The 59,738-nt window shown below is 46.6% G+C and overlaps 1 protein-coding gene and 1 long non-coding RNA gene across 5 annotated transcripts; one reads left to right on the top strand and one right to left on the bottom strand.

Annotated features, from left to right (window-relative positions):
• Positions 1-260: 260 nt before the first annotated feature.
• LGMN (legumain) lies at positions 261-31,440 on the bottom strand. 2 transcript variants are annotated; one of them, XM_026515423.4, is made up of 14 exons: positions 31,322-31,440; positions 21,677-21,843; positions 12,423-12,520; positions 11,051-11,132; positions 9,551-9,636; positions 8,418-8,493; positions 7,688-7,750; positions 6,833-6,899; positions 5,848-5,966; positions 5,674-5,763; positions 4,531-4,731; positions 2,715-2,885; positions 1,045-1,112; positions 261-783 (listed from the first exon to the last, which is right to left on the bottom strand). In XM_026515423.4, the coding sequence occupies exons 2-14, from the start codon at positions 21,812-21,814 to the stop codon at positions 741-743; spliced, it is 1,302 nt and encodes a 433-aa protein (XP_026371208.1). In that variant the 5' UTR covers positions 21,815-21,843; positions 31,322-31,440; the 3' UTR covers positions 261-740. The 2 variants fall into 2 exon arrangements, with proteins under 2 accessions (XP_026371208.1, XP_026371209.1); XM_026515424.4 differs by lacking the exon at positions 31,322-31,440 and adding an exon at positions 31,207-31,310.
• A 173-nt stretch (positions 31,441-31,613) lies between these two features.
• Positions 31,614-54,615, top strand: LOC113267345 (uncharacterized). 3 transcript variants are annotated; one of them, XR_006411300.3, is made up of 6 exons: positions 31,614-31,981; positions 36,036-36,215; positions 46,957-47,117; positions 49,803-49,882; positions 52,521-52,665; positions 53,121-54,615. It is a non-coding gene; the product is annotated as an uncharacterized LOC113267345 (long non-coding RNA). The 3 variants fall into 3 exon arrangements; XR_008961399.1 differs by having other exon boundaries at positions 49,803-50,849; XR_007190228.2 differs by having other exon boundaries at positions 49,803-52,665.
• Positions 54,616-59,738: the final 5,123 nt, after the last annotated feature.

Genomic DNA, 59,738 nt, shown 5'->3' with positions numbered 1-59,738 from the left:
GACTGGTGCAAAACAGGCGGACAGACGGGGGAGAGGGCTTTCCATGGGAGGGGACAGGAGGAAGCTGAAGAACGTTCGAGGGCGAAGTGGCACTCCAGGTACACCCTGAGAAACTATCCCAGGAAGGGAAAGGCACTCTGGGGCGAGAGGACCAGCAGGTCGCAAAGGCACGGAAGGCTGCGAAGTCCAGGAGCACGAGGGGGGGGCTGCGGCCAGGAGCATCGGGCGCTAAGTCAGGGGCCTGAAATTAATGCTCGGGGTCAGTGATAAATCTTTTATTTTTTAAGCCTTGCCCACTGTTGATAAATAAGATACAAAAACAATCAAAAAATCATGGGATTTCCTAAAAAGAGTTTTCCATCTGGGGCGTCCATCCCTCTTCGGTAAGGTCACTCTGAAGACTCCAGACAGAGGTTCCGGCTTCCGACTTCTCAGCCCGTGAACTTCCTGCTCCTGAAAACGAAGGAGCCCGAAAACCTCCTCAAGAAGCAAATATACCTTTCTCAACACGGAGCTTTACCCAGGCCAACGTGTAGTTTTATTGGAACGGTACAGGACCTGCAGGAGGCCGGGGAAGGGCCCGGAGGGTGGGTGGCCCGGGGTGGCCCGACCGTGCTCCCCCAGGAGCCCCTGGCGCAGCCCCCGGGGGCGGCCTCCCGCCCGCTCCACCTCTTCGACTGGGGTGAGCACATTGTGGGGGACGGTGTTCACACGTGGAGAAGCATTAGGAAGGCGGTCTTTCAGTAGTAATGAAGGCACACCTTGTCCATGGCCAACCGTATCCTGTAAGACGCAGGACGAAGAAGTTGTGAACCGTGTCACGTCTGAAGAAATGACCCCAAACCCAATCCAACCCGGAACAGGTCGTCCTTGAGGACAGACCCGCCCGACAGCGATCATGGAAGATGCATCCAGTTGAATTCCTCCACTGTGAGACAGAGCCGCTGGCAGGAGGAAAGCTGTCCTCTGGCAGAAAAGGCTAGAAATGCCGCTCCCGCCCACCTGAAAAAGGACACCGAGTCTGCAGGCCGGGTGTGCATTTACCTGTCAACCGGATAAGGTTTCTCACAAAGGTTGACCAGCACGTACAAATGTCTCAGCGCATACTCGTACTAGAGGCAAACAAACCAAAAAAGACACAGTCAGATGCCATCATCTCACCATACCATCAACTCCGGACTCAGGAATATCCCGCTTTTGTGGTTATGGGGGTAAAGCACCCTGACCTGTGATCCTTGACCTTTTTTTGGCTCACGGATTCCCCCTCCCCACTTTTCAGTAATCGGGTGAGATGTATGGGCTCTCTCCCGTGAGAAAGGCCCCTAGGCCAGGGGGCTGGCAAGCATTCTAGAGGTTGTCGGTGCCAGCTCAGGCCTCCTGACTGAGGGCCGCCGTGCCCCTGCTTCCCTCTCTTACCTAGGACCCCCTAGCTTTTGGCTCTTGGAACCTCATTCTGGGAGGGACACGTGGAGGAGAGACGGACAGGAAGTGGATGCCAAACCAGATGGCCCCATGTAAAGCCCGAGAAAACCGGTAATGTCTATCTTGCAAAACCTTCAGGGGAGTGTGAGAACTCTCAGGGGGAAGAAGGAAGAGATTCACTTTGTGTGATCCCAGAGGGCAAAAGAGTTTACACCGGAAGACAAAGCATTGATTAAATAAGGGGGACGTTTTTCATTATCAAATAAGAAAAGTGCTTTCCTTACAAAGTTAAATAAAAGAAAAAACACAATCAAGAGCTTCCAAAATAATGGAGAGCCACCTCGGAAGCGCCCGGTACCCCATCTTTGGAAGTACTCAAGCATGACCAGGAGTGCACACCACGGCCCAACAGAGCTTTCTACAATGATGGAAATGTTCTATCAAATTCTCCAATTCGGTAGCCGCTGGCCACACGTGGCTACTGAGCACTCAAACTGCGGCTGGGGCGGCTGAGAAATGGAGCTTCACGTTATTTCATTTGGATTGATTTAATTGACTTAAATTTGAATTCAAGCAGCCCTTCGAGGCCAGTAACTACAGCAGGGAAGAGCACGGCTCTAAAGCAGAGCTGGCGAACTTCTGAGAAGGGCCGGACAGAAAATATTTTTGGCTTTGCAGGCGGCACGAACTACTCGATTCTGCTGGAGTGTAAAAGCAGCCATAGAAACTGTGCCGCAATCAGAGCACGGCTGTGTTCCAGTAAAACTATTTCTAAAAACAGGCTGTGGGCAGGATCTGGCCTGGGGGCCGGTTTGCTGACCCCTTCCCTAGAAGGGTCCTGGTATCACATGGGACTGACAGGAGACACCGTCCAACCTGACATTCTCCCAGGGCCTGACTTCAACAGTAAATCTTGGGGAGGGGTCAGAGACTGGGGGGAGGGATGGGGTGTGGCAGGGAGACTGCCAAAGTGGGAGAGAAGGAACACCCCCCTGTCAGTCAAATATTAGGGGGGAGTTGAGTCATGACTGGCCAACCCCTACCCACTGGACAACGGAGTATGGCCAGGACTCCTGGTCAGTGAATTTGGCTGACCCTCCTCCTGTCCCCAACAAAGGCCTCTGAATGAGTCCACTGTTTCCTGAGCCTGGCTGGAACCTTCTACCAGGCCATGCACCTCATGTGATTTCCAGTGGCCAATATTAACTGAGCTTTGGGGGTTTAAGATTAAGGGAAGGGCTCTGGGGGCCCAAGGAAGGCGGCGTGCGGCGGCCAGCGGCCCCCGGCCTTACCGTGGACGAGTGCCAGTTGAAGCAGTGCGTGCGGAAGTGTGACACGGCTGCCTGGTAGCAGTCATGCGCCCTGAGCTCGGCTCTCCCGGCCAGCAGCCTCTCCGCCTCAGCATCCGAGCTCGCGAGCAAGGAGACGATCTTTTGCACTGACTTCTGGATGACGTGTCTAGCCTGTGGGGACACACATCTTTTCAAAATGTACCTTATTTCATGCAATCTCTCTCGGAACCCTGGGTCCGTCAGAAGCTCGTTCAAAGTTATCTCTTCACGCAGCTTCTAACCCAGTATGTTAAATAGATGCCAGCAGGGCACCTGGGTGGCTCAGGCGGTGAAGCGTCTGCCTTCGGCTCAGGTCATGGTCCCGGGGTCCTGGGATCGAGCCCCGCATTGGGCTCCTTGCTCGGTGGGGAGTCTGCTTTTCCCTCTGCCCCTCCCCCTGCTCGTGCTCTTTCTCCCGCTCTAACAAATAAAATCTTTAAACAAATAAAATAAAATGAAATAAAATAGATGCCAACAGAGGCATTCTGCAGGAGGCAAGAAATGCGCGTTTGAGAGACTTCTGTAACAGCCAGCAACCTCTAGAAATACCCTGCCTTTTCGGGGTCTTCTGACACGATGGAAGCATTTAAATCTAACCACTGAAGAGCAGGCATGGCCCACTCTGAGAAAAGGGGTGGGTGTAGAAATTGTGCCCCAAAATAGATTGTTGTCCGAATGGTGCTGTGTGTTCCTGGGCACCTTTGCCTGTTTATTCCAGAAACCAACAGAGAGAGGGGCACAGAGGGAGGCATTGTTTCCTTCTCAAATGGTGAATAAAAAAATACCTCACCACCAAACGGGTTCATTACTGTTCTTTCTAAATCGGTTAATATTTTAAAAATCTCGGTGTTCATTTCTAATGCAGCAAATATCACTATACCACATAAACAGAAGCGCTTTGGAATCAAAATTTTAGTAGGAATGTAAAGAGGTCCCCCACCAGTAAGTAGGAGGACCTCTGTATTACACTGAGACCAGCGAAAAATATACCAGATGTGGGGCACTAACCGTCAGGATCGTTAGAGACAGGAATTTAAACCGGATCACAGAGGTATGTTATCTTTCCTAGAAACACAGGCCGTACTCCCGAATGCGCACGCGCTGCGCTGGTGAGGCTGACGCGTCACCATGGAGCTGGCTCCGCTGAAGGAGACCGCCCCGCCCGGCGGCCAGCGACTGCCGCTCTCCGGGTGCTTCCAGACGCACGGCTAGCGCTGGAAACGCGATTCCGCCAGTTCCAAACAATCGGATGAGCTACTGAAAACAAACTCAGTCATCGTAAAAGATTGCTCAAACATTTTAAGGAAGAATTTTAGGCTACGACTACGATTTCCTAAGGCAGCAGAAACTTCGTGCGTTGCATTTTTTTTTTAAACCGTGATTAGCTAATAACTCACCAAGTGGCAACATTAAAATGATTTCTAAGCAACCAAGTATAAAAGAGGGCAATGCCCACAAGCCACGACTCGTTGGCAGCATACAAGAGAAAGACGGCCCCAGTCCTCCGCTGCCCGCTACCGGAGAGGTCAAGGTCAGCTGACTAACGGGGCATGAGGACAGCCGGGGCTCTGCCCACTCGCTTCTCTGTTACAGGGAGCACAAAGGCTAGTCTCCTTTCCCACAGACTCCCATGTGGCAGGAGGAAGGGTGGCCCCGAGTGCTGTCACCGACCCCGAGCGATGCCGGGTAACCGCCAGGAGGCAGAGACCAAGGTCACGCGTGCGGCCCGGTGAGGCTGGGGTCCGCAGCGGGAAATGGTCCTCGAACCACTACTTACATCCAGACGCCTGTGGATCTGCTCCACGAGACTCCTGGACTCCTGCAGATCGTTGGTACTCATCAGCTTCCTTTTCAGGATGGTGAGGGGCACCTCAGGGCTTGGGGTGAGGTCGAGGTGTTTGACCAGAGGCAGGGAGATCGGAGAGCTGGCTTTGTGTTTCATCCCCTGAAACTGCATCACTTTCATGGTGGAGATGGACTGAGGAGAGAGGGAGAGAGCCAGCGTGAGTGGCAGACGTGCCAGACGTGTCCAAGGTCCTGCCCCTCCATGGGAGGCTCACAGTTCACGCCACAAGGTTTCAGGACCCCTGAAGGGCCACGGGCGCAGCCTGGAAACACGTGCCTGACCCTCAGCAGGGGGCAAGAAAACACATCCGAGGGCCTGAAATCCACCAGTGATGAACTTCAAAAATACCTGGCTTCCTTTGCAGGAGAACTGCTAATTCTGTCATGTATGAAAGGCAATCACTGCTCGCCAGTCATGTAGAGCTTGGCCCAGGGTCGCTTCAGCCAGGGGCGACCCTGGGTCGTGCTGCTCTCCCCAAGCTCACCTGCCGGTCCCCAGGGCCCGGGAGCAGGAAGGCGTAAAGCACAGGTTAGAGCTGAGGTCTGGGTCCACTAAGCGGGACAGAGCTAAAGCCACAGAGGGGCTGGGGACAGTCAGAGCCAAACACGCATGTCGGCCAGGCTCTGTCTGCCTGCACGGGTCACTCCAGACTGGACCCCAATTGGAAAAGAAGTGCTGCAAGCGATCCCGTTCTTAAACCAGGCAACAACTGGGGCGCCTGGGTGGCTCAGTCAGTTAAGCATCTTCTGTCAGCTCAGGTCGTGATCCCGGAGTCCTGGGATCGAGCCCTGCATCGGGCTCCCTGCTCAGCGGGGAGTCTGCTTCTGCCTCGGACCTTCCCCCCTCTTGTGCTCTCTCTTCCTCTCAAATAAATAAAATCTAAAACAATACAAAGTAAACTAACCAACAATAATCTAAAAAGTTCTAAAATTAAAAATTAAAAACACACGAATATATATCAACACAAAATGTTTGGAAAAGATCCAGCATAGCTCTTCAACCGAGACCAGGAACGGCCAGGGCGGAAGACGCAGAGAGACTGCCATCCGCGGGAGCCGGGGCCGTCCTCCGCACCTTGTTCCCGTACTGCATGACGTGGCTGGTGTTGGTGTGGGACTTCACCAGCTGGTACTGCTTGTGGAGGGTCTCTTTGGTCAAATCCTCCTGCAAAGACAAAAACATGGAAGTTCTCTGACCATCAGCGCTGACGGCTGGGCCTCAGCGGCACAACCGGACCCGAGGGCTCACCACGTCCGAGTCCTCCATCCAGTTGACGCTGTACCAGTCCCCCAGGTACGTGGACCTCTTCTCGTCGTAGTAACAGGCATAGGACGACTCCGTGGGGTTGGCAGCGGTGGTCGCATAAACTAGGAGGGATTCAAGACATTCAGCCGTCACACTCTGTGCTCGGCTGTGGGTCCCACGGGCAGCGTGAGCCGTCCCCTCTTCCCCGGTGCAATCAAAGCTCCCGGCACGGGGAGGGCACGAGGGCATAACTACACCCAGCCCTGTGCATTCGGTTACAGTGACGGTCTAGAACTAAACATGGACGGAAGAGCAGCTGATTGAAAGACACTTTCTGCAGTAAGAAGCAAGCACGCATGCTCATTAGGATGTCGAGCTATTGCAGAATAACGCTGGAAGATTTTAATAGCTCTGGGAACTCGAAGAACATGTATCTAATTTCATTTCCAGAGAAAGTTACCATCTACTGAATGAACACTTTGAACATACATAATAGCTACCGTTTACTATCTAGCTGCTATGGGCTCAGAATCGGCCTGGGCAAATGTTAGCGCTTAAAATGCACCTCCCCCCACAGACAGGCACTGTCTTTATCCCCGTTTTACAGATGAGATAACGGAGGGTCCAAGAGGGTAAATCAACTGCCTAAGATCGGACAGCCAGCAAGCAACGCATCACAAAGGACCAAAGCTGGCCCCAAGACTACGTGACCCTGGACTTAAGTAGCTTCACCAAAACCTGGAAGAGGAGCGTGAGGCTCCCATCAGATTCTTTACTCCTGGACCACTAATATTGGAGAGAAGTCCAGAGCGCCCACAGGTAAGCCCTCTCCCCCACTCTGTGCACCAGGCTGCCCCAGGTCCCAACTTATATAGACCACTTGGTTCTTCACGTCGGCAGAATCTGAGAATGACCCACAGCCCTGCCCAGCAACCTGCTCAACCCGCTCAGCCCGCCTGGCTCAGAGGCCAGTGCTCCCACCACCTACCGTTGATGTCGGCGGGCAGGTGCCTCATCATGGACCCGGACTCGCACGCTTCAATGTAGAAGACCATCTGTAGGCACACGAGACAGGGGACCTCACACCCTGGCCAGGCACAGACCGCACACACGTCACTCGGCTCTGCCCGCTCTCCTCAGCCCTTCTTAAGGGTCTTTTCCTCTTGCTTCGGGGAGAGATCTCTGCTGGGAGAGGCGGCTGCCGGAGCCTACAGAAGCTGCTGTCCTACAAGCCAGAAGGACTCCGATATACTCATCGCTAACCCACACTAAAATGGTCTATTCGTAGCTGAAATCACGCAGGGCAAATGGTGCCGCAGATACTGCGAAGGAGAACCGTTTCGCGTCCAGCACAGAGACAGAGTGCGGCAGGCCAGCTTCCACATTTCTATCCCGTACATGCTCGGGCCACTCAGTACAAAGGCTGCCCCAGGGGCAGGCAAGGGCCAAAGTGAAATACGACGGCGCTATCTCCCTCCCCAGCTGCTCCCAAACTGCAGTCAATGCCGAGAACACAGGTCTTCAGAGCGTGGAACCTAGAATCATGAGTGTCGGCGTCTGCTCAGAAAGGCAAGTTCTCAGCCTCTCCCCAGGCCTCTGAGTCAAACTCTGGAGGTGGGGTCCACACCGCGTTTTAACAAGAGCGCTAGTGATCCTGAGCTAACAGCTAAAGCCCTAGAATCATTCCAGGTGAGTCCTGGAAAGCCAGTGGTCCAGACTGATCACAGGGACACTCTCCAGAAAACAGCCCTCTGGAGTTGGGGCGGACACGGGACGGTAGGCTCTGCGTCTCCTGCCTTCCTCACACTCCTCCCCGCCAGGCCGCCCCAAGTGCTGATGGTACCTTTTGGTACATCTTGTGTTCGTACATGTAACGGATGGTCTCATTCAGGTCCTTCACGTGAAGCTGAAAGGTAAGGATACGGACATTCAGACCAGCATATCAAGAGAAACCATTTGCTAGATCCTAAAAAAGCCTTAATGCTGCTTTGTAAATTCTTATTTACTGGCCCTTAGAAAGAATCACGGTGACCAGCAGCATGATCCCAAAGCGGCATCTCGCGTGTTTTACGCAAATATTTAAAAGGGGGAAGAGAAGGTGCTTTCTCACTCATGGCTTTGTCTGGAGCATTCAGAGACTGTTCTGTTACTGCCTCGAGTGCACGTACCCAAGTCTGGAGACAGTTTACTGAGGCTGGGATATGAACAGAAGTGGAGGCAAAACCTGAGATGCTTCCAGATAGATTTCAAGCTGCTAAGCGTGGTCCCTATACTCGCCCGCCACACACAGAAACCAGCCCTGGTAGGTCATTAGAAATACACATCACAGTCTGCCAGTCTCCTACTTTGTCCTCACAATGTTAAGAAAAACTGGGGCGCCTGGGTGGCTCAGTTGGTTAAGCGTCTGCTTTCAGCTAGGGTCGTGATCCCAGGGTCCTGGGATCGGAGCCCCACGTCGGCCTCCCTGCTCAGCGGGGAGTCTGCTTCTCCCTCTGCCTCTGCCTGCCACTTCCCCTGCTTGTGCCTGTGCTCTCTGTCAAATAAGTAAATAAATAATGTTAAGGAACACTCACGTCGTCATTTGGGAACACCAGTATGCCAGTAGCTCCATGATCGGTGAAGTAAATGAACACGTGATCCCGGGGGCCACTGCCAAAAGAGGGTGACAGATAAGGAGAGTCAAAGTTGACCAGTTCCTATTCCCATTTCCATTTCTCTGAAAAGTTGCTGCTGTCGAAAAGTAAGAAAAGGCTCGAAGGCTACAGTTTCCCAACCAGGCATGAAGAGGAACACAGGGCCTGCTGTTGGTTTTTGCCCTCTGCTCCTGCTGAGGGTTACCTTGAGCCACAAGGCACATCGAGAGCTTCAAAGCTCTGAATTATAACCGGGGAGGAGGGGACATCTGCTGGGTAGTTAGTCATATGGACCAGGTGTGATTCAAATAGTGGGATCCTTTGGTAATCGAGTCTCATGCCAGCAGCCACACTCTCCAACCAGATCTCTCCAAAATGAGGAAGGAAGCCAGGACACAGAGGAACACAGTCCTTCAGCTCAGACTTCTTCCCTTCCAGGTCCCTCAGCCGGGACACCGTCTGCCCACCATCTACCCTGCCCACCTGCCCACAAGCTTCCCCATGCCTGCCCCTCCCCTCCAGCCGGAGAGGAAAGCACCATTTGCCAAGTGTCTCAGGCAGTCTGAAGGCATGGTACCGGTACCCAAGTCCCTGCCATCACCTAGAGTGCTCCATGAAGAGACGTCAAACACCGCTAACCCACAGGCAGCGGCGAGCGGTGGGGCTGGTTTTCCCCAGTACAAAGGTTAGTGCTGTGCGTGTGAATGTGTTCCTCTCCCCACTGGGCCGACCTCAAACACGGCACGGAACTGGCAGGCCAGACCCTCCCACCTGACCAGCTATGGGACTCCGTGCCTGTCTCGGTGTATCCCACCGTGGACAGCAAAAAGCAGTGCATTTAAGTGCCGGGGAACATTTCATTAATAATAATGAAGGACCCTGGCTCCTCGGGTGAATTCCGGACAGAGATGGGCTCTCCAAAAAAGCCACCAGCTCTGCGCAGCCTGTCTTAAGTCAGGACGAAGCTCCCGGCTGTCACTTCTCAGCAGGAAACAGGACAAGAATAAAGAACACCTCCTATTTTGGGTGCCAAGTCATTCCGAAAAGCGTGGGAGTCATAAAACAGACATTACCTCTTTAGGACCTTTCCAGATCCTTTGCCCTTCACTGCTTCCTCATCGCCTCTCAACACGGCGAGGAAATTTTGAGGGGTGACATCCTACAAAGAATTGGAAGTCAAAGTCAGATGTAGCTGTCATTCCAAATCTAAGCGTTTGTGGGAGTCTGTAGCAGACCTGCGCCAGCGGTCCACACATCTCCAAGGCTCCAGGTTTAAGAGCAAAGACTTTGGAACCGAGTCAGACCCAAAGCAAGGCCAGTGTTTCTGGGGCCTGTGCACAATCCCTTGTCAAATATCATCTTGCCTTTGGCTGATGGCAACTCAGCAAGCCTGCCATTCCTTCCTGACCGTTATGCAGTCCATGTGGGGAAACCCAAAGATGCTGGAAGGTAAGGACAAACAGCAGAGGAAGAGCGAAGCCCCACAGAGGCACAGCAGAGAGGGAAGAGAAGCATCAGCCCTGGGCCCCTCTTTGCGCCCAATATGCTGCCTAGAAGGTCAAATCCCAAGGACGCTTGATGTCCTTAAAGATTAAAGATAACACTGATGCCTGATCATTTTTTTTAAAAGCAACTAATGAATCACTGAACACTACATCAAAAACTAATGATGTACTCTATGTTGGCTGATGGAATTTGAATCAAAAAAAGAAAATAAAGTTTAAACACCATGTGGCAGAACTTATAAAGGCTGTAATTTAATAAAATTAAATTAATATTTTAAAAAGCAACATAGGAAAGTATAAAGGGGGAAAAATCGCTAAAAATCCTACCACCTGCCACCTAAGATTCCAGATATTTCCTTATCTCACTACATAAAAACAATTTAATAAAAATGGGATCATCTACATTACACGCACAATGTGTTCAATTTAAGTGTACTTGAATTTAAAAGAAACTGAAAGAACTGCTGAATTTCACATAAATGCTCTTTATCACCAGGAATATCAGTTCCTAAATGATCCCTCTGAAATCAGGAAAGGGAGACTATGGCAAACCACAAGGCGGCATCATTACAGTGTTTTTAAAAAATAATGTGTCCATTGATACAGCTTGAAATCGATTGGGGGGGACTCAATTCGGAAGTGATATACGATAAAAAAATTAATGAAAAACGATCTCAGCGAAATCCAGGGATGCTCTGCGCCGGGGTTGGTGCTGAGAAAATTGATTTTCAGAAAAGAGCACAGACCTATAATTGGATTAGCAGCAAGACCTCAAGAAAATCAGGTATTACCGAAGAAATTCTATCATCAGACTTAACATATAAGAAGACTAGAAACTAAAGATCAGTAGACCACAACTTATTTCTAACTTTCTTTCCTGTTTTTTCCCCCTCGACTTTCTTACAAAACTCTCAGAAATTACCCCTCAAGCAAGAATCTCACTAGAAACATGAAGCAATGACCAGAGATCAGTCTCGTGAGGCTCTGATCGTGGAAATGCAAGAGCGAGGGCAGAACCATCCCCGGAATGGAAACAGACCGTGCTGCCTCCAGCCCTGCACCCCTCACCTCGCCGGTGTAGTCCTTCAGGACCCCTGCATACACGTCCGAGCCATTGGGTCTGTTGATCACAATTCCTGGCGTGGGGTTGCTGAAAACCAAAGGACACCTTTGGAGCATGTAACGTGACATGTCTCTGAAATCTCTCTTCAAAAATATGCCCCCGTTATGTATACAAGTAGTAAACGGCCGTGTTTGCCAAAGACATCCCATCACCCACACGGTCGCCCAGGTGCCAGGGGCTTTCGAGCTGGGGGGCCTCAGGCAGCCCACAGGCCTTGAGTTCTTGCCGGGAGTGGTGAAGGGCTGTCCTGGAAACTGAGGACAGGTGTGCCCGGCCTCCTGTGGGAACCATACAGCATCCTGGGGGCAAGATCTGAGCCAAAGACCTCCCAGAGCAAAACTACTTACAGAAAAAGCCAGGGCGAAAGACAAGACTTTAATACAAGAGCTTAGGCATGAAAGCTCAGAATGGATTATGTGCCGTCATGAGATCACCCCCCCTTGGCTCCAGCAGGGAAAAGAAGGAGTGGAGAGATTAGCAGCGGTAAAGCGAAAAAGCCAGGGCGAAAGACAAGACTTTAATACAAGAGCTTAGGCGTGAAAGCTCGGACTGGATTATGTGCCGTCATGAGATCACCCCCCCTTGGCTCCAGCAGGGAAAACAAGGAGTGGAGAGATTAGCAGCGGTAAAGCGTGGTACCCACACCTGCTGCCCCTGATCGCCAAGAGATCAGAGAAGCAGGCACGAGGGAACTAGTTGTAAAACTGAATTCAACAAATAATAAAAGCAGCTAAGCACAGAAGGAAGGGTCTCTGGATCTAAGCTACAAACGAGAACCTTCTAGGCACGGGGCTGCAGACGCGACCCCTCTGTGCTGTCCCCGCCGCTCGGAGGTCAGGAACAAGCACCACAGAACCCGATGGTGAGTTCTCCAAGCCCAGAAGGAGCTTACACGTTAAACTCTTCCAAAGCACCGGCCCCCCACATCCTTCAGCGCCCAGCTCCCATGCGGCTGCCACTGGTGGGGGTGCCCGGAACGTTCTACAGGACGCAGCCCTGTGGGACTTCATCTGCGAGCCTGTTTACGCTCTAAGGGCTGCATTCTAACACTAATTCTACAGAGTCCTGTGAGTCTGCATGCGTTGTGAAAAGAATATATCCTGGGGGCACCTGGGGTCAGATCTTGATCTCAGGGTCATGAGACTGAGCCCTGAGTTGGGCTCCGTGCTCAGTGGGGAGTCTGCTTGAGATTCTCTCCCTCTGGCCCTTCCCCCGACCAGCTCGTGCAGGAGCGTGCTCTCTCCCTCTCTCAAAAAAAAATAATAAAAAAATTTTTATCCTGAGTTCCCCCCCAAGTTTGAAACGCTGCCGACTTACTCTTCAGAGTTGGCTATGTCATCATACATCATCACAATGATCTGTTCATCAGGAATCCCGTTTCGGTGAACAATCTGGTAGGCGTGGCATGCATCCGCCTGGGAGAAATGATTTTGTCAAGTGTTAAGATTCCGCCCGGAAGGAGGCCGATTTTGGAGCTGTAAGGAGCAACACGTTCCTATGGATGACATGCTATGAATCATTCCCCATGGGTCAGGTAGTTACAGTATTTTAAAACACATGTGAATATTTTTTCAACTCAATTTTTAAAAGTTCCCCACTTCGCCCGCTATCCAAACTCTCGTTCATCCGCAGCTGGTGTAGCCGTGGCCCTGCACAGAGCCATGCACGCGCAGCACCGCCACCGTGGGCGACCAGGGCCTTCAGAGGTCCTGGAAAACTGATTTCCCTTTTCCACACCGTCTAAAAGTCTCCGAAGGCACGGAGTTGGGTCTGAAGGACAGAATGACGAACTACCGATTCAAGGCTTAGCTCTGGATCAAACGGGATTCTTCTGATTCGAGTAACTTCAGCTGCCAAAGCTGCTGTTCAGAGAACTGGGTGAAAACTCAGAAGGTCAGCTCAGGAACTAAAAGGAGGAAGGTACTAACGTACTCTTTAGTTAAAACAAAATAACAACGACCGCAAGGCTGACAACGTTAGGGTTGAAAGATAAGCTTTGTTAATGTGACTCCTTGTCCTTAAAGGGTGAAGACACTCTTGGCTTCCTTTTTCAGATGACACGCGGTATACTCCAGGACATGGGAATCATTTGAGGACAAAAGAAAAAATGTCCCCTTTCTGCTTCTGTTTAATGAGGTCTTTCAAGAACAGAGACACAGGGGCGCCTGGGAGGCTCAGTTAAGTGTCTGACCCTGGATTTTGAGTCAGACAGATCAGGTCATGATCTCAGTCATGAGACGGAGCCCCGCACTGGGCTCCACACTCAGCACGGAGTCTGCTTGAGATTCTCTCTCCCTCTGCCTCTCCCCTCGCTTGTGTGCTCTCTCTCTCTAAAATAAGTAAGTAGATCTTAAAAAAAAAAAAAAGAAAGAACAAAGACATAGGTAAACATGAAGAGAACAGTGAGCCCAGGTGTCTGCCTCTCTAAGGAAGAGAGCTTCGGGAACCGGACCTTCTGTGCCTATTACGATACACATATCACCGAGCACGGCCATAAAGCTCACCAAGCATTAAAGCCAGCATTTTGCCTGTGGACGCCTCACACACATGCACTTCACAGCCACGATGGATGTTAAATACGTTACTGAACGCTGGGTGGGTGAGTCCAGGGTCTGGCCCTCGGGAGCTGCTGGATGAGTGGATGGTTGAATAAATACCAAAAACTCATACATGTGTTGACTTCTAGTACTTGTCGGGTACTGTGCCAGGACTGGCTATACGTTATGTCTTCTGATTCTCGTAGCAACCCCACATGGTCAAGGTAATGATCCCCACTTTATAGACAAGGAAACTGGAGCTTAGGGAGGTGAGGTGACCGGCCCGGGTCACCCAGCTCAGAGTGAGATACCCCTGCACTCTGACTCCAGACCCTGACATGGCTTCACATGGGAGCAACAGAGAAATCATGAAAGTTAGAGAAGCCCGGGGACAGCGAGGAGCTGGAAATCTAAAGAAGCCATTTTAAAATAATTGCTAAGTATTTCACATATACGCAAATCGTTAAAATGTTTAAATCCCCATTTCTGTGGAATGAGAACCCTCAACACCAACTGTGGAAGGAGAGGAAACAGCCCCCGAAGATGGCTGCACCCTAATCCCCGGAGCCTGTGACGAGGTTACACCACATGACAATGGGGAATTAAGACAGTGGATGGATTTAAGATGGCTCATCAGCTGACCCTAAAATAGGGAGGTCATCCTGGGTTATTCTGGTGGGCTCAACGTGATCACGGGGTCCTGGTACGTGGCAGAAGGAGGCAGGACAGTCGGTGTCACGGGGATTCGATGTAAGGAAAGACTCAACTGTCACTGCTGGCTTTGACCACAGAGGAAGGGTACATGGGCTCAAGAACGAGGGCAGCCTCTAAAAGTCGGAAAAGCTAAGAACATGGCACATCCTCCAGAGTCCCCAGAAAGGAACACAGCCTTTCTGACACCCCGATTTAATATGGTAAGACCCATTTCAGGCTTCTCACCTCTAGAGCTGTAACATAATAAACGTGTTTTAAGCCACTAAGCTTGTAGCTTTGTTACAGAACAATAGGAAACGAATCCACTGATGGTGGAAGCTTACTGGGATCGGCACTCCACTTGGGAAAACACCTTCCCATTATCCAACCAAGCTGAAGCTCATCCATCCCTGCCAACCCAGCGACTCTGCTCCTAGAGAAACCCTAGAGAAACTCCACCCATGTGCAGTGGAGGACTACTCACAGCAAAAAACAAAACAAACAAAAAACAGCAAGAAATAACCCAAAGGACCATCAATAGCAGGAAAATTAAACTCATGTGCTCCTGTACCGGATACCCTAAAGCTCACATAAGTGGATGGAGGAATGAATGGACTACAACCCATGTTTCAAAACAGATGAGTCTTAGGAACATAACGAGAAGAAGAGTAAGTCATAGAAAAATACATTCACTACGATTTCAGTTACATAAAGGGCAAAACAGGGAAAGTAAACATTGTGTTGTTTACAGTTAAATACTCATATGGTGAAACCATAAAGCAAAGCGAAGGAATGATCGACAGAAAATTCAGGCACTCACCCTCTGGAGGGAAGGGAGGGGGACGAAATGGATCAGACAGGGGATAGGGTCTTAGTCATGTTCTTTTTTTTTTAGTCTGAAACAGGTATTCATTTTATTATGAAACTGCACACATGTTATATAGACAGTTGTTTGCTTTGTTTTTCATTAAAAAAAAAAAATCAAACCAACACGTCAGATTTCACCTCCCCTTGTGATGAAAGTGGAAGTGAGCAGGCGCACCCGCCCACTCCCCTTGGCGACGAGTCATCCTATTATTGATGCCTTTTGGCAGAAGCCAGGTTCATTTAAAAAAATAAAAACACTTAGGAATAAATCTAACAAAAGCATAAGACTTATACACTGAAAATTCAAAAATGTTGCAGAGGGAAATTAAAGAAGATCTAAATAAATTGAGAGACACCTCATATTCGTGGATCAGAAGATTTAATACTATTAAAATTTTTTAAAAAGATCAGATTTTTTTTGCAGAAGTGGACAAGATGATCCTAAAACATATAGGAAATTGCAAAAAAAAACCCAGAATAGCCAAAAACGGTTTTGAAAAGTTGAAGGACTTTCACTTCCTTTCGTATATTGAATGCATCATATACTGTATTCCTACAGTGAAGCTAGAGAAAAAAAAAACATTAAGAAAATTAAAAGGAAAATACATTTACAGTGTTGTACTGTATTTATTGAAAGAGATCTGCATATAGATGGACCCGCGTTCTTCAAGGTCACCTGTACATTGGGGAAAGAACAGTCTTTTCAACAAATGGTGCTGGGACCACTTGGAAATCCACATAAAAAGATGAAGTTGGGCCTTCATTTCACACCATTTACAAAAACTAAACCAAAATGGATCATAGATTTAAATGTAAGGGCTAATACCGTAAGACTTTGGGAAATAACTTAGAAAATAACTGCGAGTTATAACTGCCAAAGATGTTGAAGATATGACACCATAAGCACGGTTTATAGAAGAAAAAATTAATACACTGGACATCAGCAAAATTAAAAACCTGAATGCTTCCAAAGACACCATTAAGAAAATGAAAAGACAAGTAACAGAGTAAGAGAAAGCATTTGCAAAACATGTACTGAGAGAACTTGTATCTAGAATGTGCAAGAATTATAGTACCCAGTACGACCATCAACCCAACCAAAAATAGATTTTGAATAAACATTTCACCTAAGATACATAAATGGCTAAAAAGTACATAAGAAGATGCTCAATATCATCAGTTATTAGGGAAATGTCAATTAAAACCATAAGATACCAAGTCACAGCTAGACAGACAATAACAAGCGTTGGCAGGGACGTGAGAACCAGGAACCTCCCCCATTCACTGCTTGTGGGACGTACAATGGTGCGGCCATTTTGGAAAGCAATGTTACAGTTTCTTAAAATGCTAAACGTAAAGTTACCATAAGACCCAGCAATTCCATTCTTTCTGCCCAAGAGAAACAACATTTATCCGAACAAAGATTTACAGAAGAATGTTCTTAGCAATATTATTCGTAATAGGCAAAAAAAACCGTAAACAACCCAAATGTCCATCAGTTGGTAAACGGACAGCTGAAATGTGGTCCACACATACTATTTAATATTCTTTGCCAATAAAAGGAGCAAAGTACTGACATGCTACAACACCGATAAACTTCAAAAACATTATATTAACAGAAACAAAGGACTACATGCCAAATGGCTCCATTTATGCGAACTGTTCAGAAATGATCAATTTAGAGATGGAAGGTATATTTTTAGTGGTTGCCTGGGGCTTGGGGTGGTGGCTGGAAAGGGGCTGGAAGGATCTAACTGGGTAGACAGGAATGTTCCAAAACTGCTTTATGGCGCTGTTTGCACAACTTGGTAAATTTACTAAGTAATCATTGACTTGTATACTTGAAATGGGTGAATTACATATGCCACGTAAAATATGCTTCGATAAGGCTATCTATTTTAGAAAGGGCAAGTTCAGCGTGTCCTGTGTTGGTGCTCCCCTCCACTATTTGGACTCCTCACCACCTTGACAGGCACGTGCTTTTTTTTTTTTTTTTTTTTAAAGATTTTATTTATTTATTTGACAGATATAGAGACAGCCAGCGAGAGAGGGAACACAAGCAGGGGGAGTGGGAGAGGAAGAAGCAGCCTCCTAGCGGAGGAGCCTGATGTGGGGCTCGAGCCCAGAACGCCGGGATCACGCCCTGAGCCGAAGGCAGACGCTTTACCGCTGTGCCACCCAGGCGCCCCCAGGCACGTGCTTTTATCCCCGTGTTGAAAAGGGGGACAAACTCGGGAAGGACTCAGAGATACCCCAACCACACCTAGTGCCCTTCTCCCACAGGCAGCATTCTCAGTCAGGTCATGGCTCTCTCCTGGGTCCGTGGAGTACTTGGTGGCCTCTAACTCCGTGACCTCAGAGGGGCTCTCTGTTAGCCTCAAGTCTATTTACTGGCACTCAAAACAAGTAAGAGGAGGGTTAAACCAAGGCAAGTACTTCAGAAACGGTGTTAAAGGCCACTTGAATTACTTCCCTTGAACATATCTGGCCTAGATGGATTTCCTCCTTAAAGAGAGAAAAGCCTACGAGGCAGCATGGGAAGAGGGGATTGAGCAAGACTACGGAGAAGGCAAAGCCCCGTGGACTACGGACCAGACACTGCCGTGAGTCAGCTTCTTTCACGCTGGCGTTAGGTATTCTGATGGGCGTGTGGAAGCATCCCGTGATTCCCTGATGCCAGCCACTGTCCGACACCGTCTGCTCCTGCTGCCTTCGCCTCAGGCCCACTGTCAGTTAAATGGGGACAACAGCCTGGGAACCAAGCTTAAGTCCGATGGCCACGCTCCGGTCATGGTCACTGTAAAGGGGTCCACTTTCGAGCCAGGGAAGGATCTGAGGAGGGGGCCTCACGGTCTGCTCCCTGACAGATATACACATATTGTCACTTCCTGGCGCGTGCTGAGCACTGCTGGGTGAGGCAGGGGTTCTCTGTAGACTTGCCTCACTGAGCCCACCACCAACTCAAATGTTCCAGGGGAGAATCAAAGGTTTAAAGTGAGGCTGGGGTGGGTGGGGGGGACCTAGAGACAGAAAGCAGGGGTTGCATGGGGCTGGGAGGGGAACAGGGACGGATTGCAAACAGGCACTAGGGAACTTTCTAGAATGATGGAAATATCCTAAAACTGGACTGTGGCAATGCTTGCAGAACAGCATAAATTTATTCCAGCTCACAGAACTACACAATTATAATAGGTGAATTTTAGCACATGTGAATGTATGCCTCAGTCAAGCTGTTTTTTATAAAGTGGTGACTGCACACATTTTTAAAAAATCTATAAAATGAAAGGTGGTCTTTCAGAAACATGACGACCCTACCACTTGGCTCTTGACCACATCTCCTACTCCCAATTCCAACGCGTGTGGGTTCTAGGCTTCTCCCTCTCTGCCTCAACTGAAACCCACCTACCTGCCTCCCGGCCCCCAGGACAGGTGCTCCTAAAGCCTCCGGAAGGAGGGGGTGGCCTCCCTTCTCTCCACCGCAACCCAACTCCAGACCAGTGGAGGGGGGTGGGCGTCAGCCTCCCGCAGCTCCCACCCCTGTGAACACACGGCAAACGACCTTCTCCTTGGGAACCCCACTGCTAGCCTCTGCCTCGAACCCTCCCAACCCCCATCCTCCTGGTAACTCCTGGCTTCCATGTGCCTCTCCTCCCCATTCCTGGCCCCCACAAAGTCCCCGTGCCATCTTCTTCAACAGCCGCCCCTGCCACTCTACGTTAGATCTTCCTGCTCCACGCGCTCAGACCTCCGTCCCCAAAGTAACCCTCCTCCAACCCCAGCTCCTCCTCTGCTGGCCTATTTCGTTTCCTTTGACAAGCCTGCCCCCAGATGCTGCTTGCACTTCGGGACCTCTCCCTCTCTCCTCTGCCCTGGCCACTGCAGGAAGCTGCCCTCACAAGGCCTTGCCCCCACGCCCTGCCCCAGGACACTGGATGCAGAGTGTCCCCCAGCCGTGCCTCAGACCAACCCCCCTGCAGTCATCCATGAATCCCAGGCAAAGATGGAAAATACAGAAACCCAATTTGATCAAGACAAAACATGATTTAAATAACCATCACTGGGGCGCCTGGGCGCTCAGTCGGTTAAGCATCTAAATCTTGATTTCCACTCAGGTCATAATCTCAGGGTCCTGGGATCAAGCCCCGTGGCAGGCTCCACGCTCAGCTGGGACTCTGCTCGAGAGTCTCTCTCCTCTCCCTCTGTTCCTCCCCTCACTCACGCATGTGGGCAGGCGCACATGCGTGCTCGCTGTCTCGAATAAGTAAATCTTAAAAAAAAAAAAAATAACCGTCATCAAGCACAGAGCAAAGCACTCAGCAGCGATTTAAATTGTGCCTGGTGGGGACGCCTGGGTGGCTCAGTAAGTTGAGCATCTGCCTTCGGCTCAGGTTGTGATCCCAGGGTCCTGTGATCGAGTCCCATCGGGCTCCTTGCTCAGCAGGGAGCCTGCTTCTCCCTCTGTCTGCCGCTCCCCGTTTGTGCCGTGTGTGTGTGTCTCTCTCTCTCACAAATAAATAGAATCTTAAAAAAACAACAACAAACTGAAAAGCCCAAACATTAAAAAAAGTAAAAATAAATAAAAATAAAAATAAATTGTGCCCGGTGTACTTGTCCTCCCTAAACAAAAAAAAATTTGGGATAATGAGTGCTGTGTTCATCCAAGGAAAAGGTAAACCTCCATAAAAACCTAAGTTTAGAAATCTGTATAGGTTCTATGAGGAAAGTGCTTTCCAATGCTCTTTCCGTGATCAACTTCCAGAGTCAAGGAAGCGAACGTGGGCAGCAGCTGAGAACGGAGGCAGCCGCAGTGCCCCGGCTGAGGTCAGCAGTGACTCAGCACACACAGTTCCTCCCACAGAGGCTGGGATGTGTATTTCACTCTTATTCCGGGATGAGTATTTCACTCTGCCCCACTTCTCATGCCTTGCTTCCCTTCATTCTATTTCGGTATTATATCACCGGGGAAACTAGCAACACTTTAGAAAGAAAAAAAGGTTTTCTGGGAGCAAAGGGTAACTGGAGTCCTATAGTTAATAATGTTCAACCAATAATATTCTTTCAAAGTTAGTTGTGTACAAACCAATGCAGCAGATAACTCGGCCTGTTCACTATCGGTGACCTGTATTTAATACCTTATCTTTTGAACTCGTGGTTAGAGAAGGAAGAGAAAATCCAGAGATGAGGAGCTATGTTCTCAGGGTGTTCCTCTGTAAATGGGTCAGGTCTGTGGTTAAGTATTTAACAGCAAAGGGATCATTTTGCCATGACCACAACTCTTCAATTAAGCCAAATTTCTTCTTCAGCTAACATACGAGATCATTCACGAAATAGGTCATTCAACAATCACCACGTTTTAGAGCTGGTAGCGAGTTGTTCTAAACTAACCCCCTACTTAACAAGTATGAAAACCAACAGCTGGGAGCGAAACACGCAAGGCGACACTGCCAAGCCGCCAGGGGCGCGGATGCTAGGCCTGAGCTGTCCCATACCGCAGCCTCCGGCCACAGGCGGCAACTGCACGCTTCAAGTGTGGCCGGTCCAAACTGAATGCACCATGAATGTTAATGCATACCCGATCTCGATGACTTAGTGAAAACAAAAATGTAAAGTATCTCATTATTAACTCTCTGTATTGATTACAGTGAAATGATGATAGCTTGCATATATTGGGATAAATAAGACATAGCAAAGTTAATTTCACCTGTTACTTTTTACTTTAAAAAAAAAATGTGACTGGGGGCCCGGGGTGGCTCAGTTGCTTAAGGATAAGACTCTTGATTTCAGCTCAGATCATGATCTCAGGGTTGTGGGACTGAGCCCTGCATTGGGCTCCATACTTAGTAGGGAGCCTGCTTGGGATTCTCTCTCTCCCTTTCCCTCTGCCCCTCCCCACTCTCTCTCTCTAAATAATAAATGAATCTTTAAAAAAAGAAACAAAGAGGACTCATGTGATGCTTGTACCAGAGCCCTGGGGCTCAGTCCTGTCTGCACCCAGCTGGCTGTGTGGCCTCGAGCGAGTCTCCTCCTCTCTTTATGGCTCACTTTCCTTATCTGTAAAATGAAGGCGTTAGACCAGTGGGTCTCAGCTGGGGACATCTGGCAAAGGCTGGAGATATTTTTGGTTGTTACAGTGGACCAGTGATGTATCTAGTGCGTGGAAGTCAGGGGTATTGCAAAGCATCCTACTATGCCCAGGGCAGCCCCATAACAAAGAATTGCCTGGCCCCAAATGTCAATAGTGCCAAGGCTGAGAAACCCTGTGTTACACTGAGGTGACACAGGGCATTTTGAGGAACTGCCAAACTGTTTACCATTTTATGATCTCCCCATTTCTCCACATCCCTGCCCGCACACATACTTTCGCCAGCCTTCAGGAGCGTGAATGGCTTTTTACAAAGTCTGTTCTACTGACAATGTCCAGGATTATTTACAGAATACCAGGGTCATAAAGAAAAACACTACTGATTGTCTTACCTGGTGCCTATAATTATACCAGCCGTTTGAACCCGCGACAATCACCACCCAGTGCTTGCCCCCATCCTCGGGGTCATCCACGGGGACAGCACCGATCCCCAGGACCACGCTGAGCAAAACGGCTACTTCCCGAATCATTCTGTGCCTCAGAGTTCAGTGGCAGAAATCTGGGAAGAAAAAAGCAGAGTCAAGCAAAAAACGAATGACAAAAACAGAATACTGTCGGCCCCTAAGACATATCACAGCCCAGGGGTCAAAAAGGTAAGACCATTTAGTCATCAGATGGAACAGCCTAAGGATAAAACATGAGGACAGAGCAGGATTGTATCTTCGGTTCTGCAGTCCCTTTCCCTAGGGGAAGAAGGATCTACCCATCTCTCTCACTGCAGGCTGAAGTTATGGGTATAGACCAAAGAATACTGGGAACACCTGTGGGCAACCTCTAAAAGGTTTTAACAAGCTTTTGTCACAACTTGGAATACAGCAGATAAAACTCCCCAACAAAATTCACCGTGCTAGAAAACTGTCTACCACATTGTATGAAACGTTGGCAAGAAAGGAGCACACAGGTATGTGTGCATACAAAATGTGGAAGGCAGACATAAAAATTTAACCACAGTCATTGATCGGCGGTAGGTGGAATTCAGGATGATTTTCTTCCTATCTCTTTTTACTACAACTAACGGATATCACTTATGCAATAGAGTTTATGAAAATTCAGTGTGTGTCCAATATAAACACTGAGCAACTCCTAAGTCTGTGAGTGAGTTATCTGGATAAGCCACAGGCAAACAGTGGCAGCCCACGTTAATGTCTTCGTGCAGCATTTACATGTAGTTAGTACAGCAGGCAGAGCAAAAGTTTTATTCCTTGTTTTACAGGAACGGGAGGTTAAAGCAAAAGAAGCTAACTTGTCCGATATCCACAGTTAGCCAGCTCTGGCCAGAGACCAGAACCCGTGTCTTCTGAATTCCCGGCTCGGTCTTCCTGCTACACGGCCCTACACGGAGACTTCATTCTTAATGACGCACACGCCCAATTTTATACTCCACTGCCAAAGCGTCCAAGTTTTAAAGCACGAAGGCAGAATTCAGGCCTCGTCCCGGCCACCTTGTATCGCTCACATCACTGCCCTGCATCCTGAACACGTTATTCTAAAGAAACAGCCTTCCTGCGACAGGTGCTAGGCCTGTCGCATTGACAGGAAAAACAGTCTCTGAGATGGAGGGACTCAGCAGAACAAAGTCCACGAGGCTGACCTCTGACTCTTCTGCCATTTGTCAAACAGCGCTCATTCACTCACGGGCTTATTCGCTGGCGCAGCCGGCCAGAGGCTGCTGAACACCTCCCCCGCCCCAGAAAACGCGCTGCATGCTCTGAACACAGGAGGGACCGGTCGAAGGCCCTGTCCTCGGGGCGCACGCAGCCAGCTAAGGGGGGAACCTCCTGTAAGCTTAAGAAACCACCCTTAGCATCCTGTGCCTGACGCTGTGTTCAAACTCACAATGGACTGAGCAGTGGGTTTACCCCCAAAGGTGAGGAAACAGGAAGCCCTGAATCTGATGAAAGTTTAAAAACCTAGGGGTGCCTGGGTGGCTCAGCCGTTAAGCTTCTGCCTTCGGCTCAGGTTATGATCCCAGGGTCCTGGGATGGAGCCCCACATCGGGCTCCCTGCTCTGCGGGGAGCCTGCTTCTCCCTCTCACACTCCCCCTGCTTGTGTTTCCTCTTGCATTGTCTCTCTGTGTCAAATAAATAAAATAAAAATAAATAAATAAAAATAAAAACCTATAAGCGCCTTAGACTAGTGCTTCTCCAAACCGATTGTGACCCCCATCCTCTGGGGATACAATTCTGCTCCACGAGGCCTGGGCTGGGCCTGAGACTCAGCATTTCCAACAAGCTCCAGGTGATGCCCAGGATTCGACTTTGATGCAGCAGGGCTCTCCATTAGCCCTGGAGGGCTCTAGTTCACCTCTGGCCCAAAGCCCCACGAACCCTTACCCACCACCTGCCTCCGATATCCCCTTCAGGAACTCAATTCTTTTTTTTTTTTTTTTTTTTTAATTTTAAGTAGGCTCCACATCCAATGTGGGGCTTGAACTCACGACCCTGAGATCAAGAGTCACATGCTCCACTGACTGAGCCAGCCATGTGCCCCATCCAGGAACTGAATTCTTACTGTGCAAAGGGAGCTGGTGCTAGATCTGCATTTCTCCAGCGTCACTGCAAGACTGCCCACGGACGAACGGGTAACTACAATACAGTACCCCAGATTGGCTCTTGAGCTTATTCTGAAATGGCCATACTTTTTGTTTGTTTTGTTGGGTTTTGTTTTTTAGTACAGTATACGACAGATGAGGTCAGGGAACAGACAAGGGCCGTGGACTGCCCAGGCCACCTTGGTGCCAGAACGAGCTGGCCTTAACTCATGTGTTAACGTGCACCTGACGACGCTCTCCCAAGTCCTCTTGGCTTGACCGGGGCTCACCACAGGGCTAGGAGGTAATAGCAGAGGTGACAGTGACTACAGAGGTGACCCCACCAGCAGCTCTTTGATTCCAAGCTCACCCAGCAGCCTCCTGACTGCACTTGGAACCTCCCTGGGAAGCCTTCCGTGGGGCAGTGGTTGGCACACTTCTTCTCTAAAGGGCTGGACAGTAAATATTTTACCCTGCAGATCACACCATCTCCCTTACAACTGTTCAGCTCTGCCCCTGTACTGTGAAAGCGGCCAGAGACTATAGGTAAACCAGTGAGTGGGGAGATGTTCCAATAAAACTGGGACAGGTGGTCTCTGACCCGCCCTAGGGAGCAAAAATACGCCCTCAGCCCACATGACCAGTACAGCCCGGCTGGTTCTTACTATCTTCCATCAGCAATCATTAAACGGGCTCCCTGGTTTGCATACCAGTCTCTGAGTTTCGTTCATGTGACTTAATCATGAAGAGGCTCATTCCGGGGGAGGCCCTGACACATGACTTTTTCCCTTCTTACTTAGGGACAAAAAGAATACATAAAATATCAGAATCAAAAAGCTGACCTGACTGTGAACCCCAGAAAGGACACCACCAGCCTAACCACCTAAATTGGCAAACCCACCGCAGGTACTGAAAAAGCACCGCTAGGTTATTTTTACAAATTCAAATTCATCTGTCGGTCTTCTACTAATATGCTAGCGTGCTACCCTTCAGTGAGAAAAAGTGCTTTATACACAAAGAGTACTTTCACAGTTAACGTCTGGCAATGGCTCCCGTCTATCACTTTTTTGATTCTTATAAAGAGTACGGCTCCTTGAACAGAATGGCAAGCAAAAAGCCTCGCAGTATGACACCAATTGGAAAATGTCACTTAAAACACATGTATGTTAAGGAAACGCCTAGGTGGCTCAGTCAGTTAAGCATCAAACTCTTTTTTTTTTTTTAAAGATTTTATTTATTTATTCGACAGAGATAGAGACAGCCAGCGAGAGAGGGAACACAAGCAGGGGGAGTGGGAGAGGAAGAAGCAGGCTCCCAGCGGAGAAGCCTGATGTGGGGCTCGATCCCGTAACACCGGGATCACGCCCTGAGCCGAAGGCAGATGCTTAACCGCTGTGCCACCCAGGCGCCCCAAGCATCAAACTCTTGATCTCAGTTCAGGTCTTGATCTCAGGGTCATGAGTTTGAGCCCCATGTTGGGCTCCACGCTGGGTCTGGAGCCTACTCAAAGTAAATTAAATTAAAAAAAACATATATGTTAATACCATTTGGGGAAACAGATCGGGGCCTGCGGTGAAGATGAGACATGAAAGTAATATAATCTTTCTACTACCCTCAGCAAGAACACGTCTCAAAGCAAGCAGCCTCACTCAGCCATTTCCTGGTCAGCAATATTCTTGGCAAAGTGAAAGACTCAAAACAAAATCACAAATAATCTTGCAACATAACACGCCTGTGATTCTTGTTCTATCAAAGAGAAAAGCTCACGAAGACAAAGTAAGCGATCCCTGCGGAGCTAGCTCTTCGGGATGGCCATTTCTACAGTCCTCCCATCCATCCATCCAACAAACACAGCCTGAGTACCCACTAGGTGCTCACGGGCACTGAACAAATGCAGAACCCTTCACTGAGCTGACATTCTAGCGGGTTGTCAGAGGGGATGAGTGTTAGGGAAAAATGTAAGGCAGGAGGAGGACTCCAGGGGGAGTGGGAGGCACTATTTTTCAAAAGGGAAAGACTAAGGAGGTGAGGAAGCCCACCCATTTCTAACAGCAAAATGCTGGAAGCAACATATATGTCATGGACAGAGGGCTGTCCGGCTAGATCAGTCATGGTACACCCTTATGATGGGACACCGTGGAGCCTTTAAAAAGAGCAAGGCAGATCTCGACGTGCCGAGAGTGGAAAGATCTCCAAGGGGGCTGTAAAGGATGTGTGCTGAGTCTGCTAACCATTTGTGGGGAGAAAACGACAGACAGGTGTGACCCTACCCAGGGAAGAAAAGGTGTCCCCCACAGCAACACACGTTGCTATGCTGCACAGGGCTGCCAAGTGGGATACTTGCCACGCCATGTACACTTCACGCAATCCTCACAAAAGCCTGTGAGCCAGCCTCATGATTCTGTTCACGGAGCTGAGAAAAGGGAGGCTGAGCAGAGAGAGAAATGTGCTGGGAAGCAGCACGGCTGGGGCTGACACACAGATCTGCTCCAGAGACTGCTTTTTCTACTACGCCCCCTCGCCTGTCACAACAAAAGTTGTTCATGCGAAGGTCTAGACCGGGTAACCACAAGTGGGCGCACAACGCACCCCACCCAGGGCCCAAGCCCTTCCTCCAGCAGATCACCACCCACCCCCAACCGTGCTCTTTGCCACCCTACTATTTTAAGGCACTGTGGGTAATCTGTATAAAGAGCTCTCCTCTTAGAAGAGCCCTTCAAAGGAAAACCTGAACCACACAAAGTCAAGATCAACGGCCAAGCCTTTACGAATGAATTTTACCAGCCTCCAGTCTGACAAGTCCTCTGCTGTTCCCACTTGGTCCTGCGTCCCTCTGAGGCTACAGGGCTACACAAGGTCAATAATTCCATTAAAGGACTTGACTTAAAGAAGTACTAGCAAGCGAGGTTCAATTCATCTGAGAGGCTTGGGACAGAGTGCCCATTCTAGATAAACCGTCACCTGCAACACAAGTAATGAAGTCCCAATGACAGAACTATCCATAGTGGACCCTGACTGACCACATGCAAGAGAGACAAGAAGAGATGATAAGGACCCCTCCTTGACCAAACTGAGTCAAGCTCCTCTAAGCCCCCATCTCAAATAGGTCTTGGCCTGCTAAGCGCAGTGTACCAAGAATCCTGTGAGAATGGCCGACCTTTGATATCTCATCAAGTTCCCTTGTAATTTTCCGTCTGCTGACCCTCTCAGCCTGCCCATAAATCCCAACTATCCTTGCTGTATTCGGAGCTGAGCTCAGATCTACACTGAAGTATCTGTCCCTAATATAATTGCTGGAATAAAACTTGTCTTGCTGTTTTTAACAAGGGCTTAGTGCAATTTCTCTGTAACACGGGACACAGCTACTAAGTCATGGGAGACCCTTCCCTCTCTGGGCCTTAATCGTCTATCAGTAAATGAGATGGTAGAACTAAATTATTAAGGGTAGATTTCATTCTCAAACCTTTTAACTTCCTGTTTTAAGAGTGAGATTAAAACAAAATCCAGGGGCATCCTGGTGGCTCAGTCAGTTAAGCCTCTGCCTTCGGCTCAGGTGGGATCCAGGCCTGATCCAGGCTCCCTGCTCAGTGGGGAGTCTGCTTCTCCCTCTCCCCCCACCCATGCACGCTCTCTCTCACAAAAATAAATTTTTAAAATCTTTTAAAAAAGGGGGGGGGGCGCCTGGGTGGCTCAGTCATTAAGCGTCTGCCTTCGGCTCCAGCGTGATCCCGGCGTTCTGGGATCGAGCCCCACATGAGGCTCCTCCGCTAGGAGCTCTTCCTCTCCCACTCCCCCTGCTTGTGTTCCCTCTCTCGCTGGCTGTCTCTCTCTCTCTGTCAAATAAATAACTAAATCTTTAAAAAAAAAAAAAGGAAAAACAAAATTTAAAAAAATACAACAAACTCCAACGAGCTCTTATCTCAAATGAAAACTGTATTTTATTACGGTTAATCAATATTTTTCCTACAGGGAAGATTTCTGATTCAGTGGCAAACTGGATTCTAGATTAGATCATGTCCTTTAAGGTTACCTAATTCTGACTCTATGCCATTTTTTCCTTTACATCTCTGTACACTGGGTACCAGCAATGCAAACAATTCTTATCTAAAGACACACAAATGAATTCTATCAAGTAGTGGCTGGGTTGATTTCTGGTTGTAGAATGAAGCCAGTTTTGCCTGCCATTTGCCCATTCATTTAGTTATTTCTGACCCTGGAGTCTCCTTTGATCTGGCTGGAACCATCACACTACATTTCCTCATTATAAGTTAAATGTAATTTTTAGTACTTGTTCATTTTTATACCTGCATCAAGTGATGACTTTACCTTTTTTAAAAATTATCTTTTGGGGCGCCTAAGTGGCTCAGTTAGTTAACCATTGACTCTTGGTTTCGACTCAGGTCATGATCTCATGGGTCATGGGATTGAGCCCCGGGTCAGGTTCCACACTCTCAGGGAGTCTGCTTGAAGACTTTCTCTCTGCTCTCCCACTCTCTCTCAAATAAATAAATAAATCTTTTTAAACAATTATCTTTTAACATTACAAAAAGTACAAGCAACTTAGTCATATTTCCAAATAGACACAATCAATAACCACTTTTAAAATCTCCTAATGGTTAGAAGAATTTTGGAATCTAGCAAAGTAAAATTTGCCCAGTGGTAAACAGTTTTTCCACATTTTTATTTTCACACTTGAATCCCTTTTACCAAAATTACTATTTTTTAAACCTGGTATCAATGTAGTTTGTAATATTTTCCCACAATGGCTAAATGACTTTTCTAGCTAGATGTAAATTCTTAAGCTAAATTTTGTTTTAAGTTATATTCAAGAAATTGAAAGGTAAACATTAAATTACAGAAATGTACAAAGTACAATGTAAAACACCTGTTACCTGTCACCGAGCCCATGAACTGTTAGTATTTTGCAAATCTGAGAACTCTCCCCCCATAAAGCAAATAAAATATCACAGATGAAATTTCTTCCCATGTCCCATCCCATTCTCCCCACACCACGATCATAGTTTCTTTCTCTCTTTCTTTCTCTTTCTTTCCTTCCTTCCTTCTTTGTTTTTTGGTGCAAAAAGGTGATTTTTATTAAAGCATGGTGACAGGACCTGTGGGCAGAAAGAGCTGCTTAAGTTAGCATTTCTTTTCATTCACTTTATTATACTTCTAAAACATATATGTCCACTTTACAAACATTCCCTTCTAAAGGACATTTAGGTGGTTTCAAAACTTTATCATTATAAATAATGTTGCAATAAACATCCTAATACTCCTCTCCTTGCAAACAAATGTCTCTGTTTCTCTAGGCTACTTTCTAGAAGTGGAACCACTTGATCTTAAGATATACAAACTCATTGTTTTTTAAGATTTTATTTATTTGACAGAGAGAGAGCCCAAGTGGGGGAGAGGCAAAGTAGGCTCCCCACTGAGCAGAGAGTTCCATGTGGGGCTCAATCCCAGGACCCTGGGATCATGACCTGAGCTAAAGGCAGAAGCTTAACTGACTGAGCCACCCAGGCGCCCCTATACATACCCATTTTGCTAGTAGCTACACCGTTCTATGATACACTTCTACCAGTAGTGAATCTTTTCCTCAAATACCTATCATCTCTTACATGTGAAAATTTCCCCCATCATAACCTGGGATTTGAATTATGGTCTACAAAGCAACTTCCGCAGTTAAAAAAAAAAAAAAAGTGCTGGGCAATTCCTCAAAAGATAGTCATAGGTCAGAAAACTCAAGAGACAGCATTCACTTCAATATACTTTTACTGAACAATACTGGGTATGGTATATTTCACCTCCCCTAACAGTTCAAAACTTTTTCTCCTCTCTTCGCCTTTCCCACTGCAACATCTTTAAAAAATCCTCAGCAATTCTCCTGGAAATTACTGCAGGTGCTCCCTACTGGGACCTTTCTTCAATACTTTTCCACACTATGGAACTACCTAAGATACACATCTACTAAACTCAGCTTCCCAGAGGTACCTGGGTGGCTCAGTGGGTTAAGCGTCTACCTTCAGCTCAGGTCATAATCTCTGGTCTTGGGATTGAGCCTTGAGTCGGGCTCCCTGCCCAGCTCTCTGCATCCCCCACCCCTGCTCATGCTTGCTCACACATGCGCTCTCTCTCGCTCTCGCTTTCTCTCAAATAAATAAAAATCTTTTTTAAAAAATAAATTCAGCTTCCCAACCTTTCAAGACAAAATCTAAATCTCTTACAGCAGCACAGAAGGCTCTGCAAGATGTACCGGGCTCTTACGAAACAGAGCTCACAAAAATTCACCACTCACATGAAATCCCTTGTTCCAACCAGGCTCCAAAACTCTGGTCCAAAATTGTGCCTCTTACCATGCCTTCCAGGGGAAAACATAGCTGTTTTTCAAGTGAAAAACCATGCTGTTTTCCAGGTGAAACATTCTTCTTCATTGCACTAGCTCCTGCCCGTCCCTCAAACTCCAGGCACTTCCCTGCGAAGTTCTACCTCTTCCCACAAATCAGAATTAGATGCTTCCAACAGTGTTAGATGCCGCCCCTGTGCAAACTTGTAACACTGGAATGATTCTCTATAGACTGCCTCTCCCCTTTACAAATAAACCCTGCTCAGTAAGCGACGCTCAATGAACGTTTGCTAAATAGAACCCTACGGCAAAAAAGCTGAGCTACTCCACTCTCTACAAACCACAGGGCAAATCCCAAACTCTGGGCATTTATTTTCATCTATAAAACGAAGCCTATGATACACAGTTCCTTCTTCCAGGCCCCCGATTCCACCCACAGTTCTTGGCATGGAATAACCCACATACATATAACCTCACCTCTAATAGTTAAGGCGCAGGGGACCTAATCAAACTTCCACTTTCACGCTTGAAGTTAATCACCCTATGTGTTCCACCGGCTCAAGCCTCTGAGAACTAGAGCATCCCTAACTTCTTAGAAGGGATGTTTTTACACGCTTGGGTATTTCTGTTGTTGTAGTTACCTGCTTTTCCCCTTGGCTACAGAGACCTGGGTGGAAAATGGGGGCAATCCTTCGCATTACAAGCACCTAGAGCCTGAACTGCTCCTAGATCGTGAAGGTCGGAACCAAGCGGCAGACCCTGCCCGGCACGCCCTGGCGGAGGGACTTTTGCCAATCCCTCTCCGCGCGCCAGTTTCCCCCTACACCAGGAGGAAGCCCTGGGCTTCCAGGCGGAGCTCGCGCAACGAAGACTGTTCCCAGCAGCCCACGACCACCCCTCGGGAGGACGGGCTGAGAGGTCGCAGCATGTCCCTTGGAATTCACCGTTTCCCGAAATTCTCTTCGAAGGGTGAGAAGTGGCTTACTCAGGGCCGCGGGAGCTGAAGATCCCGCCCGTGAGGCCCAGAGTCGCGGCAGACAGGCAGCCCTGGCCCGGGACGTGGGGCCTGGCACGGATCCCCGGCTGGGGCTCGCGGTTACCTGTGGCGGAAGCCCGCGGCGGCGGCGGTGGGCGGCAGGACCGTGGGAACTCCTCGCGTCGCGCAGCCTCAGATGCGCCACCTCCTGATGTCCGCCCTGCAGTGATTGCGGAGCGACACCAGACTCTGGGCTTTAATGGCCTAGGGCTCTGCGTTGATTGGTGGAACTTCGGGGCGGGCGTGTGTGAAACCCAATGGGAGGCGGAGCGAGGCGGGGCCGGCGAGCCAGAGGGCCTACAAGTCCCAGCATGCACAAGCCGGGGTTTTTGGGCCCACAGCCCGCGAACCCTGGGAGAAGCACGAGCAATGAAATGGGGGGTGAGGGCGCCCGGGGTCCGTGGGGTTTCCCTGGAGACGCAGTAATTCCAGAAGTACCCGCCGAAGGATCAAAACCAGCGCGCGGGGCACTTTAACGCAGTGGTTTCCAAACTTGCACTTTGGAATCCTCTAGGGAAACTTCAGAAATACTGATGTCCCTTTGTCGTCCGAGATGTCGTGAGTTCCTTGGTCTGCACGTGTTCTGGGTTTTGGAATCTTTCAAGATCCTCCGTGAATCGAATGTGTGGGTCCTTTTAATCCTCGAGGCGACCCTGTGAGAAGTAGGTGCTCTTACTGTGGTCCCTGCTTTACTGTTAGGACGACTGAGGGAGGCTCAGTCATGGTAAGTAAATGGATCTTCTGAAGACGGCATTAGGTCTGAAGTGTTGGGGCCAGAACCCACACCCAGGCAGTCTATCTAGTTCCAGAATCCTGTCCTCTTCAACCCTATGCAAGGCTACTTTTCAAATGTTGGGTATTATTATCTCACAGGGAAATGGGGAAACTATACGTACCTGTGCCGTGTGGTAGAGCACGGAAAATTGAGTTGAGTGGAACTGATGTGAGAGAATTAAGTGCAACCCTACCCAAGCACATCAAGTTTAAGATCTACGGCACCATTCACCGGTTGTCTCATTTGATCTTCTTTTAGAATCTTTTTTTTTTTTTAACAGTAAGTCAGGCGACAACATACTGCCCTGAGCCTGCTCCCTATTTTTGTAAATAAAGTCTGTGAGAACACAGCTATGCGCCCTGGTTTAGGTATTATCTCGGGCTGTTTTTACCAACAAGGCAGAGTTGAGTCGTTACGCGAGAGAGTGTGGCAAACAAAATTGAAAATATTTACTGTCTGATCATTTACAGCAAAAGGTTGCCAACCCTGAGTTAAGTACTTCTCCACACTCTTAGCTGGGAAGTGACCATGGTCTTTCTTCAGACCCACATCTGTCCAAGTCCAAAGCCAATTCTCATGACCACTACACTTTCGCAGTGTTCCGCAGTGGGGAGTGTTAGGAGTTCATTCAACCATTTATTCAAGAACACGTTTAGTAGATGTCCCTTAGGTGCCAAGTGCAGCTGATTTCTGAGAGAAATTGGATTCTTTTTTTTTTTCTTTTTTTTAGAGAAGAGAGAGAGCATGTGTGCGGAGAGGGGGCAGTGTTGGAGGGGCAGAGGGGGAGAGAGAGAATCTTAAGCAGGCTCCACGCTCAGTGCAGAGCCCCAAGTGGGGCTCAATCTCACAACTCTGAGATCATAACCTGAGCTGAAATCAAGAATCGGACACTTAACCGACTGAGCCACCTGGGTGCCGCAAGAGAAATGGGATTCGTTCTTTCCCATTGGTAATTCACTGTCTAGTAAGAGAGGAACAGCATGTCCTTAACCACTCCCTCAATTCACCCGGAATAAATGTGACCTTGGCTGGTTATGTTTTCACAAGTGAAGTGGAATAGAAGTGGTGACCTGATGCCAGGCATGTTTAGGCAAATGAGGTCCAGGGATAGCCCCCTCAGTCTCCCTCAGCAGCACCATGAGCTGAGAATGTGGACAAGAGAAGGGGGCTGTAAGTTGAGGACCAATGGGTGGCTGGGGGTTGGCAGGGGATTCCCATGATGATGGTCAGGAGAGCCCTCAGAAGAGACTAGCCTAGGCCAGCCACAAGGAGGCTGAGATGAGAGGGACCTGGAGGGAGAAGTGGGTGCGCATGGTGGGCTCAGCCATCAAGCTACCTGTATTCCGATCCCAGCTCCAGCACGTACAAGCTGTGTGACCTGAGCAAGTTACTTCACTTCTCAGTGCCTGGGTTTCCTCAACTGTAAAATGGAAGAATAGCACCTACTTCTCTCTGTAAATTGAATGAAACACAGTGCTTAGCACCAAGTAAGTGCCCCATGGATAGTAGCTACCGGCTGGGTTAAGAGCATGGTGAGAAAAGGAAGATAAGAATCTCTGACCTTGGGCATTGCCTGTGCTCTGATACCTAGGCATGGAATGGCAGCATGGTGTGGGAAGGGCAGCACCAGTGGGAGGCGCCAGGACCCAAGGGGCTAGGCATGAAAGAACCGCAGGTGGGCAGGAGGGTGGCAGGCTCTGCAAACATATAGGCATGAGGACACCCCCCTCAAATGTCCCCAGTGTAATTCTCATCAGGAAAGTCACAGTGTGGGCCTCAGAGGTTAGTCAGGCTCAAGCCAGATATAAATCTATGATACCACCAGGCTATGGCAGATAACCCAGCCACCAGCGATCAGAGCAGTGAGGAGCTATTTCAGATTCCATCTTTTTCTTTTAAACAGCAGGAGACTAAGTGAGAGGTTAAGATTATAAAGCAACAAGCGTTGGAGAGAGTAGGGAAAAAATTGGTTAAGTTCAGAGCAGGTTTCTATACCTCGGCATTACTGACATTTGGTAGTTCTTGGTTTCGTGAGGGGGTTGGGGGGCTGTCCTGCACCCTGTAGGGTGTCTAGCAACATCAGCATCCCGGGGGCTACCCACCTGATGCCAGGAGCACCCTTCCCTCAAGTTGTGACAACCAAAAATGTCCCCAGAAGTTGCCAAAAGCCTCCTGGGGGAAAGAGGGGCAAAATCTGTCGCCACACCGCCCCCCTCCATGGTGAGAACCACTGGCTCAGAGAGGAATAGGGCTCAACATTCATTCATTCGTTCATTCACTCATTCATTCATTCTGTTTGATATGACGGTCAAAGGCATGAAACTCTGGATCCAGACGTCCTGAATTTCGATTCCGTCTCTGCTACTTCCTGGCTGTGGGATCCTGGACAATCTTCTCACTTATGTGTGTTTCGTAAGGTTGTTGTAAAGTTCAAACGAATTGATACACATAACAAATGAACCCAGAATAGACTCTAGTCAGGTGTCCACTATCTCTTGATGGCATAAGTGCAAGGCACTAGCCTGAGCGCTGAGGATCCCAACAGTCTACTGTCCCCACCATAGACAGACTGACCTTTTGTATGTAAATATTTCAACTGAAATATGTAATATTTTGATCTCAGTAAAGGGATAAACTGAGGCAAGCTCAAAAAGGCGTTTATTTGGGAAGAGCAGAGGAATTGCAATTTGATACAAGCTATAGGCGAGCGCGTTGAGGATTTGGGGTAGGTTGTATTTGTGGGCAGGGAATGTAAAGAGGAGAACGTTCAGCCAGAAGTCAATTAGAATCAAACACACATGGAGACCAGCTTTGAAAATGAAGGGGTCCAGGACAGAACGTGCCACTTTGGCATGTGGATTGTCTTGAGCTGAAAGCACCCTGGGCTCAAGAGAAACTTTTATCGCTCCCTTAACCACGCAGAAAAATCTAAATTAAGGGTCTTTCCCCAAATAAGAGTTCTTAACAGATAAATTTCATCTGAGTGACCCAACTGTATGGTAGGGCAAACATCTAAGAACCCAACATCTGCTCCTGTTCTCTCACCCTGTGAAGTGCATTCCTTTGCTCTGAAGTCCCAGCCCCCTGCCCCTTTTCCTTAGTTCAGGATGACCTATAGACCTCATTTTACCTGTCTTTGGAAAGTCCATGTCTATGCGGATTCCCCGTACGTACACTAGTAAATTTGACTGTCTCATGTCAATTTGGTTCTTAGCCCAGCTAGAAGGATCTTTGAGGGGACCAGAATTCTTGCTCCCTGACATAGTAAAATACATATAACATAAATTTGCCACTTAAGCCATGCTTACGTGTATGGTCCAGTGGCATCAATCATGTTCACATTATTGTGCAACCAGTCTACTTCCTAAACTTTTCATCAGCTTAAAAATCATTTCCTCCTTCCTCAAATAAAATCCTACCTGGCTAACATCAGCTGACTCCCGCTTATTCCCATGACCTCATTTCCTGTCACAGGACTCACTCTGCTCCAGGCCTCCTGGCTTTCTTGTCTTTGCCTATGCGAGTCCCTCTTCCTGGCATGCCCTTCCCCTTCCAGTCATGCAGCTGGCTCCTGCTGCTGAGAGATGACATCCCATGCCAGCCGACCTAAAATAGCACACAAAACCCCATCACTCTATAGCCTTTCACCTTGTTTTCCTATCTCTCTTGTACATTTCTTAGTTAATTTCCTAGCTCTCCACTAAAGTTTAAGAGCAGGAGCCCAGTCTCTCTTATGTATTTCTATACCCCCAGTGCCTAGAGCAGTAGCTGCAATATAGTTGGTACTCGGTAAATAAATACCAATCAAAATAAATGGCACGATAAAGATACATGCAGATTGCTATGGTCCTAAACGCAGGGTGGAGGGAGGGGCACCATCTCTTCCTGATTGTTTTTGAAGGATTTCCAAGCAATCAACAAGCATTTATCTAACTCTGTGGTAAGCAGTATTCTTAGAATGGCCCCCCAAGAACCCTCACTCATGTATAATCTCTTCCTGCAGGATGGGCGAAACCTCTGAATAGGATGTGTTCAAACAGAAACAGCAGGCTCAAAATGGAGTCACTAATGCTAAGCCCCACACAGCAAAGCAAGACTTCCTATGTAACCTGATTGCAGCTTCATCCTCTCCCAGGAGTAGAATTATAAACCTGTCTGGAATTTCCTGATCAACACTAATAAGGTAATCTGCATGATAGACCCCTGCGCTTCCTCCCAGCAACTCTCCTGCCCTCCAAGAAAAGTAATCTTGCCTGAAACAGTCCTTTCTTTTCTTTTGCTAATAACTTCCTTGTCCCACCCATTTCTGCCTGTAAGTCTTCCATTTTTTTAAAGATTCCATTTATTTGAGAGAGGGAGAGCGAGCACATGAGCACGGGGTGGGGGGGGGCAGAGAGAGAAGGAGCAGTGGACTGCCCGCTGAGCTGGGAGCCCAACGTGGGACTCGATCCCAGGACTCAGAGATCACGACCTGAGCCAAGGGTAGATGCTTAACTGACTGAGCCACCCAGGAGCCCCAGTCTTCCATTTTATACAGCTCTTCTGATCCCCTTTCTACTTGCTAGCAGGATGCTGCCTAATTCATGAATCATTGAATAAAGCCAATTCGATCTTCAGATTTACCCAGTTGAATTTTTGCTTTTTTAACAGATTACATATCAATCCTATGATTATGTTATTGATGAAAGATAGTTGGAAGAAAGGCAGGCAGGGACAAGTTGCCCCCCCCCCCCCAGGAAACCACCCTTAAAAGGATTCTACGCCACCCCGGAGGGAGCCCTCCACCCTTTCCCATGTGATAGATGACAAAAACCTAATTGGATGACAGGCACAGGGAGGGTTCATCAGATTAAAACAGTGGGCCGCCAATGACCCCATAAAAACCTCTAGATTTAGAAACAGCAGGGGCAGCCCTCGGGGCTCTCCTCCCTCTTCGGGAGCTTTGTACTGTCACTTTACTGTGGCTCCAGAAACTTTACTTTGCTGTCCACCACTCTTCATCTTGTCTACCTCTTCATTCTTTGAAGTGGGGTGACCAAGAACCACGGGCACCCAAGGAGAAGGAAATCCTGTAACATTTTATGGCAAAAGATCATGTGGGCAGTTGAGCCTATTCTAATCATAGGAGCCCTTCAAAAGGAGTTTTCTCTGGCTGGTACTTGAGATCCATTGCCGATGAAGATGAAGGTTCATCACAGTAGCTGCTCAGCAGTTGTTCATTTTCATCTTTATTCATCCCCATTGCATTTCTAGGTTAGTCTTACAACCATCTTGCAACCTGTCCTCTACACAGCAGCCAGACCAGTGACACTTCTAAATCTTACACTTGTAGATCACTTCTCAGTCCTAACCACACCTTACCATGGCCTATGAAGCGCTCCATGACCTGGCTCCCCAGCTCCCTCTGTGACCTCATCTTCCACCACCTGCCCCCTTGCTCCCTCCCTGCCAGCCACATTGGCCTCATGGCGACACTCAAACTTGCCAATCTCATCCCTACCACAGACTCTTCCATTGGCTTTTCCCTCTGCCTGAAAGGTTCTTCCCACTGAAGTCCCAAGACTTATTTATTTTCTTATTTGTATTGTGAAATGTAACAAGTGCACAGAAAAGTGTGTAAAAACATGTATGTATAGTTGAATGAATAATTATAAAACAAAATCACCCATGCATCACCCAGGTCAAGAAATAAAATGTCATCAGCACCTCAATAGTCCTCCTCCTGCCAAATGCCCCAACCTGGCCACAATTCCTTTCCCACCCCCCGGAGACTGACCCTGTCCTTATGACTACTATTTCTTTGCATTTCTTTATATGGTTAGCGTCTAAGTCTGTACCTTTAAACAATATAGTTTGATTTCATCTAGTTTGGAAGTTACGTGATTGGGATCATACTATTCTTTTATGCCTTGCTTCTTTACTTAAAAAGGTTTATTGTTGAAATACAATGTTATGTTAGTTTCAAGTATATAGCACATTGATTCAACAATTCTGTGCATTGCAGAATGCTCTAACTTTTTTTTAAAGATTTTATTTATTTATTTATTTATTTATTTATTTGCTAGAGAGAGAGAGAGCACACAAGCAGGGGGAGCATCAGGCAGAGGGGGAAGCAGGCTCCCCTCTGAGCAGGGAGCCCGATGTGGGACTCGATCCCAAGATCCTGGGATCATGACATGATCTTTACCGACTGAGCCAGCCAAGCGTCCTGCTCTAACTTTTTTATTGAAGTATAATTAACATACAATTTTATGTTAGTTTTAGGTATACAGCATATTGGTTCAATAATTCTATGCATTACTCAATGCTCACCACAATAAGTGTAGTCACATTATTACAGTATTATTATCTATATTCCCCATGCTGTACTTTCCATCTCTGTGACTTATTTATTTTATAACTAGAAGTTTATCCCTCTTAATCCCCTTTATCTGTCTTGCCCTTCCCTCCACTCCCCTCCCCTCTGGGAACCATCAGTTTGGTTTCTTGTTGTTTTTGTTTCTTTGTTCATTGATTTTGTTTTTTAGATTCCACACATAAGTGAAATCATATGGTACTTATTTCTTTGTCTGACTTATTTCACTTATATGCCTTACTTCTATTAGTGAACACTGTGTATATGACGATTGTCCCCGTGGCCACTAATAGAAGCAGTTCATTCATTTTCATTGCATCCTTTATGCTGCATGGTGTCATCACAATTCATCCTTCCTCTGTTTTGTTTGTTAAAGATTTTATTTAAGAGAGAGAGAGAGCACGAGCAGTGGGGAGGGGCAGAGGGAGAAGCAGGCTCCCCGCTGAGCAGGGAACCCGATTCACGACTCAATCCTAGGACCCCGGGATTGTGACCTGAGCCAAAGGCAGATACTTAACTGACTGAGCCACCCAGTGCCCTCCCAAACCAGTTTCTGAATGGGTTGTCCCACTTTACATTCCCACCAGCCAGGGATGCAAGTCTCGTTTGCTCCACGACCCCACCAACACTTAGTAGTGTCAGACTTTTTTACCAGTCTGATAGGTTTATAATGGCACTTCGTTTGGGCTCTTTAATCCACTTGAAATTGATTTTTGTGTATTGATTGAGGTATTTCCTCACTTAATTCAGTCTCTACTCAAATGTCATTCTCTCAGAAAGGCTTCCCCGAATATTAAATAGAATAGACAGCCCTACCCCCGCCCCTGACTCTCCCTCCAGGGTTCCATCTGTCACTCTCTATCCTCTTACCTGGTTCTTTCTCTTAACTTCCAACGCCATATTCTGTATTTATTTCTCTTGTGACATTGTACTTTATGTTTATTTGGTTGGGTGATTTTTATTTTCTTAACAGAATCCACCTGTGGTCTAAGGGCATTACACATATTCTTTTAATCCTTATAACAACGCCATGAGGAGTGGCCCTGTATAGTGGATACTGTTATTAGCCTATTATATAGATGAAGAAACTGAGGCTGGAGAGATGAACTAACATGCTCAAAGTGACGCAGCTAAGTGGCAGAGCCAGGCAGTAGTGCGGGAGTGCACTGTTTAAATTGGCAACCTTAAGCTGTCTCCCTTTCCCTGCCTTTTACCCTACAAGTTCCATCAACACCATTTGGAAAGGAAATTGAAGAACACAGTAGGGAAGGAAATAGAGGAACACAGTATTTCCTGCATCTGAGGATAACTGTGTGATTGTTTAACCCTACTAAGAGAGAAAACAGAACTAGGCAAGGTTTGTATTCTAAGCTCTGTTCCGGAACACCCGGGCAGGCCTGCAGAGTCTCACCCTTGGGAGAGGGGAAGAAAGAGGTTGTGTTGCCAACAGGCACTTTCTCCCTAAAGCAGATCTAGGGAGAGGCACGTGAGCCCTCTACAGAGGTCTGGTGAGGACTCAGTCAGTACCAGGTGGTGACAGATGACAGGGGAGGAGGAGGTTCTAGGGTGATCGGAAACAGGTCTAAAGTCAAGGACTGGGGTGCCTGGGTGGCTCAGTAGGCTAAGCGGCTGCCTTTGGCTTGGGGTGTGATCCCCGAGGCCCAGCAGGGAGCCTGCTTCTCCCTCTCCCTCTGTCCACCCCCCTTGGGCTCCCTCTCTCTCAAATAAATAAATAAATAAATAAATAAATAAATAAAAATAAAATCTTAAAAAAAAAAAAGAGTCAAGGACCTCAGAAGCCCAATTTTTAAATGCCTTTTTTCCACTTTAGCATTTAAGTTTTCATGTTTTCTTAACACTCACTCAAGACCTGTTGGCAAAATATTATTTTAGCACTTAGTTCTCAATAAAGGATTAATGAATTAATAACGTCTATGCAGTAGGCACTATTACTATGCCCATTTTACAGATGAAAAAAAATGAAGGCTCGGAGAAATTAAATAAGCAGCCCAAAGTTTGTAAGGGAGGTAAGCCCAGAGAGCAGGGCTCAAGCATCAAGCTGAGCTGGGACTTGCTCCCCAAGGTTACTGTCAGGGTTGTGTTTCATTACCTCGTCGGGTATGCTTTTCAGAAGGACTGAGGCAGAAATTCTGACTGGCCTGAACACAGTTGGTTCCTAAAGAGGAGACACTGTGAATTGTATAAACGAGCAGGTGTGTGTGTGTGTGTGTGTGTGTAAATATAAGGCTTATTGAAAAATCTGTGGCCCACCCAAAGGAAACCCACAATTTTTCAGATTCATTTCTGGCCACATTGTATGTCACCACCACTGTTCTCTCTTCTTTTACTTTTAATTCTTCTCCACCCCCAGAGTCACTCTTTTAATGTAAAAACTGGTGCCTGGGAAGAAGACTTGATTTTGTAAAGTCAGGTTCCGGTGCAATGCTGTGTGTCTCAGGCACTAACCACGAATGCAGAACAAAGTATGTAAAGGCCTCTCATTTGTGGCAAGCAACACCGTGGACAATGAATCACATGACCCTTTTAAGATGAACTTCCATCGGAATATCCTAGGAAGCCAGGGACAGTCCCTAGGAATTGTCATAGATCAGTTCCCTTGAAGCAAACCTGAGAGACGATTCTTGTGCCAATAAGCTGTAGAGGGCACACTCTGGGGACAAACCTGGAGGAGAGCAGAGGAAGGGGACAGGGCAAAGGAAGAGGCTCTGCAAAGATGTGGGTTCAGGAAGAAGCAGGCCTCAGCCTGATCCCATCAAGAGCTCGAAAGCACAACTGTACTGTAGAGGCTTTTCTACCCAGACACAGGAGGGCTGAGCTGTTCATTCCCACATCAGCCAGTCATTGGCCATGAAGAGGGAGTGCGACTTCCCAGGCCTCTCCTGGCAGGGGACAGCTTTCCTGAGCCAATGGCAGAGTGGGAAGAGTAGGGCACCAAGAGTACCCACTACACTGGGGCCATCACAACTGACGTGTGATCCAAAAGTGATAGTTTTCTGGTTGTGCTATTCCATTTATTTATTTGCTTTTAATAGACTTTATTTTCTTAGAGCAGTTTTAGATTCACAGCAAAATTGAGTAGAAAGTACAGAGAGTTTCTGTATATGTCCCCTATCCCCCACATGCACACAGCCTCCCCAACTATCAACATCTTGGTCCGTTTATTACAACCAATAGCCCTTCGCTGACACGTCATCACCCAAAGTGCACAGTCTGCATCAGGGTTCACTTTGGTGTTGGACATTCTGCGGATTCTGACAAAAGTATCATGACATGGATCCACCATTTCAGTATCAAACAGAACAGTTTCACTGCCCTAACAATCCTCTGTATTCTGCCTCTTCATCCCTTCCCTCCTCTAGCCCCTGGCAACCACTGATCTTTTTTCACTGTCTCTCTAGTTTTGCCATTTCCAGAATGTCGTATAGTTGGAATCCTCTGGTATGTAACCCTCTCATACTCCTGGCTTGGTTTTTTTTAGTAACCTCTACACCCAGCGTGGGGCTCGAACGCACGATCCCCAGATCAAGAGTCGCAGACGCCCCCCACCTGAGCGAGCCGGGTGCCCCAGACGGGCTTCTCGCCCTTGGTACTATGCATTTAAGTTCCTTCCACGTCTTTTCACAGTTTGATAGCTCCCTTCTTTTTGCTGCTGAATAATGTTCCGTGGCCTGGATGTACCACGGTTCATTTATCCGTTCATCTCCTCGAGGACATCGTGGTGGTTCCCAGGTTTTGCCAGGTAGGAATGACGTTGCTTTAAACATCCACGTGCAGATTTCATGCAGCCGTAAGTTTTCGGCTAAACACCAGGGAGCGCAGTGGCTGCGTCACACGGCAAGAGCGTGTTTCGTGCTGTAAGAAAGCGCCGCAGTGTCTTCCGAGGCCGTTGTACCCGTTCCACCGTCATCCTCCCCAGCAGCGAGCGCGCGTGCGCGTCCTGCACCCGCACAAGCATGGGGTGTCCTCGGTGTTTGCGCTTGAGGCCATTGTAGCAGGCGTGTAGCGGTATCTCGTGGTTGTTTTAATTCACGATTCCCTAATGACACATGATATTGAACATCTTTTTTGTGTGCTTATAGACCATCCCTGAATCTCCTTTGGTGAGGTGTCTGGCCAGGCCTTTCAACCTTTTTTTTTTTTTTTAAGATTTTATTTTTAAGTAATCTCCACACCCAATGTGGGGCTCAAACCCACAGCCCTGAGATTAGGAGTCGCACACCCCACCCGCTGAGCCAGCCAGGCGCCCCTTGACCATTCTTGTTTTTAGTCATGCTGCTCATGTGACCTTTAACACGTGTACTTTTCTCTGGGAGGATGTTCTAAAATGAAATATTGGTGATGGAGGCACAACTGTGAATATCCTAAAAGCCACTTTACACTTTAAAAGAGTGTTTTTTGTGGCATATAAATTATATTACAATAAAATTGTTACTTATTAAAGTTTGTACTATAGAGCTAAGAGGTATACAAATTTTATTTTATTTTATTTTTTAAAAGATTTTATTTATTTATTTGAGAGAGACAGCATGAGCAGGGGTGGGGAAAGGGCAGAGGGAGAGGGAGAAGCGGACTCCTCACTGAGCAGGGAGCCCGATTCGGGTCTTGATCCCAGGACTCCTGGGATCTTAACCTGAGCCAAAGGCAGCCATCCGTATACAAATTTTAGCTGAATATTTTCTATAGACTTTTTTTTAAAAGATTTTATTTATTTATTTGACAGAGAGAGAGCCAGATAGCAAGAGAAAGAGAGAGCACAAGCAGGGGCAACTGCAGGCAGAGGGAGAGGAAGGAGCCTGCTCCTTGCAGAGCTGGAGGAGCCCAATGTGAGACTCGATCCCAGGACCCCTGGGGATCATGACCTGAATCGAAGGCAGACGCTTAACCAACAGAGCCCCCAGGCATCCTATAGACATTTTTAATAAAAAGTTGGGTTTCAGGTCAGAACAGGACTTCCATATTTACATAACTTCAGTATCACTCTCCATCTCATTAATGCTCCCTGTATTTTATGCATCCTTCAAAACTGCCTTCAGTCCTTTCTAGAACAAGACTGGGTGTAAATAAAAAGATAAAGACAGAAATACCTGATTCATCTTTACATTCCCCAAGTGCCTTGGCCCTTGGGGGTCTGGAGGTTTTCATAGGTGTCTTTGCAGTATATTTTCAAAAGCAAGAGTGAGACCGAGAATGTCACGTTGGGGTCCATCGCCAGGGGTTGCAAGTCACATGTCGCACTCTGTTGTGCGTCTTGGGGAAGTGCCCTTAGTTACCAGCACAGTCAGCATCTCCTCCTTCCACCAGTAAGCACTTCTTAGTCATTTGGCAGATGCACTTCAAAACCTTTGACTGTCATGGGATGCTGCGGACTGGTCTGGGTCAGGTGACTTCCCCAGATGGATCCACTCAGTGGAGCCATGCATTTCCTTTCAATGGTGTCCTCGGCCAAGCCTCGCCACATGTTAACCTGCCCAGAATGTCATACCTCAGTGTGAGCTGATGGGCAGGTGGACAGAGTTCTTAATCTTCCAGAATCAAAAGGCACCTCGGGGGCGGGGTGGGGGCCGGGTGGTGCAGTAAAGTGGAAACACATGAACGACCCAGAACCTGGCTGGGCAGCCTTGCACAAGGGGCTCCAGCGCCATAGCCCTTCAACCCTTTCTCATTTTGAAAATGAGAGAGTTGAATTCAGTGATCCCTCAGACCTCTTTCCACTTTAACAGATCACTGGTGTAGGGCTTCCCAGACTGTTGGATTTCACAGATCAGTACAGTTTTTACAAACATTCAAGAATGGACACAGGGTGTTAGGGGCACCTGGGTGGCTCAGTTGATTAAGCGGCTGACTCTTGATTTCCACTCACATCATGATCTCAGGGTCCTGGGATCAAGCCCTGTGTTGGGCTCTGTGCTCAGTGAGTCGGCTCAGGGCTTCTCTCTCTCTCCCTCTGCCCCTCCCCTTGCTCATGCACTTTTCCTCTCTCTCTCTCTCTCTAAAATAAATAAATCTTAAAAAAAAAAAAAAAAGAATGGACGCCGGGGTTTACTTTTTATTTTACAAGGAAGGGCAATGAAAAAACAACTATTATTACTGCCATTTTCTATCACATCGTTTTCAGAAAGGAAAGCTATATTAACTTAAAAAAGATAGGAAAGAAATAATCTAAGGATGAAAGACAGTCCCTGTTAAGAGTTGGCAACTTGACTTCAGTGTAAGTACTGGTTCTGTCTTCTTCATTAAAAAAAAAAAAAGCTTTATTGAGATATAATCTACATATCAAACAATTCATTCATTTTTTTTTAAAGTAGGCTCCACAATGGGCGTGGAGCCCAATGCCAGGCTCAACCTCGCAACCTGAGATCAAGACCTGAACTCAGATCAAGAGTGGGGCACTTAACCAATTGAGCCACCCAGGCGGCCCTCAATTCATTCAAGTGCACAGTTCAATAATTTATAGTAAATGTATAGAGTTGTGCAACCATCCCTACAATCTAATTTTAGAACACTTCCATCACCCCAAAAGATCCCTTATGCTCATTTGCAGTCACTCCCTGTTCCCACCCTCCAGGTCTGGGTGTGTCCTTACATGGCAAGAAACTTTGGAGACATGATTAGGGATCTTAATAGGAGAAAGTTATTTTGGATTATCAAAGTGGGCCCAACATAATCACAAGGGTCCTTATAAAGGAAAAGGGGAGATAAAAGAGAGTGTCAGGTGATGCAGCATGAGAAAGACTAGTCTGGCTCTTGCTGGCTATTGAAGGTGGCGGGAGACCATGAGCCAGGGAATGCAGGCAGCCTCTGGAAAAGGCCTCCTAGGGCCTCCAAAGGAATGGAATCTTGCCAACACCTTGATTTCAAACCGGTGAGACCCATTTTGGACTCCCGACCTTCAGAACTATCAGAGAATAAGTTTTTGTTATTTTAAACTGTCAAGTTAGTGATAATTCGTTACAGCAGCCATAGGAAACCAACACACTGGGTCGTAAGGTAATCGTAGCTTCACTTTTATGTTACTAATAGACTCATTGAGGGAAGCATTGGTGGATGGACTTCAGAGCACGATTTGCCAGGTGCATGGGTTCAAATCCAGCTCTACTGCTTATTGTTATGCCATCTTGAGTAAGTTCTTAGCAGTTGTGTGTTCCTCAGCTGCCCCGTCTATAAAATCGAGTTAATAAAAATACCCCCCTTGCATTCTTTTTTTTTTTTTAAGATTTTATTTATTATTTATGTGACAGAGAGACAGCCAGCGAGAGAGGGAACACAGCAGGGGGAGTGGGAGAGGAAGAAGCAGGCTCCCAGCGGAGGAGCCCGATGTGGGACTCGATCCCGGTACGCCGGGATCACGCCCTGAGCCGAAGGCAGACGCCTTAATGACTGCGCTACCCAGGTGCCCCCATCCTTGCATTCTGTTATGAGGATTAAATGAATAAGTTGACTGGGACTTAGTGTAACACCTGGCATATGGGAAGCACTACACGGAATAGTTTACTCTTATCACATGGTCTTCCCCAAACCAAGGAATAATAATAGCCTGTCCTAGAGGTGAAATGAAAACTCTACTTAAACCTTTCAAAAGGTGTTTTCTTTCTCCCAGCAACCCAATTAAAATTTCCAAGTTCTTTTTTTAAAAAAAAAATTTTTTTTAAGATTTTATTTATTTGAGAGAGAGAGAGTCCAGGCACGGGGAGGGGCAGAGGAAGAAGCTGAGCAGGGAGCCTGACTCGGGACTCGATCCCAGGACCCTGAGATCATGTCCTGAGCCAAAGGCAGAGGCTTAACCAACTGAGCCACCCAAGTGCCCTAAAATTCCCAAGTTCTTAAGAACAAGTTTCCCCTAAAGCTCAAGCTAAAGGCTTCAAGAAAATCCCCTCCTTCGAGAATTATCTTTGAGAAGAACGCTTTGCCCAAGCTCCTAGCTGTGGAAGACATTGGAGCTCCAAAATGTTCTCGGCAGTTCTGGTCCCCTCCAGCACATCTTGCTCAGAAATCACTGCTCAGTCTGTGGACATGAGTCTGTTGTGTGTATTTATCCAGTCCCTTCTCAAAGCATTCCTAAGCACCTAGCAAATGTTGGCTGGATACCAAATAAATAAATGAATGGGAGCTGACCAGAAGAGCCCTCTGGTTGAAACTTCTGGTGATCTTCTTTCCAAAATAGATGAAGACCCTTTTATGACCTTAAATATAAACTTTGGAACTGGAATAACTTTGGAGGTGACATGGCCCAGGACCCTGGTTTTGCAAATAAAGAAATTGAGATACTGAAGGAAACATGAACCATGACATGGTTCATCTGCATTATGGCTGAATAAGAGTATACAGCAAGTTGGCCACAAAGCAAGACTTGAACACGGCTCTTCTGTTTTTCAGCCCAGATGCCTCTCTAGATGTTGCCATAAGTGAAAGAGTCTAAGACTTTGGACTAAATGGGCTGATCTCAGCTCATGGCCTGAAAATCATTTGTCGAATCAAGTTCCCAGTATCACCTTGTTACATTTTCTTATACTTCCTCTCCCAAATAAAGCTTCTTTTTTTTTAATTTTAGGGTTTGGTAAATCAAGGAAATACTATCAGTATTATCTCTTTTCACATCTTCGATCTTCAGCCCCCAATGAGCATGAAAAGACATTGGCAAAAGCGACTGTTATCTTTGGCTGGTAGCGTGGAACGCATGACTTCCCGAACCAGGGCTGGATTGCATAAAAGGTAAGGCTGGCTTGTGATGTTCAGCAAAACAGAGACAATAATTAACATGAATTCAAAACATAAAACTAGTTAACAGGAGGCCAGAGTTCCCCTTTTTCCTTCTTTCTCTACAGCAAAGCACTTGGTTAAATGAAAAACTGCTGACGGAGGAGCTAAAAAAGATCAAAACAGGAAGCCGTAAATGGCTAACAGAGCACTGTATTTAAGAAGAAGACGCCAGACACCCTCATGCTTTCAGAGAGGAGTGGACAGGCCCTGACTCAATGAAAAGTTATGCAGAGTATAGGAATGCAATCAAAGCTCATTCTCTTAGGGAGACTTTATGCGAAGACACTCCCGGGGCCCCGTACTTTCCCTTGTATCATTCAGGGAAGGAGTAACTTTATCACATCTGTGGATTCATGTAACCACCACCACAATCAAGATGTCAAGATACAGAACTATCTCATCCACACAAAAGAACTCTTTTGAAAACATAATCTTGGAGCGCCAAGGTGGCTCAGTTGGTTGAGTGTTCGATTCTTGGTTTCGGCTCAGGTCATGATCTCAGGGCTGTGGGATAAAGCCCTACGTCAGGCTCCACACTGCGTGGGGAGCCTGCTTAAGGTTCTGTCTCTCTTTTCCTCTCTTTAGCACCTCCCGCCCCACCCCTGCTTGCACACTCTCTCCCTCTTTCTCTCTCTGTAAAGAAAAAAATAAATAAAAGCATAATCTTAACACTATTATCACCCTAAATAAATAATTCCTAAATATCACCAAAATCTAGCCATTGCTCAAATTTTCCGTTATTTCTTTTTTTCTTTTTATTTATGTTTGTTTGAAATAATATCCAAGGGGCACCTGGGTGGCTCAGTCAGTTAAGCATCTGCCTTCAGCTCAGGTCATGATCCTGGGATCCTAGGATTGAGTCTTGCATTGGGTTCTCTGCTCGGTGGGGAGTCTGCGTCTTCCTCTCCCTCTGCCTGCCGCTCTGCCCGCTTGTGCTCTCTCTCTGTCAAATAAATGAAGTCTTTATTTTAAAAACTCTTAAAAAAAAAAAAATCCAAGTAAGATCCATACATAGATACATACGAATCTATAGGTCTCTCTGTCTCTGCCTTTCTCTCTCTTTTGTTACAGTTTCTGTTATTTTCAAATGTGTTTGTTGAGGAAAGCAATTTTTCCTATAGAGTTTCTCTCACTTTGAATTTTGCTGATTATATCTTCATGGTGTTAACATGTCCCTCCCTGAAGGCTTAATAAGATTCAGATTCTAGTTTTTGATGAGAATGTTTCTTCAGGAAGCACCTCATGCCTGGTTACCTCTCTCTCTCTTTTTTTAAGTAACAGTTTTCTTGAAATACAATTCATATACAGTAAATTCATTCTTTTTAATGTATACAATCCTGTGGTTTTTACCATATTCAGAAAGTTGTGCAACCAAGACCCCACTATTTAATTCCAGAATTAGATAGAATTCCATCACCCCAGAAAGAAATCCCATACCCATTGGCAGTCACTCCCCATTCTCCTCCACCTCCACCCCCTGCAAACACTAACCTACTTCCTGTCACTATGTTGGGCTATTCTGTACATTTCACATACCGTTGACCCTTGAACAATGGGGACTAGGGGTGCTGACCCCCCATGCAGTTGAAACTCCAGATATAAGTTTTAACTCCCCCAAAACTTAACTACAAATAGCCTTCTATTGACTGGAAGCCTTACTGATAACATAAAGAGTCGGTTAAATATTTTGTATGTTACATGTATTATATATTATATTCTTATAATAAAGTAAGCTAGAAAAAAGAAAATGTTGTTAAGAAAATCATAAGGGAGAGAAAGTACATTTATAGTATTTTACTGTATTTATATTTTTAAAAATCTGCATGTAAGTGGACCTGCACCATTCAAACCTGTGTGCATCAAGGGTCAGCTGTAATGGAATCATGCAGCATGTGTTCTTTTGTGTCTGGATTTTTAAAAAAATTTTGTTTATTTATTTGAGAGAGAGAGAGAGATTGAAAGAGAGTTAGAGCAGGAGGAGGAGCAGAGAGAGAGAAAGAAGCAGACTGCATGCTGAACGTGGAGCCCAACATGGGGCTTGATCCCACGACCTCCAAGATGGCGACCTGAGCTGAAATCAAGAGTCAGATGCCCAACTGGCTGAGCCACCGAGGTGCCCCTTGGTTCTGGATTTTTTCAGCACTTAGCAGAATGTTTTCAAGGTTCCTCTGCATTATGGCTGAATAATATTCCAGTGCATGGCTATGCCATGTTTTTAATCCATTCAACAGCTGACAGATATTCTGGTTGTTTCCACTTGTTTGTTATGAATAGGGTTGGTATAAGCAGTTGTGTACGAGTTTTTGTGTGGACATATTTTTTCATGATTCTGGGGTATACACTAAGGGGTAGAATTTCTGGGTCATTAGTAAAATCTGTTTAAGTTTTCTTGCAGCTCTTTTTGTTCTTACGGTCGATAGCTATGAGAATGGGCAGCCAAATTGTTATCTTGTTTTACAGTCGCTTGAAATAGTTTCTGTTTGTGCGGTAATGCTGCAACTCAATACACAGATGTTATTTCCTTTTTGATTTTTATTTGAGGGATTTCTTTTTAAATTTTAATTTGTTTCATATTTATGTGAGATATTCATATGGGCTCCCCATGTTCCTTCTTTGCTCCATTCCCTAATAATCCAGCTAAAAGTGATTGGGCAGGTCCAGGTGAGGAAGACAACCAAGTTTGGAGGTGCCTCAGCAGCAGTCAGGACCCCGACAAGGTAAGCGGCCCAGCAAATCAGCGACCTGGCAGTTGAGGCCTCAGAAAGGAAGGTGGCCAGCTTGGCCAATGACACAGCAGAGCTGGGAGATCAGTTACATGAAGTGGAACTGAGCGAATACATAAGTATATGGAGAATAATGGATAATGGGAGGTGAGTTTCTCAATGTCAGGGGAGAGAGTTCCAAATCTTTGTTTTGTTTTTTAAGATTTTATTTATTTAATTGACAGAGAGAGAGAGAGAGAAAGTACAAGCGGGGGTGGGGGGCAGCAGAGGGAGAGGGAGAAGCAGGCTCCCTGCTGAGCAGGGAGCCTGATGCGAGGCTTGCCCCCGGGATTCTGGGATCGTTACCCCGAGCCAAAGGCAGACACTTCACCGACTGAGCCACTCAGGCATCTGAGAGTTCCAGATCTTATAAGGGAGAAATCGAGAACGAACCTTGTGGTGTTGGATTGGACTTGCAGTTATTGCTGAACTCCTGTTCCTCAGAATCAAAGATAGCTATGGAAACAGCGAGTAGCAATGAACAAACCCAGCCCTCAGATCTTGGTTTCTAAATGCCATTTTTTTTTCTAGCCAAGCGAACAAGGGACCCTTGGAGAAGTTAATGATTCTAGGAGTGGGGCACAGGAAGTGTACAATAAACCTGAAATATGCTGTGGTATCAGAAAGCAAGGAGGTGCTCTCATGAGAGTGACACGGCAACGGGACAAAGAAGCCAGATTCTAGGACACTTTGAACATCACGATAGTTAGCGGGAGTGACAAATGGCGCTCGGTTGAATGACACAGGAATCCACGAGTCTACATTGATATCCACAAACGAACAGATGAGTGAGGGGAAAGAAAAGCACTTCCTGCAGTGCAGTGTTACCTAATAAATGTGAGAGGAGTGATGGCATCATAAAATCACCATTTGGAAGTCATTAGTTCAGTCACGAAGCATCGATGGATACTAAATCCAGCAGGTGAACCTTGGGTGACAGACAGGGATGGCAGGCTTCTCACTGTGTTCCTGCTTGGTGGGGAGGGGAGAGCTCTCTGGTATCTTCTCCTAAAAGGGGACTAATCCTATATAACTGGGCCCCAATCTTATGACTTCACTTCACCTTAACTACCTTCCTATAGGCTCTGTCTCCAAATTACAGTCACATCGAAGGTCAGGGTTTCAATATATGAACTCAGGGGCCACACAATTCAGTTGTCGCGGAGCAGGAATTCCTTTCTCCTACAAGGTCTTTCTAGGCAAAGAATCCACCTGACCTGAGAAATAGACAGGAAAAAATCAAATTTAATTTCATATGTATGGGGAATCCACACAGACATGGGAATTCCAAAGACGCTGAGGCAAAATGAGGTATGTACGTCCATTCTGAAGGAAGGAGAAGAGGGCAGGGGTCTGGGGCTTCAAGGGAAGGAATGCACCTCATGAAGCAGTAAAAAAAGCAGACATTAGGTAACTAGATGTTTGCCCCGTCATACACATCGTTTGCTCTGATAACATTTATCTCTGGTAATAAACCTTTATTCTTGGAAAGGCTTTTAATTTAGATTCTTGTATTTAGCTGAGGGATGGAGAAAGTTTCTCCTGAGTCCACAGAATCCCAGCATCTCAGAGCTGGAAGGGACTGAAGGCAAACACATTTAACTTCTTCGAGATTCCTCTGAGCTATCTCTTGATGGGTTGCGGGGAATGATTGGGTGGGGCTCTGCATACCTCTTCCCCACTCCTACCCTCTTCATCCACACCCCTCAAACAGGACTGCTCCACTGCGACATATTTTATATATGGGGCATAGATATAGGATTTCCTTTAAAGAAAGAATTCTATGCATAACGATCACTCACATACACGTTAAAAACCACTAATGACCCATTTTACAGATGAGGAAACTGAGGAGGCCCTGAGCGATCAAGGGAGCTGTCCACAACGCCAAAGCAAGGCACGGAATGCTGTTTGTTGATGCCCAGGCATGGGCTGTTTCCAGGACAACACATAGCCTCTTCTCCACCCAGCCTCGTTGTCACTATAGGGTCATATGGGGGTTGGGGACCTCTCAGCAAGGACAAAGACCGGCTAAGGAGTGGCATGAATGGGGGCCTAGGAGGTTTCATCAGGGCCTCAGAGCAGCTTAGCACTCCAGATGCCATGGAGAACACAGAATTGGCCTGCCCCATTGGGAGGAACTTCCAAACAAGTATGGGAATATGAAGTTCCTGTGAATTATTCAGGGTCAGGAAAGATTGCATTCTGTGCTGTAGCAACAAAAGGATACAGCACTACCCCTTGTACCTTTCAATCCAGATAGAATAGACATACACACAAGCATACATACGTACATTATAAGTACTCAGTGCCTCCTGCTGCTGGAAGATAAAAATGCACAAATTTCATTCTTCAGATCTGTTCAGCGAGGAAGTATAACCACAGAACCCAGGAGCTGAAGGAACGTGGAATCTTCCAATGAGGGTCACAAAATTCCTTAGGGATTTCTGCACCGGCTGGGCAGGTGATGGACATGAGGAATATCATTTGATTCCAAGAGGCAGGACCACAAGAACATGGGGAATACATTTAGCTTCCTAGTGTATTCAAAGTTTTTAAAAAATTGATGTTATTCCTTTTCAAAAAATAATAGATTCTCATGGTACAGAGTGCAAAGGGTACATACAGAGGAGGATTCGTGGAAGAATAAACCTCCGTCTCACCCCTGAAACCCAATCAAGTTTCCTCCCAGGAGGCAAAGAAAGTGCCCCTCAAGAGATAGACTCTACCCATAAAAGGTATTTTACACAAATGATAGCATATACGAATACCATTTTTTTGTCCTTTTGGGGTTTTTTTTTAGCTTAACAGATTGTTCAGGTCTTGGAGCTCATTTCCAATTTCTACATAAGAGAATCTGTGTGTGTTTTTTTTTGAACAGCTGCATAACATTCCATTGATTCACTGTACCAAGATGTTTAAATCAATGAACTCATTGATTACATTGAATCACTGAACTCATTTCCAGTATTTGTTATTATATAAGCAACACTGTAGTTAATAACTTTGTATATGTCATTTTGCCTATGTGTAAGCATATCTGTAGTATAATTTCCTAAAAGTGAAATTGCCTTCTTAAAGAGAGTGTGTATTTTTTGTTTTAATTAAGATATAACAGATACAAGAAAATTAACAAATGTTAAATACATGCTTAATGAACTTTTACATACATATCCACACCTCCTATCAACAGCAAACTCAAGATGCAGGACGTTGCGAGCACTCTAGAAGCCTCCATTGTGACCACTTCTAGTCAATATCTGCCCTCCTCCGCCAAGGTAACTAGTATCGTTTAACTTCTATAATCATAGGTTAGCTTTGCGTGTCCTTCATCTTCATGTAAATGGAAATGTAAGTATGTCGTCTTTTGAACTGGCTTCTTTTAACTCAACACTATGTGTTTAACTCACCTGTGGCTGCTTCATCCGCGTTGTTGCGTGTAGTTACAGACTCTCAGTTTTCATTGTACGTGCCTTTTGCCCAGTGACAGACCAGACCTGTACCTGAACCAACGTGAGTACATTCCTTGGTGAGTCCCAGATACACCAGGTGGAGTTGTCGCACAAAGTGAACTTTATTTGCAGCAAATAAGGAGGTCACAGGGAATAGCTTCCAAAGCCGTGACTCCCTGAGAGAAGGTGAATGGGTACGTTTTGTTTAGGGTCAGGATTAATATTTAGATAGGGAAGCCTTGTTATTGTATGTAGAGGAGAGCATAAGGTCATGCATGCACTTTAAGAAAACATGCCTATAGACGCACTGTATGTTACGTAAAGGGTCTGAGGCTCCTCCTTGGGTGGAGATTTTAGTATTACAATGAGGTAAAAGGTAATTGTAGGTCATTCCAGGGGTCACTCCATGGTCCATCTGCATAGGTGTGAGTGAGTCGGTGGTTTAGCTCAAAAGCTCCGGGTGGTCTGGGCCAGCCTGAGGTCTTGTCCAATAGTCACTGTCACCTAAGGGTGTTTCAGGTTTCACTGCCCAAGTTTAGAGGTAAGCTGGAAAGAAGAGCTTAAGGAAAAATGGAAGACAAAGGGAAGTGAATACAAGCAGGTGGGCAGTGAAGGTCAGGTCTTGGGGGCTAGCTGGTGACCGGCCTGTGTTTAGTTTTAATAGACAGAGCCCGATTTTCCGAAGTGGTTCTACCACTTACACTCCCGCCAGAAATGCCTGTGCATTCTAGCAGCTCCATGAATTCATCAGTACTTGGTCTTTTCTTTTCTTTTTTCAGGATTTTATTTATTTATTTGAGAGAGAGAGAGCACAACCTTGGTGGGGGGGGACAGAGGTGGAGGGAGAAGCAGACTTGCTGCTGAGCAGAGAGCCCAATGGGGGGGATGTGGGGCTCCATCCCAGGACCCTGGGATCATGACCTGAGCCGAAGGCAGACGCTTCTCCGACTGAGCCACCCGCGTGCCCCAGGACTTGGTACTCACCATCCTTTTACACTTGAACCATTCTGGTGGATGTATAAGGAGATTTCATTGTGATTTTAATTTGCATTTCTCTGATGACTAATAGCTTTCTTATGTGCTTTTGGCCAATTATATATTTTCTCTTGTGAAGTGCTTGTTTATTAGTCCATTTTTGTTAGGTTGATTGCCCTTCTTTATTGATTTGTAAAAGAGCTTTACCCGTTGCAGATACAAATCCTTTTCAAATATATGTATTGTAAATATCTTCTCCAATCTTTGGCTGTGTTTCATTCTCCTTTTTTTTTCTTTTATGGAAAGCATCCTTAATTTTAACAAAGCCCAAATTATTAATCATTTCTTTCATAGTTAATATTTTGTGTGTGTCTTGTAAAAGGTTTTTTTTTTTTTTTTTAGTCTACCTCAAGGTCATGAAGGTGTTCTCCTGTTTCCCTGTAGAAGCTTTATTATTTTCCATTTCACGCTTTGATCTGTAATCCTTTCGGAACTGATTTTATGTATGGTGTAAAGTAGGAGGGTCTTAATCCATTTGGGCTGCTATAACAAAAATACCATAGATTGGGTGGCTTATAAATAACAGAAATTGGGGCACCCTGTGTTGCTCAGTCAGTTAAGTACCTGCCTTCAGCTTGGGTCATGACTCAGGGTCCTGGAATTGAGCCCAGCATCGAGCTCCCTGCTCAGCGGGGAGTCTGCTTCTCCCTTGCCCCCTTTCCCCCACTTGCTTGCTCACTGTCTCTCTCTCTCTCAAATAAATAAATAAAATCTTTAAAAATAAATAACAGAAATTTATTACTGATGGTACTGAAGGCTGGAAAGTCTAAGATCAAGGCACTAGCTGACTCAGTATGTGGTGAGAACAGGCTCCTGCTTCGTAGACAGCTGTCTTCTCGCTTATAACCTTAATGGTGGAAGGGGCAAGGGAGCCCTTTGGGGACTGTTTTATAAGGTCAATAATCCCATTTTTGAGGGCTCTGCTCTTGAGGCCATAATCACCTCTCAAATGCCCCAACCCCAAATACTATCATATTAGGGATTAAAATTTCAACATATGAATTTTGGGAGTACCCAAACATTCAGTCTATAGCAAGGGGCTAAGATTCGGTTTTTTTCCCATGTGGATATCAAACTCAGCAAGGGGCTTGTACATTTTAAATTTTGATATACACTTCTACATTGCCCCCCATAGAGGTGGTATCAATTTACATTTCTATTAATAATATGTAAGAATGTCTATTTCTCCACACTCTTTTATTTAAAGATTTTATTTATTTATTTGAGAGAGAGAGAGTGAGAGAGAGAGAGAGCACAAGAAGAGGGAGGGTCAGAGGGAGAAGCAGAGTCCCCACTGAGCGGGGAGCCTATTGCCGGACTCCATCCTGGGACTCAATCCTGGGATTACGGGATCATGACCTGAGCGGAAGGCAGACACTTAAACAACTGAGCTACCCAGGCGCCCCGATTTCTCCACACTCTTGCCAACGCAATATGAGTGTATGTTTGTGGGTTTTTTAAATTAAACGTTTGGCTATGGCCAAAATAAAACAAACAAAACAAAAAAGCAATTAACTGAGATTGCAAATTTATGACCACTAATCCTGGTTCAATTATTCATTTCCTAAATGGAGCCTGGGAAGTGGGGCGGTTTGCTCAAGTTCACATAGCTAGGAACTAGAACTATGATCAGAACCAAGGTTTTCTTACTTTCAGTCTAAATATATTCTAGTTCATTATAGTCTTTTTTTTTTCTGATAAAATTGAGGGTCAGAGAGATTAAGGCACTTGAAACTGACAACCAAATAGAATCCGGATCATCCAATTTCTGCCTTTTTACCATGCTGTCTCAATTCATTGTACATTATTATTCATTCATTATTCAATATGTCAGAGCATCTGCCCATGCCTTGTACTTTCCTGAGCTCTGCTAATACAACCACGGACAAGAAACATACTCCCTGCCCTCCTTCACGTAATCACACTTGAGTAAATGCTATGAAGGAGAAGCATAGGGTGGAAGAAAGAGGTAGCAGCTGTGTGATGCTAGTCAAGTGGGAGACACAGAAGGGGAGTCACTCGCCACATGGATCTTATATTTTTACTGCTGGTGGAGGCAAACACTCTGAGATGTTAGTGTAACCAGTTTATTAGGAAGTCCCTACTCACTGGGAGCACCAACAAGAAATAATTCCATTTCTTCCATTAATTCTCTTCAACTATACATTTGATCTGTAGGAAATCCCATTTTTTTTCTTTGAATGATAGTTTCCTTGAGATCATCTGTCTGATTCTATAACTTCCAGCTACTTTCAGTTATTAGAACAGACTTGTCCTAGCGTTAAATATAACGCTCAGCTCTGTTTAATTTTTCACTTAGATTCGAGTTACCACCGGGTATCATTCCCTTCGGGTTGCAGGATTTCCTTTAGCATTTATTATGCATTATGTTTATTATTATATGTTATTTATTTCTCATAAGGCAGATCTGTTAGCCACAAATTTTCTCAGTGTTTGTTTCTCTGGGAATGTCTTTATCTTGACTTCGTTTTTGAAGGATCGTTCTATTAGAGAATTCTTGTTTGACAGATTTTTTTTCTCTTTCTGCACTTTCACTATGCCATTCCACTGCCTCTTCTCTTCTAGTGCCTTCTCCATAGTTCCTGACGTGACATCAGCTTTTATTTTTGTGCCCTGTATGTGATGAATCATTCAAAAGTCAGGTAGTTTACAAGACTGCCCTGTCTTTTATTCTACTGGATTTTCTGGTGTCTCCTCTGTATCTGTGTAAGGCTTCGTGTTGAGGCAGGATGAGAAGATGACTAGGGCTCTCTCAAGAGTCTCCTGAGCTTACACAGCCTTGCACACAGCCTCCCGGACCACCAGTGTATGTGGGAGCTTATCAAAGTCCATTGTAACTGTCTCATTGAGCAGGGATCTCCCTGCTAAACTTCTAGGAACCCTTCTCGTCAGTAGTTGGTCCAACCAATATGGCAACCTCAGGCAGCTGCAATGTTGGCATTCCAAAGGGAGGCTTCCCCTCGGTCATGAGGCTTTTCTGGCTCTGCTCCAAATCAAGTTGCCTTCTCCGGCAGCAAAGCTGCTAGCTTCCCAGCTTCCCCAGCCCTGGTAGAACAATCTCCATGGAACTGGAGGTGGAGACTGGGAATTGCTCTGAGCTAAAATGTCAGACACTCTCACTGTTCCTACCCAAAGTTTAGTAGCTATTCTTGAATAAATGCTCCTTAATTTGTGTTATGCCTGGGATTGATTTCCAGGGAGTCGAAATGGTTTTTTATCACAATTTTGTCCAGCTTCGTCGTTGCTGTTTGGGGAGAGGATTTGCTTGAGTTCCTCACTCTGCCATTCCAAAAGTCACAATATAGCCCTGTTTGTTTAAAATTTTATTCTTTTTTTAAAAAAAGATTTTATTTATTTATTTGTCAGATTGAGAGAGAAAGAGCACAAGTAGGGGGAGCAGCAGGCAGAGGGAAGAAGCAGGCTCCCCGCTGAGCAGGGAGCTTGATAAGGGACTCAATCCCAGGACCCCAGGGTTCATGACCTGAGCCGAAGGCAGACACTTAACCGACTGAGGCACCCAGGCATCCCTAAAATTCTATTCTTAAGCTCTATTCAAAGTTATCCTCCCTGGCCCCTGGAGCAAACTAGCTTGGTTGCACTGGAGACTTAGAGCAGAGCCTGGGGTCTCCATCTGGTCCTCACATGCCTTCTCTCCTCTCTTTTTCAAGGAGTTAGCTCCTCTGGTGGCATGAGGACAGGGAGGAAGGGAAAAGAAAAGAGCACATTTTCTTACCTACTGGACAGGGTTGTAACCTCTTTCTGTTGGTTGTACTGTTTCTCTGGCTAAGCCAGCCTGGCCCCAGTGACTTCTGGGTGGCCGATTTCTATATGCTGACTCTCTTAGGGGGTATATGTGAAAATTCTGGAAACATTCTTTTAGGGGCCTGCCCACTGCTAATCTATTGGACATGCAGATTTGGCTCTGCTTTAACTTCTTTCATCCTCACCCCTTCAGTGGTTAAGAGCATCGTCTCTGTCACCACACTAACCTGGTTTGAATCCCAGACGTACTACTCACACACTGCATGCCTGTGCAGCTGCACCCTAGCTGACTCTAAGCTAGGGTGGCTGATGGTCTGGTGAGGTCAAAGAAAAGACCCAGAGACAGTGATTGAGACGTCGGTTTACTGGGGTAACTTACGTACGGGGAGTCCAGGAGCAGCCCACTGGGCAAAGCATCCGCTGCCGGGGTCTACATGCAGCAAGCTTTATATCCTAGCAACTTAACTCAGGAATTATCAGTGGCCCTTCCTCTCTTTGCATGACCAGCGTTTCCGAGGAGATCAAGACGTGCCACCTGGACACTCTTCGTTACAAGGGAGGCACTCTGGGTTGGCCACCCCCAGGGCCCTGACCTTGAACACTGAACAACACATTCTGCTGCACATTGTGCTTGAAAGGAATATAGACAGAGGACAAGATCTCTACATTTTCAAGATAGTGATAAATATGGGCATTCAGGGTATGCTTGCACAAACTAGCTATCCAGCGGGTACCATACAGTGACCATGGGAAAGTAACTAAACCTCTCTGAGTCTCAGTGTCTTCATCTGTAAAATGGGGTATGTATTAATCATATTTCATTAGGTAAAGCTGTGTAAGCTACAGTCCCAAATCCCAGTGGCATCTAAAAGCAAAGGTTTATTTTTCACTCCTGTGACCTATTAGATGTGGGCTGCTTTGCATCTCTTTTTCCTTCCAGGACCCAGGGGGGTGGGAGCAGCCCTATCTGGACTAGCCATTCTTATGAGAGAGGAAGAAGATCGAGAGACCTGATGGAAATACAGAATGGCTCTTAACACTTTCGTTCAGATGTGGCAGAAGGCCTTCTGTTCCCATTCCACTGGCCAAAGCAAGTCACATGATCAAGCCTGACATCAGTGAGGCTGGAAAGGACACCCCTACAGGAGGCATTGCAATCACCTGGCAACAGGTAGTGATGTATAATCCTTAAAAGGAAGAGCTACTCAATAGGTGGGAACAAGACCACCTATCACAGGATAATAACAGCACCTTCCTTACCATTGTAAGAATGAAATGTGTGATAGTATTCTGCACTTAATAAGGGCTCAAGAACTGTTAGATAGTATTATTATTACTTCCTGCCGCTGCTGAAAGTTTTCACATTTACTAGACTGGGCTAAACCTGAATTGAGAAGAGAAAAAGGAGTTGTAATCACTCCCAATATATAACTAGAGAAAGTAAACACTGAGACACTGAGTCTAAGGGCACAGGCTTTGGAGTAATGTGGAACCCTCATGAAGACACATGATCTTAGACGAGTTTCTCAGCCTCCCTGAGC

The sequence above is a fragment of the Ursus arctos genome, unplaced genomic scaffold (genome assembly GCF_023065955.2).
Source record: "Ursus arctos isolate Adak ecotype North America unplaced genomic scaffold, UrsArc2.0 scaffold_25, whole genome shotgun sequence".
NCBI lineage: Eukaryota > Metazoa > Chordata > Mammalia > Carnivora > Ursidae > Ursus > Ursus arctos.
Note: the sequence above shows the minus strand (reverse complement) of the source record. Positions and strands in the feature narration are given on the sequence as shown.

What these genes read in the sequence shown, in the direction of transcription:
- LGMN (XM_026515423.4), bottom strand. Translation starts at nt 21,814, where the DNA reads ATGATTCGGGAAGTAGCCGTTTTGCTCAGCGTGGTCCTGGGGATCGGT. An exon ending in TGAAGGACTACACCGGCGAG is followed by an intron (nt 9,637 to 11,050) that starts GTGAGGGGTGCA and finishes AATTCTTTGTAG; the next exon opens with GATGTCACCCCTCAAAATTT. An exon ending in TCATGCAGTACGGGAACAAG is followed by an intron (nt 4,732 to 5,673) that starts GTGCGGAGGACG and finishes CTCTCTCCTCAG; the next exon opens with TCCATCTCCACCATGAAAGT.